The sequence below is a fragment of the Furipterus horrens genome, unplaced genomic scaffold (assembly GCF_987537825.1).
Source record: "Furipterus horrens unplaced genomic scaffold, mFurHor1.1.pri manual_scaffold_10, whole genome shotgun sequence".
Taxonomy (NCBI): domain Eukaryota; kingdom Metazoa; phylum Chordata; class Mammalia; order Chiroptera; family Furipteridae; genus Furipterus; species Furipterus horrens.
Window position 1 is genome coordinate 9628415 of NW_028327180.1, and position 72089 is coordinate 9700503.

Here is a 72089-nt window from a genome sequence, read left to right on the forward strand (position 1 = left end):
GGTTTCGGGCGTGCCAATCCCTTAAAATAAATCTGTCTCTCTCTCACACATAAGCACAAAAATAAGGGTATGTCTGCCTCTCTGTGTGTGCATGCATATTCAATATTAGTTATGCACATATAATATGTACATTTTTGTTCATTATGTTACACACACACATTTAGTATTGGGTCTGTTTTTTGGAGAACCTAATACACCAATGACTAATACAGTCTTGGAGAGAGAGAAGAGAGAGCAAGCAGCTAATATCTGTTTGTTTCTTGGTAGCAGGAAATATTCAACACTCACAACTTAGCGTATAGAGGAAAAATAGTTAATGTGAGGACATAACTGATTGTAAAATGTGTTTACAATATTGTAAACTGGCATTTGCATGGCAGCACATTCTTGCAGGACTAGTAATGGGCATTTGAAGAAGTTTTCCAGCCATCGTTCAAGGTATCAAAAGGAGTCCCATACATTAGAAAAGGAAAAAAATGTGAAAAATATCAGCTCTGCCCCCTCCCAACAAATAAAAGGTAAGAAAAAAATAGAATATCCTTATGTCACGGCAGCAGGTAAATGCTTAATATGTTTTTCTAAAAATAAATTTTCTGCATACATTGGTAATTTTTATATACATATATATTTTGGGGGGGTATGAACATCTGTTGTTTAATCATTGTTTTTGCAGAAGAGCAAATGTAAAGCAGATTTTACCCTAATTAACTGATTAAGGAGAGACTAGTCAAAAGCATCAGGTTTTTGAGAACACCAGGCTTTTGAGAACACCAGTCTTAACCACCTCACTAAGAATAGGATAGTACCTTGTTCGCTTTATAGCGGTGTTATAGCTCCCCGAGTAATTCAATTACAGTACAGCATTGAACCAAATCAGCAGAGCAGTATGTGTAGTTAAGCTGAGCAGTCTCTAGAGGTCTCTGCACATCACTTTTTCACTCACTGCCATTCTTGGAACAAAACTGTCCTAAAGCAAACACTTCAGCCCTGTGTCAACAGAGCTGACGCTCTCCAATGAACTAAGAAAAATTCTTAGGTGTCTTGCCTAATCCTCATTTCTTATGTTATGAAAAATTACAAGAAAGTAAGAAGAGCCAAAAATATGCAAGAAGAAAGGATGGTTCACTGCCTACTTATTTATTTCAATCTACACAAGGGAGACCTTCCTTTCCCTTAAGTCTGTCACTGTCCCTAGTCTGAAATTGGTAAAGTTGAATTAAACATTCCCGAAAGTATACAAGCCCAGTTCAATTCAACAGATGATACTTCTTGATTCTGTGGAGTGCTTTCAGGTGGCAAAGACAAATAAATACCATAGTTCTGCATTAAGTGCTCAGAAGGCAACACAGATACTGATTCCAACCCCTGAAGATGATCAGATCTTTCATCCATATCCTCATAATTTACTAAAGTAATTGGCACAGTATCAGATTGTAAGACTTGAGCATAAACTAGCCTTCGCCACTGTGGCTTAAATCTGAGGACAGAAAATAGAGACTCATTTTCACATTGCTTAATCTCTCTATCATATGCCAAGAAGGATGGGCGTCCTCTCTGGGAAGCTGGTTGGTGAGGAAGACTACACCGTGTGCAATGCACAGCAGGATGTCTCTGTCACTTAGGCCTGCAGGCCCGCAGGAGGCAAGGAGTGCCTTCTGGTCTGGTGATCAGAAGAACCTCAGTCCCTAGAAAAATCAGCAGGGCTGGGGACAAAGGACTGTCTTATTGGGATTGCTATTTAGGACTTTTACTATAGAGTTGTATTCTATTGTTGGGTCACATTCAATATTAGTGACCAAATGTTCCTTTGCTTATAAGAGTTAAAGCTTAGTGTATTTCAGACATTACAAATGAAACATATATTAACTCATTTAATCCTTATAACAACCCACTGTATAAGTAGTACTTTTAAAAATTCTATTTTAATGGGAAGGATACAGAGGTAGAGGAGGTTAGGAAAGTTTCTTAAGGCTGTATAAAAAAATGATACAGCTGGAATTCAAATTATACAGGCTGTCTTCAGAATCTGCACTCAACCTTTACAAAGTACAACCTCTCAAGCAGACATACCCGACTGAAGATTACAACAGGCAAGAGAAGGAATTGACCAGTTGTATCACCTGAAGGAAGCATCTTTCCAAGTTGATGAGATCAAACCAAAAATAAATGTAAAATAAAGTAAAATGACAGTGAAAAATCTTAAAAAGCTTTCTACAGCACTAGTATCTCTGGCATAATGGTTATATTATGTTATACTATTAAATAAAGACTTTTCTCTTCTTGGAGATAAATATTAAAGCAGTATTACTTCCCTTCTTACATGTTTACCTTTTAGTCCAGAAGATTCCAGAAGATATGTAACAGAGACACATGAAATATACATAGTATTTTTTATCCAACGGAATAGCTAAGGTAAATAAGCAAATTATACCATTTTGTTGCTTGGTCATTCCCAAAGAGACATGTGCATGGAGCTTTAAATGTTATAACAGTTTTATCTAATTTTATTTCCTTCTATGGAATATGAGAAAGAGACTTAGAGAGAAACGTTGTGTGTGTGTGTGTGTGTGAGAGAGAGAGAGAGAGAGAGAGAGAGGGAGGGAGAAGCAGCCACATTTGTTTAATTGATCTATTTCTTGGTGGTAGAAAATAATTAGCATCCATAATTTAAGGTAAAGAACAAAAAACAGAATTAGGGCAAAACTGGTACTATTTGTAAAGTGTGGCACATTGATACTTTATGGATATTAAAAGTAAAAGCATGGGTTTAGCCAAAGTTCATATAAAAAACCATTCTCTACTTTCGGTGAGACCTTTGGCAACTTCGCAAAGTAGTCTGATTCCCCGTCCTCTCATTTGCAAAATGCGGAACATAACAGTACCTACTTGATTAGACTGAGAGGATAAAATAAAAGAAAGTCTTAGCAGAGTATCAGGCAATAGATGTTAATTTTAATAATAGTGACTGTTGATGATGGTGGTTTCTTATATGTAGCATTTATAACTAAGCCTGGTATGCGTAACACGAATGATCGCCACAGCCTCTTTTTCTTATTCCCACGATGTTCTTGTAATTTCTCAGTAGACAACTGTGCGCCTTATTTTAATAAAAAGATTGAGGTTTCCAACAAGGAGTTTGAAATCTTGCCTCATACTCTATAAATGTTCACAATGCCCATTGCCTGAGTTCCTAATTTTTCTCACATTCTTCTGTGTGTTAACATGAACTTGAATAGCTCCTTCTTGTTGATTATTACTAAATTTAAAATTAATTACCATCTCCCTGACACACCCCAAACTCATAAGACAGAAAAAAAGAAATTATTTCATCCACAAATTATTTCAATTAGTAAGGTCACAATTAATCCAGGCTCCAAATCTAGAAGTAATCTCAAAAATGATCAGACTGGTAACCCCCCTGAATTTCCCCCTACTCGTCATCATAAAATTGTGTTATTTTTAACTGAAATATCTTATTTTTTGTCCTTATTTTGTTCATTCTAGCAAAAACTATCCACATTTTCATTAGTTCTTCACACATATGAATTAAACGCAATGTTTTAATTCGTTAACAATTATTAAAGGACTGATACGTAGCCAATGATCTCTTTCTAGGTTTTGAGAGCTATGGAGGAAAATGCAATGCAAAAATTTGTTTTTTGGCTTCAAGAAATTTAAAATCTAGGTACTAGCCCTGGCCAAGTGGCTCGGTTGGTTGGAGCATCGTGCTATCCACCAAAATGTGGCACGTACCTAGGTTTCAGGTTCAATCCCCAACAGAGGCACATAAGAGAGGCAACTAGGTGGTTGATCTCTCTCTCTCTCTCTCTCTCTCTCTCTCTCTCTCTCTCTCTCTCTCTCTCTCTCTCTCTCTCTCTCTCTCACACACACAAACACACACGCATCAATGAACAGAAGAAGAATAGAATTTCTAAACAAAAAATGAACTAAGATAGAAAAATCTTCAACATAATTACTGAGTGAAAGCTTACTCTATTAAATATCAAGGAATTAGCAAAAGTTTTGATTTGGGGTTTTAAATATAGGCAGAACTTGGGTAGGTTTAACTGAAGGTCAAAGACATCCTCAGAAAAGGATGCCATATAAATTCAGATTCTGTAGGAAAAAGCAGGCCTACATGCTGTTTAGCTGTGGAAAAGGATATTTACCACTGTATTTTTGGGTGAATTTGAGAGCTGAGGCACTCCTGGGTAATTCTAAAATAAGGTCTCATAATTTTTTTGTTATTCCCAGATGAAACTGATTAGGAAAATGAAAGATCTCACTAACACTTACAAAATTCCACCACACGTTACAAGATGATGATGATGACTACAGTCCCTAAATATATATGTGGGGATAAGTAGTCTTTTTAGCAATTTTAAAATTTACAAAAAGAAAAGTATAATCTGCTCAGTGTCTGAAACTTGCTGCAGAGTTATTATAGCACGCTTGTGAATATTATATTTATATACTTATTGTATATGGACACATTAAGACACATTTCATCTAATGTCCTCATAAATTTTCCAGAAAATATGCTAACATTTTAAAAGACAAAAATGAAAAGGTAAAAAGTCATAGTCATTAATCTTGTGTGTGGGAGCAAACTCCACCCCTGTCACTCCTGTACAGCCAGGATTTGAGAACCTGTATATGAAGTTCATATCCTGTCCTAATCTGATACTTGCCTATTATCTGGTGCCATAGGGTACCTGGAATATTTCTGGCCTAATTTAAGCAACATATACTTAATGATCTCCACAAGCACTTTCAAAATAAAAATCTATAAATACTCATCTATATTTTATCATCATCGTGTGATATTCAAATAGAAGGGAATCAATCATTAATAAGAGCTCAAGTTTCTGCAATATTAGTCCTTATTTGCTTGACTTTGTTTTTGTTCCTACTCCTCTATCCTTTGAAATCTAATCTTTAAATAACCTGTTTAGACATCTCTGATATTAATATTTCTTCCAGAAAATATGATTTTCTGTGCAGGCAAATTGGATTTCCAATGATATTATTAATCTTTCTACAATTTCCCAGTCTTCTGGCTCTCATTTCTTTCTTTAATTTATAAACACTTGCATTTTTCTATGTCCTTGACATACTAAAACAGACAGCGTTTCTATTATAAATCGTGAGCATTACTAAGGAAATACAAGTGGCAGTTTTCTATGAACTTGAAACCTTTATGTAGACACAACCACAAAAAATCTAAATTCAGCTTCTTAGGTTTACTGCAGGAAATATATGGTTTGAAAAGAGTAATTATACATTACATAAGCAATATTAATAAGTTGAGCAGGTAAGCACCAGGTATAGCAACGCACACACGCAAACGCTTTTTCATACACTGATAAAACCAAAGCAGATGAAAAAAATTTTGCCATGAAGCCCCATCCCTTTATATATCCACACAATTCTGATCACCTTCCTGTGATCTGCTCTTGACACTCTCTTCTCAACTAGGTTCCAAACTATCTTCCCTACTTAAGAATATCGCTTTCGATTCCCAGTCAGGGCACATGACTAGGTGGCACGTCAGGTCCCCAGTTCGGGGCGCGAGTGAGAGGCAACCACGCAGTGATGTTTCTTTCCCTCTCTTTCTCCTTTCCCCTCTCTCTAAAAACAAATAAATAGACCCTGCGGCCTGCATGGGACAGTGATCCCTTTCCGCGTATATGGGTGGTGGCCAGAAATATCTGTGCTGAGGGTGGCGGTCGGGCAAAGGGATTCCTGCCTGCCAGATCTTCAAACCTTTATATATATATATAAATGCCACGGTTCTGCTCTGGTCAATAAAGGATCCTTTGGAAAAAAAAAAAACACAAATAAATAAATAAACAAACAAGTAAAATTGAAAAATAAACAAATAAATAAATAAAAATTTTTTTTAAAAAAGGAAAAGAACATCGCTCTGATGATTCGTGTTCCTTTGTTTCATCCCTTGCTTAGTAATTCCAGGTATATTCAATCATGTCATTATTTCTCCTACAGATTAAGAAAAAAAAAGCTCCTGACCTCACTTCCTCCTGCTATAAAACATCACTTACACTCACTGTCTCTAATTGACTTGTTTCCCTTCCATTTTCATTTAAGACCTTTCCAACAGCCTCAATCAGACACACTCCCACCAAAATGATTTCGTGTGTGCGTGTCCGATTCTTTTCTACCTCATCAGGGACTATCAACCGTGCTAAGTCTGGTAGTCTATTTTCTGTCACTAACCTACTTGATGTGTAAACATTATTTTTCTCCCATAGATTAACTCATCCTTCTTTACGCATGTCCTTGTCCGGACTGTTCTTGGTGTCTTCTGGTCACAGTACTGCCCTTGGTTTCCTTTGCTATCACCAGCCCTCCTTTTTGGCCTTCTTGGCTGGTTCTCTTTCACTTTTCCTACCGATTAACACTGGAATGCTCAGGACTCAATTCTTTTATCTATGTACACGGTCTCCTATAGTGACTTTATCCGGTTCAAGGACTTTGAATAGCATTTCTATGTACACAGCCTCAAAATCTACAACTCCAGCACAGACTTTCCCCTTGAATTCCAGCCATATATATTTAAATGCCAGGATTATATGCCTACATACCTTTATAGCTAACTAAAAAGCAAATTAAACTTAGCGTGTTCAAAACTCAACTTTACACCTTTACTAGACACAACCTGCTCTGCTAGCCTTCTTTCTTACACAAATGGCAATTTCATTCTACTCAATTAACCAAATTCAATCCTTGAATTTGTCTTTAATACCTCTATTTTCACACCACACATAAAACCTATCAGCAAAATCACAAGAATCCAGTCACTTCTCTGCACTTCTAGTACTAAAAGCCACCATCATTTCTTACCTGGATTCATTGCCATAGCTTAAAGCAATACCCTAACTGGTTCAAAGTCTATCTGAATCACTATGTTCGTAATCCCCAGTGATTCTGATTGGATATAACTTAGTGCATGTCATATATCTGCTCTAAACTAGTTAATATCTTCCTATGGTATGGGTTAAAGCCTTAGAGTGCTCTCAAAACTTAAAAAAAGTGGATCCCAGTTATGTTTCTGACCTTATCTCCTACTATTTTCTACTTGCCTATGTTTCTCCAATCACAGGGACCCCCTTCTTGAACTGTCTAGGCATGTCCCCATTGGGACTGTCCCCCTGGAGAGCATCAGGACCCATGTGACAGACCCTCTTACTAAATATCCACTTCCCACATTCACACCCTCTGAATGTGTCTGCCCCTGTTGCTTGACTGAGACTCAGAATTTAAATTTCTTCAAGTCTGTAGCATCAGGAATTCAATGAAACAATAAGATGGTGTTTTAGGCTTATTTGAGCTATGGGGTTTTATAGAATTAGAGTTCAAAAAAAAAAAAAAGAGTTAGAATAACAAAACTGTCAATTTAGCCTTTCACAAAATTGATGGAAATGAAATGTTAATGTGAGAAGCTCAGTGTTATATGTGTGTCTGAGCATAAAGATTAATAATTGATTAGTATAATTTTGTTTTCCACATACCCTTTCTATTATCATCATATAATGCTAGAAAACAGCCATGACTCTCAGATTAACTGGCAGAATTCCAGAGTTTAGAAGGTAGGGCCTCTTTCTCCTCTTGCTTATAAGTCAACCTTGCCTTTATAAATTACTAGCACTAAAAAAATATTAATGGTGCCATTAGAATAAGGTGATAGGTAGGTTAATAAAGGCCAAGAACCACCGACAAGGACAACAAACCTCAGTCAAAAAAAAAAAAAAAAAAAAAAAAAGCCCTTATTTTAAAAAGTTAAGACTGCTTATTCCGAGTGCTTATTCTTACCAGCAGACTAGAGTGCACATGTACAAATAATGAGACACATTCAGTCAAACTGAGACACCAGCATGAATAATTCTTTAGTTGGAAAGCAGGCCACTTGAAAATGTTTTGACTATACAAATTAGAGGTTTGACGCTTGTAGGAAAATAACGATATGATTTACATGTAAGTATAGCTGATAAAAGAAGGATAGAGAAACACACATGGCCACGGTAGGCTTAGCAGATCTCCATGTAAATTAACTGATTCATGGGCAGAATTTTAGAAGAAAACTGGGCATGATTACTTCTGATTCACTGCCCCTGTGTCGCCTGTTGAAGGAGGCAATAAGGGGCGCTTGCCCTACGCAAGCGTACATTAATAGAGGTTAAGAAAAACTCGAATTTCCTTAAGGATGGAAGGATCTTGATATTAGATAATCAAACTAAAACGTAGTTTATAAGTAAATAACTTAGAGTATGCATACAATTCTTAATTAACCTTAATAAAACTTTTACAATAAAACTAATATTTTGCATGATTATAAAAATCTGAAAATACAACTGCATAATAAAGTTATAAAACTCTAGAATTTGAATAACGGGAAGAACAGTGAGATGGCAAACACTATATTTTATTTTCTCTCCAGGCATATTTCTTATTCAATTAGCTATAAGTTTTAGGTTTTTTTAAAAAATGATTACCTGCGGATATGTTTATTAATTTTTAGAGAGGGAGGAAAGGACAGAAAGAAAGAGAAACATCCAAGTGAGAGAGAAGCATCAATTGGTTGCCTTCTACATGTGCTCAACCAAGGATTGAACCTGCAACCTAGGTCTGTGGCCCAATGAGGGACTGAACCCCACAAACTTTCAGTGTATGAACGACACTCCAATCAACTGAGCCACATCAGCCAAGGCCACGTTTTAGTCTTCGATAAAGAAGTACATACATATAGCAGTACTGTTTTAATCTTAATAAACTAGATTTTCACTCTTTCTTTTTTCTCATTTTCCCTTTATCTTTCACTACCCTTTAATTATTTGAATGAGTAACATTTGCTTTTTTAGATGCTTTCAGGTATAGGACAAGTGGTGTCAGAAAGAAGCAAAGGACTAACTCATTGCTCCCTAGTGTTGGTCAGCATAAAGATATAATAACATATTTTCAGCCTATTCCGTGACTTATTTTCCTTAAAATAAATAAATGAAGATGCGAATATGTTTTGTTTGAGAAAATACCTGGTGTTAAATTTATTCCAGGAGAAAAAGCAAAGGTCAGTAAAACCATATTTTTTTAAAAAGCCAAGATCCAAAATAAAAATTAAAGTAAACTAGAAGAGACTGTTTCACGCATCCAATCTCATTATTTGTTTAGTATGAATACAAATCTGGACACCCTGCATTAGGAATGTATGAAGGATTGCCCACAAGGCTACTCATGACCTCAGAGTCTGAGGAAGGTTGTGCTACTTAGGGCTGGCTTAGTCGTAAGGAGTGCCTGCTAAGCGAGTCACGAGCAATAGTCTATCACTGTTTTAAAATAAGTACCAAATTGCCTATAGTGGTAATAATCCCAAGCTATGAGAATACATGTGCTGGGTTTTTATCAATGTTCTAAATATATAGAGGGATCTGTAAAGTACATAAAGTATAAAGCTACAGACCCACTTTTGCATTAATATAGAATATTGAACAGGAGGTGGAAATACAAAACCTTGGGATAGACTCAAAGTAGGTAAGATATTCCTGCATAATCAGACCACTGGTCTGGACTGGAAATTTAATTGAATGAGAATCATCAAGTGATATACAACCAAAGGTTTATCATTTTTGTGAACCCTAACCAGCAAATTATTGAGTATCTATTATAGGCAAAGTCTGTATTAGTCAGTTGCTTAGAAGTGATTTATGCCCTGATGACTTATCCCCTAATGATCAGACAGGTAGATAGGCATGAAAAATAAGCCAGTCAGAGAAAGAGAAATGAACAAACTGAACAAATAAGCAAAACAGACACAGACTCAGAGAGAGTAGGCTGGCAGCTCCAGGAGTGGGGGAAGCAATTGAGCAAAGAAGATAAAGAACTCGTGGGGTGACTGCTGGTGGGGGGGGGGGGGGTGTGGAGGTGGAAGAAGGTATAAGAGGAAAATGTAATGAAAAAAAACTTAAAATGAACAATTAGAACAAAAAAATTAAAAGAACATTCAAAAATAAAATAATATTCCCATAGGAAAAATAACACTTGCTATATCCAAAATTAAATAATCATACTTTTCACCAATCTTACTTTTTTATTACTTGCATTTCTAGTCTCCAAACAGAAGCAAAATTTACTATTCTGTGCTTAACCAATTCGAAATCTGAATATCGTAAAAGACTCCATCATCCTTACATCTTTAAAAATAATCAAGATAAAAACAGCCAGAAATTAGTTAAAGAAACGGAAACATTTGTGTAAAAAAAAATCATCAGCATTGACATCAGGGAAGATACTGGGCAATTCACAGAGAGAAAAATATTAATTAAGAATCACCTCCATGTATGCTATTTAACCAAGTATAAACAAGAATAAAAAATATGATTTGTTTTTCTAATTTCTTCTTGGTAGTCTGATCCAACATATTTTATAACTTCTGTTTTATAAACTGAATTTTACTGAGAAATACGCTACTAAAGGCCCATCCATTAGCAGACACTGAAGCAATTTTGATGAGCAGGACCTAAAACTTGATCCAAGATGAAAGGTAAGAATGAAAGGAAAAGTTATTAAGATGATAAATGAGAAGAAAATAGCAAATGAAAAAGAACTGCCTCATTTGTTCTACAGATTATCTATGACTTTTGACTCTTGTTTTAGGAACACAACATATATAAGTTTAATGTATAAAACATGCTAAATAATTATTATCAGGAATACAGGTTTCATTTGAGAAAGCCTGCTATCAAAACCCACATAAAGAAAATAATTCCTGTTTGTTACTCGTTGTCCCCATTCAAGGTAAACCCAGAAATGAGGTCTGAAAGTCAAAACATATTACACAAAATCACGTCTTTGTTATTATCTGTAAACAATCAAAAATATTTAAAATATGAATAACATACCAATGCTTTTTATTACTACCAAGCATAACTCACCTTTAAATGAGCTTTCATATATAGTAAAAATGAATCTAGCTCCTCCCATAACTTTTACAGATAAAACATTCTAAACCCATATCGGAGCTGATTATGTAAAAGCTGGACAAAACATTTTCAGCACTGAAAATAGTAACGTATATATCTGATTCTGAGACTCACATTTCAGCATTTCTGAAATCAGTGCATCTCTTGAATTGGTTTTTTACTTTCAACTCAGTGCTGTGCATTCTTCATGAGCACCTTTCAATGATCGTGCAGTTTAGAAAGGACTCACGGGCATGGCCAGCAGTGTGGTGCTTACTGGGGGGGAGGGGACATAAGGGAACTAAATGGTCATGGGAAAAAATACAATAAAGATTAAAATCTAAAACTGCAATGTTATAAACCCCCTAAGTGAGTCTGGTTTTTTAAACAACACATTCTTCAAATATTCCTATTATTTTATACATGTACTTTATTATCTCTTTTTACAGTAGAACACTGACTAGCTTAAGAACAATGCACACAATGAATTTTAAATCCATTGCCTGAAGCATGATAATAATTTCTAACTTTGCCTCAAAGAAATTAAGCGTATGAGATGTAAGCGTCTTATCACTTCCCTTTTCCTACTCATTTTGTAAGTAATAACATAAAATGCAATAAAATATTCAAATAATGGCACAAATACTGCTGTACAAAGATTGCTAGCAGGCAGCAGTATCATCTGATAACTCAAAATGATCATTCATCAGCTGGGATATAAAAGTCAAAATTTGATATAAAATAATAGATTAACAGTGTCAATGTGTAACCTGTGAAAGTGTTGTCTATAAAATTTAGCATTTTAAAATGAATGTCAATGCATAAGATTTTGTTGCAATTCAACTTTTAGTCCATTGGTTAAAGGTTTTAATGTTAAATAGTAAACATATATTTTAAAATGGAAATCTAAAAAGTGGAATGTTTCTGACGTTTGGACTGGAATCTCTGTTGCACAACCAACTCCTTTTTCAAGCGCCATGTGCTAATTTACTACTGTCTTTGAAATGCATGGAGCTCTTTGATTAGGGCTTATTTGAGACATATGTACTTAGGAAATATTTAACAAACGATACAGCCCAGAGACCAGCGACGGGCCAGCCACCACGTGTGGCAGCTGAGTATCAGCCATGATACCAGATGAGAAATGCGTATCTGCCTCGTTCTTTATTTTGCAACCAATGGCATCAACAGCATATGCCATAGACTGCTGACTGTTTGTGTTCCCCTAAATTAATATGTTGAAATGTAATTTTCAGTCTGCTGGAATTTGGAGGTGCGGCTTTGGAGAGGGAATTAAGTCGTGAGGGCAGAGGCCTCATGAGTGGAAGCTGTGACCTTACAGGATTAGATCCAGTGAGATTAGATCCCTTTTATAGGATCCCAGAGAGCTTCCTTGGCCTGGCACCATGTGAGAACACAGCAAGAAAATGGTACTTTCTGAGACAAGAAGTAGGCCCTCCCCCAACACAGGACCTGCCAGGGCCTTGATCTGGCACTTCCCAGCTTCCAGAACCGCAAGAAATAAATTTCTGTTGCTTATAAGCCATTTAGTCTATGGTTGTCTGATTATAGTACCAAACAGACAAAGACAATATATATATAGGCTTTTTATTCTTCAGAAATTAATTCACTGTTACTGTGCGGGCCTATGTATAACAATTTTCTGGTTGCATGATGAATTTACTCATAGTGTCTGTGTGACAGACACATAAGAAAAGATATGGAAGAAAGATGTGACTTGGTTAATCTCACCATTACCCAAAACCAAAGTTGACACGGAAACAAAATCTATGGACTTCAAGGCCAGTGTGCTTTCTGCCTCTCTCGAAAAGTAGTACGTTAGTCGTCGTTTTGCTTAAAATGATGCACAGCTTAGATGTCTGTTACTTGTGAAGACACATGTACTTGTTCATTTCAAAAACATGGCGAGCACGGTGGTTAATGGATCAGGCTCTGAAGTTAGAATGCCTGGTGTCAAGTCCACTCTGCGCCCCTTACTGTCTATACATGATCTCAGTGAAACCTTCACATGTATGGAAGCTTCAGTTTTCTCGTCTGCAAAACAGGAGCAGTCATTTCTGCCTCCTACAGTTCTTAAAAACAAGATAAAGAAAGGCAGGTAGTAACGTGTCTCTCACTTAGAAAATGCCTAGAAACTGCTAGCTCTTATGGGTTATTATCTTTACAAAGAGCGCATGGAAACTGATATATATCAGTTTATTATCAGATATATATATATATCACTGGATTTGTGAAATTTGTAGCAGACCGTGTTGGAACCTTTGTCTCGCCACTTTTTATCAGTATAAACTTGAAAAATTACTTTATTTCTGAATGTCCATTTTCTTTTTTCTAAAACAGGCAAAATCATGTCTGTTCTGCTACTACTATGCAGGATTATTTTGAGTGTCAAATAAGTTAAAGATTGTAACAGTATAGGTAAACTAAATCTCCAAAAAATATAAAGTAAAAATACAAGAAATTAGAAACCTGGAGATCAGTTGTAGTGATACAGAACTTGTAAGCTATGTCAAATAATAATTTATGGGTAAATTTTAAGAAGCAGCAACTCTTCTGAGCATGCATCATAAAATCTTTACCCAACTTATGTAACATAGTGTTAACATTCCATTAATGTTTATACTGAGAGTAAGACATTAAAAATAAAATTACAATAATGCAAAATATGCACAACCATTTTAGGTACAAAACAACTAGAATTTGCAAACTATATAAAACACAATTTTATTTTTGTGTCCCTACCACCATCAGTCCAACTCCTTAAATTTTTCAGTGTGGATAATATTCTCCTGCCCCTGGATGAAAACTCAGGAATGCTATCGTTTTTCCTTACTCTGGGTAATAACTTACATTTCAAACATCTTCAAGTTTGCAATTAGAATGGACAATGACAGGCATAAATTAAAACTCAGGACGTGACTGAGAGATAAATCTTTCTGCCCTCACTTGCAACGACTTCAAGCCAGTTCAGTCTAGAAAAGGGAGATGCTTCCTCTTGCCACACGTTGCTTTTTCTCTCTTCCTTCAGTTGATTTTAGTTGTTATTTTGCTGTATGTCAACTCCAAGTCAGAGGAAGGAGGTACGGTAGAGGTAGGCAGGCTCTTGCTTAGCTGAGTCGCTTGGCCATCTCCATGCCTGGCAGACAGGAAAGGCTAGGCGTTCTCCTGAGTGGCACCTGCTAAGCACCTCTCTCCCAGCCTCTCTTGACCAGGAAGGTTGCATCCCACCCCGAGTCTCTAACAACTTCTGTAGGTCCCAGGTGTCCAGCAATGCATATCCAGGCTCTTTCAAGCAGGGACTCCTTGCCCTTCTGGGACTCTAGGAAAGGAAAGCCAAGACAATCCCGAATCTCTCACCAGTTCTCTTCTTTGCGTTCACATGTAAAACACTCACCTATCTGCTCCTCACCCTGACAAATGGATAGAGCAGGCCTCTCAGGCTTTGGTGGCACTGACTCTGCCCCCAAAGCCAGCCCTGTGTTTCTCAAGTCAGATCAATGCAGGTTCACAATCTGCTTCAGCCTCCTTATTTTACTGAGGCAGAAGTTTTTTCATCTCAACCAATTGTAACAAGTAGGTCAAGGTTTACAAAGTAGTTCCATTGGCAGTCTCCTCATCGGGCTGAGGCCAGGAGGCAGCAGCCTCCCCATGACTCCGAGGCTTGGAGCAGGGCAATCCCTTCCTGCAAAGAAATGTCTTCCCTAATTCAGTTACCACTCTTTCATATCTTTGAGCTGGCTACAGGTTCCTAAGCTACTTTCTTTTAAATCTGTATAAAAGTTTGCTTCATGTTCAGTGTTGCTACCTCCTATTGTATTATGGACCTTGAAACACCAAAGACTTAATTTAACATCCTGTTACTTGTGGGTAATCCTGTAGTTTACAGGGCTCATGGACTCTTCAGTACAAACGTCTGTGTCATAGTAGAGTTTAGGCCATGTATTTATCAAAGACTCTCCCCCAAGAAAAGTATGATGTGGTATCACAGTAAGTCTAAGGAAAAGAGGCAACCACCACAGGGATAAATTTTCTCATAGATGAAGTAGAGAGTTCAAAAGGTATAAAGTGCAGTAGAGATTTCCCGAGTGGGTGGCAAGTAAGATGTATTTTATTTGTAAGTCAAGTGTGGCTGGAAAAATCGGCCTTAGATTACCCATCGAAAGCTTATCTTTCTTTCCCAACCCTAGAGGACAGGAATCGGTTCCTTCTTTCTGGGCATTACTAAGAAAAACATTTCATAGCACTGCAATGAGACATCGTGATTTTAGAGGGATCTTACCAGTAAGATTTGCCTTGATACCCTCGTTCTGTTATTTTATCAGATGTTTTACAGGGGAATATGTGCAGGGTAGTGTTTAGCAAATAGTAAATAACAATAAAAGAACGATACTTAGGACCAACCTCTGCTTTGTGAATGAGCATGAAAATTGGAGTAAATAGCTCAAATTTTGTATCTTGAGCATGCAGAAACATGGGGTTGCTGAAAGGGAGTGATGAACATGTGGACACAGAGGTTCGATTAATCAGGGTCTATTCTCTATCTTTTATACAGAGCACCAGAGGATGGAAACAATAGCTGCTCCTATGTCAAAGCATGGGATGGGGTGTGGCAGGGAGTGTTCCTTGAAACCATTGGATCCTAACTCTGAAATTCCATGTCTCTCCAAGATTGAGAAATTAGAGTAGTTACAGTCATGATGAGGCCTCTAGGATAAGTCCAAGAAGTTCTTCCTCTAACACATCTGCTTATTTACTTTATAACGGCCACTCTCTACCCCCTCGTCTGTGAAAAATATCATCGTAGCCATTAAAGAGTGGAGGGCGAGTCTAGGACTGTGGGATTTCCCACTTGATTGTATCTGCATTAAGAACCTAGGTGCAATACTATGCAATGGGGAATTTTACAAAATTAATTACGAGTTAAATGAAATGCCTCTTCTGCAAGAAGCTAGATTTCATCCCAAATTTTTCTACAAATGGTTACACGTCTTGCAGAAATAATAACACCTAAGAGGTCTCTTCCCTTAATACAATCTCACAGTTCCATAAAATTCCATCCCAACTTTCAGTTAGTCGATATAGAAGCAATTAGAGCAGTCTTCCTAAAATGATGGACATCAACCATTTTCAATTTGGACCTTTTCTTGGATGCTGGCAAAACATCAATGAAGAAATATTGGAAGTGAGAGAGTGAAAAGGCCCTGCAGAAGCAAGAGGCAGCAAGCAGGCGGTTGAGTCTCCTGTTGGTTCGCCCTCCCTGTTTTGCACGCTCTTGTTGCAAAGAATAACATTTTCACTGTTTCTCAGTAAGAATCAAAGCAAAGGCAGAGAGAGCGCTCCATTCATCCCCCACAAAGAAGGCTAACACAATAATGAAGATAAAATCAGGTAGGACAAGGCAACAGAAGATGGAATAAAAGAGAGCAAAGCAAACAGAGCTCCAGACCCTTATTACACATAACTAGAGGGTCATATTCATCTTTTCTATGAAAACAAAGGAGACAGAAGCACTACATTATGCAATTTGCTCTCTGAATCAACCTCTTAGCCCTTTGATAATATCGTGTCATTTCACAAAAGTGTTATTCACAGTGCGAGTCAAGGAATTCCTTCCTTTTCATAACCACCTTGATTAAAGCAAGCAAACAAAAATCATGAATTCTGTAGAGAACTTCCATCTTCTAAGATGGGGATTAGTCTGACTGGCTAACATAAGTAGCTCAGCCTTACAACACATGCCCTCAATCACGAGTTAAACTCTTTCTTCGCTTTAAAAATATTTCCAGTGAATTATTATTGTTCTTGTGGGGGTGAAATAGCAAACAGCTGTGAAAAAGTAATTGCATTCTTTTTGGAGTTTCAGATTTAGTCTTGGCTTTGATCTTAAATGACCAAACTCTCGAATAGGACATGTGCAAGTATTTTAGACCTAATATATAATATCCCATTTCTTTTTAAGAGAAATAAGACAATTAATGGATAACATACTATATGATTATTTTATAGTTTTTTTTAAATGAATGAAATAGCCAAGTAATCCTTGTCAAAACTATTGTTACAAGGCAGGCTGCATTTGATTATTAAATCTTGTAAATATTTTAGGTCTCGGTTCTGTTTTCAGAAGATGAGATTTTTGTCTCTTCTATAACATTTGATTCATTTATTCATATTACGTTAGTTCTTTCAAGGTTAAGATAAAAATAAGTCAAGCGATTCTGGTTAACACAGGTAATGAAATATTTTGAACACACACAGTCAAATGAGGAAAAAGGAAAAAAAATGGCTCAGCAGATATAATGAATGCTTCAAACATCTTTCGGAGTACAAGAGGGACCTTCTATCACTGCACTACAGCACATGTATTTTGGTTATTTTCTCCCTGCCCATTTCCTACTAGAGACTACCACTACACACTCCAGACAGAAACCTCTGCCACGAGCTTAGAGTGGGTCTCTTTGTCATTTTCTAATTTAAGACATACCTGACAATAAATGTAATATGGGATTCTGGATGGGGTCCTGGGACAGAAAAGGGATATTAGGTTAATAATCAAGCAACTCTGAATAAAGTATCATCTTTAATTAATAATGTCTTCATATCGGTTTATTAATTTAAACAATGAACCATACTCATGTGAGATGTTAATAATAGGGAAACTAGGTATAGGATATATGAGAACTCTCTGTACTATCTTCTCAATTTTTCTATAAATCTAAAACTGTCCTGAAAAATAAAGTGTTAATAAAATACATCAGAATATGAAAAAACAAGTCACAGACTTGAGGAATATATCTGCAATGCATACAACCAACAATGAACTAGTATTCAAACCATTATAAAGAGAGGAGAAAAAAGTGGAATCCAAGAATTATTTAGAAAAAAGTAAAATAGAATCACCACCTCTGGTGACCACAGAAGGTAAAAGACAGACATATTTCAGATGATTTCAGGTTTTCTAATCCAAGAACTGTGGCCCATCAAGGCTGGGCCAATTTTAAAGAAAAATCCTTGCCTGAATTCCTATCAAAGAGACAAGAAAGAAAGAAAAATTCCAATGTGCCAATTCTAGGAATATGAGGAAATCTGCAGCAGGCATTTCCATGACAAACTCGTTGGTAACTTAACCATGAAAAGGTGAATTTCAGCATTTGGGATATGCAGTCACTAGATCCAAAACAAAGGGTGGGCGGTAAAAATACATTTACTATAATGAGCTTCTTAGACGTCCTCAATTCCCCCTCATTCATTGTCATTCTTCCCCTTGTCAGAGATACCTCGGGCTATCAGTCAACAGGTTCTGCCATTGCGGGCTCTTCCTACAGGTACTTGCTGCCTCTTTCAGGGAAGCTTCCAAGTGAAGAAGCTCCAAGCAATGGCTTCAGTGACAAGAGGCGTCTTGGGGTTCGCTGACATGTACAGTAATCACCTAGGTAATGTTTAGCCACGCTGGGAAAGGGGGGCAGTGAGTATCCTAAAAGGCACCTTCCTGCATGGATTGTAATGGGGAAGAGGATGGTGTTATTTTGACACCATGTTTTGGGTGAGCAGTTATCAAAATAAAAATATTAACACTTGAGAACCTTGGTGAGTGTTGAAAGGCTCCATTTCAATCAAGAATCAAGAACTAATCCACTCCTCACGTACACATGTACCTGTAGAGCATTCTGGAGATTTTACTCAAGTCAGAGGTTAGACAACATGTCATTGTGACTGACATGAGGAAATGTCTGCGGACCCCATTTCTGCAAGGCAATAAATGACCCTCTCTAATTGTGTTATCGTGACATATCTGGGGTCTCAGGTTTGCTTGGCATCCAGTACCTCTCTCGTGCTTGTGGAAGCAAAATCAACCCAGGTGGAACCAAAGAGGCAGAATTAATCATTGAGAACTATATTCCTCCCTTTGGTATGGCTTTAATGTCTATCATATATGCAAAGTCAGATTTTTTAAGGAAATAATATGGAAGTGGATCGCCCTATGATTTGCGGTTTTCGAAATTGGAAAACATGATGATACTTGCATACCCAAAGAGAAACAATTTAGCCCTTTCTATTCAGGATTACAAACTGACTTTTTAAAATATTAGTCATGGCTCCAATATCTCTTTATAAATGAGTTTTTCAGTTATTGCCTAAGAATCAAATGTCATTCTGGTAATAGTTTTTAAACAGGAGAATGAAGGAGTGAAATAAAAAGGAGGCCAATTGTAATAAGACAGTCAGTTAAAGGAGTAGTAGCACCAAGCTATAACAGGTAGAGAGTCTGACAAAATTTCAGAACATAAGTACTAACAACTGGAAATCTTCATTTAAGTATATTTTCATAAGTGCAAAGAAAATAAATACCATTGAAGTTTGATGATGAATATACTCATTGAATTTGTTACTGCCGTCATCCTACAGAAAAACAAAAACAATATTTTTAATATCTGAGAGGTTAAGTATTTTTCAAATTGTCTTGTGCTTTCAGAGGCCATTCTTCTTGAGTGTCTTTTTTCCATCAATCGATGGCTTAGCTACACCTCTGTCTCTACTGCAACTACCGTAGTGCACAGCATTGAACTCACGACAGCCTCTGCAACGAGGAGGCTGGAGCCGCAGTGACAACAACCCCATGTTTCCTTCCTTATATTTGCATTATTTAAGTAAAAAAAAACAAACAGCTCAGGGTCCAAAGGTGGCCATACAGCCTCTGAAGATCTCAGGGTTAACAGCAGAGTAGAGCGTTGTATCTTCTATTCACTGTGCCGTATAAGCATAAAACCCCAGGGGTGTGGATGTCAACAGGGCTCCAGAGAGCCAGGTACTGCGGTGTTGGAATGTTGTCAGGTCGGCCAAGAACCGAGAAGTCAAATATACAAAGTGGAAGGAAAAGGTGCATTCGGTGTTGCCGCCCTGTCCCCACTGGAAGCCACTAATTCACATCTGAGAGGGCCTCTCTGTGACGTTCCATCACCATCAGTAAGCAATGCCATTAGACCTTTGTGGCTTGATGCCACCAGACTTATTTAACTTCTAAAACAGAATACTTGAAAAAAAAAAAAAAAACTTGACTGTTTTCATTTTGCTTCTCTGTTGAAGGTTTTAGAAGCATGTGTTAAGCAGGCACAAGCCAGAGGTGATTATAAATCACTGTATACACAGCAAATTATTCTCTTCATTGAAGACTTACACTGAGAACTAGGCCACTTTATTTTTGGTGTTATATTATAGACTTCTGTAAAACTTTGGGATTTGCCCACTCAGGTCATGGTACAACATAGAATGAACAACCCAGTTTTATTTCACTTATAAGAGTCAGCCTAACGTATCAGTTTGCCGTAGTGTAAAAATGTGACATCATTTCAAATGAGTTGTCCTGAGTTTAAATTAAAAAATTAAGAGTGATGGAAGACAACCAGACTCATGGTGAGCTATGCTTATTCTGAAAGCCAGTGTAAGGTTATATCCTTTGGGTTCGCTAGGATATAAGAAAGTTTGGTGGTTCTGATTATTAATGAAATGACTACTTATTTAATCACCTATAAAGAGTTCAAGAAGAGTGTCTCATTTTAAATTTGAAATTTCTGTATAGAATAGAGCTCTAAACAGAAACACCTCAGTACTGGCAGTCAGAACACCAATCAAAAAGCACAGACAAATTACCTGAAACCAGCTTTCATCCTAGATCTTCCTCCACTCTTACCAATGGGTTTCCACACCAAAATTCACCCATCTCAATGTTATCTAAAGCTATGTTTTAAGGCACAAAAAAGTTGGTTGTAGAAAAATTTTTGTATTTTTATGGCTTATTATTAAAAATCCAAAAGATTGAAAAACTTGTGTACAGTTCTTAAAATTAAAGGCTAAGGGAAGGTAAGTGGCTAAAATGGAAATGGTTTTACTAAGTTCAGTATACATTTATAAGAATCAAATTTAAACTTATGCATATAGAAAAGGTATTCACATCAGTTGTAGAAGTTGAAATTAATATAAAACGGAAAAAGGAAAAAAAATCCCATGTATTAAGTACTTGTGTATTTTCAATTTTGCCTTAAAAATCCACATTCAATATAGCGGGTCCAAATGCAACTATATTATGTACCACTTAAATTACAATTATACATGCATAATTTTAAATTTAATTCTTATGAATATATACTGAACTTAAACCATTTTCATTTTAGGCATTAGAAAATTGCGATTAAGAATGACAAAATTAAACATCTAAGGTTCCAGAGCTTGAATCCACTTCTTCCTTGTCATGTGAGTGCAAAGAGGCTCAAGGGAGTTAAGGGACTTCTGCTCAAGGTTATCCATGCTTTAGAACTGAAATTCAGTCTTCCTTCTACCATGCTGCCCTGCTTCCCCAAAATAAGAACACAGACATTTAATTATTGAAAGCCAATTCTGAATCAAACCGCCTTTGGGGATTCTTACATTATCCCTCATAATCACAAAACTCTGCAACCGAAGTGTCTTTGAACCCGGAGTGTGTTTTGTTTCATCGCGACGAGATCTACAAACTGAAGGTCAGCCTGCTGACACTCCAGATTAGGCTGCTTCTCAGCTCACTGGATGACGGCCTCAGCCAATGGTGGCAACATTATTTATCCCACACTCACGGAATAGACATCGATGAGATGCCCACAAACCCTGTAACAAACCTTCCAATGCTAGTCTCACAATCTCACATCAGGGATCCACCCTTGTTGTGGATTCTGTACAGGAGCCCTGCGAGACGTGGACTGAGAAATTTCCTTATAGCCCTAACGATTTTTCAGAGCAAGTGAGTCAACTTGTTTTGTTTTGTCCTTCCATTCCATAAAATGAATAGGTCAATACTTTTCAACTCATAATAGGTAACCATCAATAACCATACCCTTGGGTAGACAACACATTTTTCTCTATGTAAAAAAATTGTATTTATATCATATCCTAATAATTGTTAATCTAGAAATGAAACTAATATGAATAAAACCAAACGACATTAAAACCTGTATGCAATTTCTTCTCTGAGCATGTCACAGAATTGGGCTTAATCATCCTCATCACCTTCTATGCGCGCAACATTTATGCAGGGAGAACAGAGACACATAACAATGATCCAAGTCACTACAGTGCTCTGACGTAAGCTTTACTCACTCCAAGTATAATTATGTTCATTAGTACTTTCCCATTGTGGAAATTTGTTGTATGCTAATTTTTTGTAATTATATTTCAGACATTTTTGGTAGGCCAAACTTTGTTGATCAACAGATTAGCAGGAACATTACATTTACCAAATCCGTGTGCTAAATCAGAGTTTATGTCATTTACAAGGAGCTGCCCCCGCCCCCCCGTGTCAGTCCCATTTCAAAGCCTAAGTAAAAATGCTTTACAGAAAACTAACTGCATATCAGAAGCATTGAGGCTTATTTTCTGCTTCACTGGCATCTTCGATCTGAATTTTGTCTTTTATTTTCCATTAAAGTTTCTTGCTTTGCGTCTCAGGTTAATGACTTTGCCCACTTGAGGGCTTTCTGAACAGGTGGATAGTCTTAGCTTATTTAAGAAGAGCAGAGATTGAATCTTTACCGGAGTCATTCAGCTACGCTCCCAGGACTGCACTCGGGAGCAAGCATTGCACGTGACTCCACAAGTCTGATCCTTCAAGGCAACGGAACTGGGGCTCAGTCTTCTATTTTTAGGACGTGTGCCCCTGCAGCTGCCTATGATTTCAAAATACAGCCTTCTTAGGAAGGCAGTTGAAAAGAACTCTTTCTCTCAATTATGTTTTTAACGGTAAAACAAGAAACATAGAAGCAACTGAATATCTTGACACAGCCTTCTAAATGCAAATTATTAAATATTAGTCATTATAAGTTACATTAATTATAATTGTTATTTAAATGGTTTGCTCTTTTTAGTGTTAACAAAAGCACCTGGCAATACTGTGAATGTGTTTCTGTGTGTGTGTGTGTGTGTGTGTGTTGTATGTAATAAAAACTGTATTATGATGCACATACTGCTTGGGACTGCTCTTCTGCTTAACAGGATATTTTAAGTATTTTATATATCAAGGACTTTTTTGAGGCCCACACAGCATTCCATTGTATGTATCAATGACTTCTCTTGTGTGAAAATCATTTGGGGGGGCTGTTTTAAAAACATTGGTCTTCAGGATCTACCACCAGAAATGCTTACTCACGTATTGTGGGTGAAATAGGAAAATCTGCAGCTTTATCAAGCTCCTCAATTGATTTTGAAGACCAGAGTCTTGGGAACTACTACTATAATTGTACTGACATATTTTTAAAACAACCCTTTATTTTGAGATTTAGGCTCTTCATGTTTTCATAATTATAAATTGTAATCTTTTGTACACACAACGGGCTATTTTTTCAGAGAGAATTTCTCCAGGTAGAATGACTACAATGTTTACTAGGTATTGCTGAGTATCACAGTTTTGTTTTGTTTTCTATTATCTTCCCCAGGTACACTCATAATGACCAAAACATTGGTAAATATGTTTGTTACTTCCGTTTCAGAGAATTTTCGCTGTATCTTCAACATCATAAACAGTTCCCGATACGTGGTAGATGTTCAAAAAATATTTGTTAAAAAGTTAATGAGCCTTTTTTCTCTACATCTAGTTAATCAACCTAAGAAATTTGGGTTATCACTTCCTGGATTTTGATTTCTCCATCTTTACTTCATTATTTGAGTCTCCTAAGCATTTTGGCGAGCAAATTTCTTTGGCCTCTGCTTCTAACACTGTTTCACACTCAACAGAGAAAACCTTCTAATCTGATCTCAAAATGGCTGCAACTTCTCATTCATGTCTTATTACCTACTCCCCTCTCCCATTCATACACAATACGGATACTCACATCAGATTTCTCATGGAGAAAGGACCATCTATTAATCTGTGGAAAGTCCAAGGTGTTTTTCAGTCCTGCAAGTTGTGAGTACGAAACTTCAAATACCTGCAGGTCTCATTAGGGTCCGTTTTAGGCTTTTTTTTTCGATGACATAGAGTAGGTTATTCTAGGGCGTGGACATGACTCATAGCAATGAACCTCTCTAGTTTACCAGACATATGAAGAAATGGTAAAACGGAGTTAATATGGTCTCTGTTCTTGCTTTCAGGACCTTGATGCCCTCAGGACTACTGATCCCTAGTCCTTCTGTTTGCTTTTGAACCCTAGAGTGCTTAATCTATTGTAGAATTCCTCTAGTCTCACCTGGCAAATATGCATCCTACCCTTCATCCAATGTCTTATGGAAAACCACACCCCGAATTGGGGGTCCCCTATCTGCACAACAACCTTTCTCCCCTCCCACTGACTTAAGCTCTGATGGTGTCTGCTTCAGCAGCTCAGTAAACCCACGATGCTTCTCCTGGTCCCTAGTTTACTACTCAGTGTGTGTACTTTTCTGTTTTGTCCTCTTTCTAGTGACCCTCTAGAATGTATTCCCTTTGCAAAGGATTTGGGAAAAAAAAAAAAAAAGAATAAATGTCCTTAATGAACTGTGAAGGTAGATTGCTTTCTTTTATTCAGGGGTTGTCAGGAAGCTGAAAAGTTTAGAAAAGTATGTCTTGTAGTTAAATTTGGAATTGGAGAGAGAAAAGAATAAAGGATAGGGTGGTTGCTCTAAAGGTAGCAGTCCCTCAAGGTTGATAGGTAAACTGCATCACTTTCTGATGTTTTTCTGGGTAAGGCTGGTTTCTGAACAGTGGCCTTACCTGCAGGGTAATAATGTTTTCAAAAGACAATATGAATATCACGAACCTCAGGATCTTTGTATATGCTATTTCTACTTCCTAGAATATACTCTTCTCTCTCCATGGCTAGCTCCTTTTTATCTTTCAGGTCTAAACATATGTTTACCTCTTCAGAGAACTTTCATAGATCAATCAAGGTCCTAGCCCATTATTCTAACACTCCATATATTTTGTATCATGTATATGTTCAATTCATCATATTTTCGCAGTGAATAATCATCTATTTACTTGTTTGCTTATTGAATGACTGTGTGATAATAGTATGTATACTGCAAGAAGGAAAGATTCTATTTTATCAGTATTTGCATGTGGAGGTAGCGAATGATAATCCGCACCCACGTTAATTATTTATTCACTAACTAGAACCATCCAAAAATAAAAACGTGATTTATTTTGTCACTGTCACATTGAACTGCTTCAGCAATTTCAAAAAAGCTCTAGAATCAGGCAAAGCCCTGGGCCTAGCACATAACACTTTCGATTCAGACACAGATGTCATGCTTCAAAAGCTGACCCCCCAGAGGGTTCTCCTTCCTGTAATCTACCCGCCCGTTCCCTGCGCTCCAACTGTGTCCGAGGCATACCCCTAGTAGAGCATTCACTGCACTGTACTTCCCCTGGACACGTCCTGTTCTTCCTTGGCTCCTGGTTAGCTCTGGCCAGGAACCAGGACTTTGAATATAAATCTTAGTGACTTCCTGAAGAATGGATGAATCAATTACTTGCATCTACATTTCAAATGTGCTGAAAATATGAATTAACCATCTTGCTTCCCACAAATCAACTTCTCCCTTCCACCCTTGTTCTAGTAAGGACATTCTCCTTAGCACTTAGAGTGGAAAATTTTGAGTCACTTTTAGCTGATCTATATCTTCCTGTGCTCTCCCAGCTCTCATTCAAAAAAAATGACAATTTTATTTGCAATGAATCTCCCATTTTCTTATTGTTCTTAGATGCATTTTCACGTCCCTAGTGCTGTACCATTTGGCCCCCACCATGCCAGGTTAAAATGGTTTTGACTGTCATGATCTTCATACTAGTTTACATACTCCCAGACCCACCACAAATAGCTCATCCCCATATTCCCCACCTTTCTCCCTCAATGTGTTTGCATATGCTGACCTCTTCTCCTCCCTACCCATGTTACTGTTAAGAAATCAGCACAATTTGTGAGCTCATGAAACAATATCTTTCACGTCAGTTTAATCTTTTAATTTAATCTCTTCTCTCTAATCTGAAATCCCATAATTCTCTGTTGTATCCTTACTGCAATATATTTTTCGCTCAGTCTCGTGTTTCCCATGCGATTTCATATGTCACACTTCAAGTCATACTCCCTTAAGGTATCTCCCAGAAAAAGTTTATTTAGGAAACCAAGCTTTAGCACACGATGAGCGGCTTTGTCTTTTGCTTTTTAAAGCTGGCAGGTAAACTGTAGTGTCAAGAAATAGCACAACACCTTGCAAGTATAGAGCGCAAAAATAATTCTGTTGTTAAGTCAAAGAAATTGATACAAGTAAGTGGCAAAGGGCAGAGAATGATACAGGGAAGAGTCATGAAGTTCGCAGTTTGACCTACATGCATTTTACTAACCATTCTCCATCATTTTTATACATAAAAATCATGGACAAGTTGATGAGCCCTTCTGAGTCTTGAGTTCACATTTGACAAAATAGAATTATAATCTGTTACAGAGTTGTTTTGAGATTAAGTGACATAATAAAGGTAAAGCTGCTGACACAGCGGCTTTGGGCTGTTTGATTTGTTGCTTTTCTTTTTAAATGGATATGAATTATTGATTAAGCTTCATTTAAATAATCTATTTGACAAATAGACTGTACTTCCTCATGAATTGCTGGGCTCTGGATCAGTGGAATGCCAAAATTAAGGATTTTGTAGAACGTGTCAGATGAATTATACACAGATTCTTTCTTCCTGCTGGAGATCCAAAAGCATGACCTCTGCGTCTCCTGCCAGCCCTACAGGAGGATGATCTGCTAAACACAGCACCACAGAAACATCGTACATGCCTTCTCTTAGCATGTAGCCTGATCTCAAGGAATATGCAGCTTCTCTTTATTATTCATGGGTTCTGCATTTGCAAAATCACCTATTCACTAACATTTATTTGTAACTGCAAAACAACGCTGATGGCCTTTTGTGATCATTTGTAACCGCACAAAATGAGGCCCCGTAAGGCAAAGCTCCACCCTCTTGTTTGAACCCTCATCCTCTGAACAAGTGCCTTTTTCCCTGTCCACTTCGTGCCACTTTCTTTCCCTCCCATCTTTGTCTGTTTTCTTGGCAATTTTGCTGTTTTAAATGCCTCCCACCCGTGGTAAAATATCCCTCTGTCTTCTTACACAGATACATGTCGTTGGATTTACCACCTACCTGGACAATCCAAGATCATCTGATCTCAAGATCCTTAAAATAATTCCGCCTTTAAAAGTTACAATGGCATTGTAATACAATTGTAATATAATTGTTTACATATGAATGTAAACAAAGACCATTTCTATTATTAGGAGAACATAAGTCACAAACATAAAATAAATAAATACACCTATAGGTTCTCTTAACCTATAAAGTTATCAGAAGTTATGCGTAGGGTAGGAGGACAGATAATTTTGTCCAAGAAAGATAGATGATAAGGAAATTGGTTTTATTGAGCACATATGTTTCAAATGGTGGTATTATTTTAAAATAGATTCTGTCAATCTTGTGTGAATGTTATTGCCACCAAATGACAAATGAGTACAATGAAGATTAAAAATATATACAACATAATTAATAGAGCTAACAAGTTGTGCAACAGTTATCCAAAAGTTTTTAAACTTTTATTTTTAGTACGTGCTATTTATCAGCCCTTATGAAACCATAATATATGGGGAGTTTAATAAAGGGCATTTTATAGCAAATATCTCAAGATCATGTTATGTACTGACATGTGTTAAGTGTTAAGAGGTTAACCCTTTAGCCAGTAGAAAAAAACATGTTGATATAGAAAATTCACATAAGAAAAAAAGTGGAAGAAACATTATATTAGTTTTTCTATTAATACTTTTCCAAATCACGAGACACTTCATCACTTCATACCACTTATTTCTCAGTTTTCTAGAAGTCCAGTGTCCTAGCCTGGTTTCTCCGCCCAGGTCTCACAGACCAAAGTCACGGTTTAAGCAGAGCTGGGTGTCTCGCCAGTGCTCCTAGGGGACACTCTGTGTCCAGGCTCACTCAGCTTGTTGGCGGAAGAGGACCAGCCAGCTGAGGCCGGCTGTCACTCGAGCCTTCGCTCCCAGAGGGCTCTTTCTAGGTCTTTGGACGTGGGCTTGTCCTCTCAGAACCAGCAACAGCAGGTGGAATACTTCCCACAATTCCCCGTCTCGTCCCTTTATGATCTTTCTGTGGCATCTCTCTCTAACTTCTGCAGGGGAAGGCACTTCACTTTTCAGGGCTTCTGTGATTAGATTGGGACCACTCTAATCAAAATAATCAATCCACCTCAAACTCCGTCATCTTAATCAATTCTGCACACCGCTTTTAAGATGCATGCCATAATAACGGGTTCCAGAAAAATTAGGGTATGGATATCTTTGGGGGAGGGATATTACTCGGTCTCACAAAAACAATTTCATTGATAATCTAAAAGCCTTAAAGTGGGAACAGTGAGGTTTTTTCAGGATGAAAAATTATCACCAGAAGTACTCCAGTTCTCTCTCTGTAATAGCACAGACTACTGTTCTATCTTTGGAGAATTCTTTTAAATTCATTGTTGTGATTACAGCCTGAACTCATTTAAGTGAATTCAAAAATACTTTGGCATCTGCTAAAATATTCAAAATAGACAACTACATATCATTGCAGTAAACTCTTTGATTTGCTAAATTAAAATTTGGGTTATTAATATTACAGTAGCTATTTTTTTCTTTCCAAGTGCATTTTAGTATCTAGTTTTCTATATAGCCATTTTAAAAGAAAGGATTTCATTAGCACTGTATTATGATTTTTTATGTAAATTTAAACCTAATTTTTATGTAGCCTGAATGAGAAATATGTATGTCATGAAAGTTACTCATCTTCCTTCTATAAATAAAAGGGAATAACACAACTGTAATAAAATAAATGCCAGCAGAGGTTGATTTCAAAAACAGTAGATTACTAATTGACCTTTTTCTGCATTTACCATGCTATTTATCATTTCAGCAGTTAGCTATCTTTCTGACAAGTGATTTTTTTAAAATGTGCATGACATTTAACAAGATAAAGTTATTTGTCATTGAATAATTTAATGTCACTTCTTATTGCTTCAACCTAAATGGTTGATCTAATTTTTATTTGCAATATACAATTTAGATGACTCATATTATATTAGTTAAGGTCTAACTACTTAAAAATTTTAGATGAATGTGCTTCTTACTTGTCAACATAATCAAATGGGGTCATGTGGGATTGAGATTAACCAGCTGATTACATCAATGATAGAATACATCTATTTTATCCTCTCCTTTCAATCTTGCTTATTCACAGCTCCGCTGAGTCTCTTCTAGAGCCCAGTTCACATCTCTGGATATACAACAATTTCATGAACTCATCAGTTGAGCTCCTTGGATTGATATTAGCTTTTTCTTCTTTGCTTCATTGGAAGTTTCAGAGTTCATATTTACCTTCCTCTTTAACCTTCTATACTCATATTGTACCTCCTTTCCTAGATTGCACCCTATGAAAGTTATAGATAACACTTTCTTATTTATCTACCTGTTACTTGCTATAATTTTCATCGTATTGTTATCATTATATCTATTAAGAGATATAAAACAGTTGTATCTATCAGCTTCTATGGACAGTAGCATTTTCAATACTTTGCAATAGCTTATGTTGTACTTTTCTGAAGATAACAACTATTTTATCACCATTATCTGAAATACATACCATTAAAGATAGCTTTGAACATTGTAAGTTGCCACCGTACTAAAAGAGTGTGTGGTGAGAGAGAGACAGAGTCGGAGAGAGATTAAGGTGATACTCACTTATTTATTTCCTCTTTTCTACTTTGCTTACACTTAATAACATTCAGGTCGCATTATCATCTCTCGGAGAACCATTATATTTCTCTTCCAACTTTCTTGTAAGGGCCACTCTGACCACACCCAGTCACTATCGGTCGCTAAGATGAAATATGTCTGCAACAACTAAAACCAAGCTCACGAGATACAGAGAACAGATTGGGGATTGCCAAGGTCAGGGCACAGAGGGTGGGCAAAGTAAGTGAAGGAGGCCAAGTCCTCACTGGGAAAATAAACTCTGTAGCTCTACAGCAGTCCCTCTCTATATCGTGGTTCACTCATCGCGGCCTCACTGGATCGCGGGATTTTAAAAAATATCATATTAATTATTTATCACGGATTTTTTGCCATCTCGCGAGATTTGGCAGTACTGTACAGTAAATACTAAAATAAATGTAAGGTTGCTACTTTGCGGATTTTCACCTATCGTGGCGGGGTCTAGAACGTAACACCCGTGATAAGTGAGGGATCACTGTATAGAGAGACAGATGTTATCTAGACTCCTTGTACTGGTCATGTCACATTATATACAAATACTGAATCATTATGTCGTACACCTAAAACTAATATAGCGTTGTGTGTCAATTACACTGCAAGAAACATATGCCTGACATGTGGATTCTGCCCAGGACTGGCTCTGAACCTTCCAAAACCACGATACGACAATCAGTTATCATCAGTCCTCAGAAGGCTGTTCCATATTTAACTGCAACCATTGGATGGATCTACCTTTTAAAAATAAATGTGTTTTTGCACTCTTAAAAAAAAAAAAAAGAAACAAATACGTTTTTAAAATGAGAGTTGGTCGTAAATTTGTACTGTTTTACCTCTTAGTTGTCATTTTATGAATCAGATTTTCCTAATGTAAAACAGGGAGCAGTCTCATGAAAGAAAACAAGCTCAAGAGACAAAATATCTCCCGAACATCAAAGATCTTTGCCAGGTATTTGCAATGTATACACTGTACAGGTGCAAGAGCCTGCCTCTGTAGGTTTGAAAGTGGCATACCATATTAGAAAGCATTCTTCCCAGGGCTGATATCCAGCCACGAGTCACTGGTACAGGCATCTATCTGAGGTACCCAGTGCCTAGGATCCCCCTGATCTGTTCCAACTGCAATAGAACCCACCTGCTAACCATGATGCTGCTGTGGTTACTGCTCATAACTTCATTTTTAACAAATTCACACTCTAGAGAAATTTAAACTCTGGAGTCCCCAAATGGACAGAACACTTCAATAGGCAAGGTTTTAAGGAGCCCCTTTCTCTGTCTACACGGACTAGTCTCAGTCTTCACCCAGGATTTCACCCTGCTGTTTACTCCATAAATTCCAGCAATCCAGTTTTTAATCCAGGGGCTGATCCCCACTAGAAACATAAACAAAAGAGGCTCTGGATATTATTCAGCAAAGATTATCACTAGCAAAATATCTACCTTGGATCTTGACATCATAAACCTCTTAAAGAAATTATTTACATAGATTTTGGTCATCATGTTCTCACTCCTGGCAACGGGGCCATACTCTCCAGAGCTCCATCAGGGACAACTTTAAATGACATTTTGAATGATGTGAACTCATAGTACGTTCCACATTGTTTAAACTTGCCAACACCCCTGAGCCTTGCCTAGGTTCCTTCAGGAATGTCTTGGGTTCAGGGAGATCACTGGCCCCTCTCAGGAGCCCTGGTCACCAGGCAATAACTTGCAGCACAGACAGAAAGGAGAAGGGTCACGCTTTCCCTTTGACATTGACCTGACCGGCTACGCCCTGGTTGTACGGTGGGCAGGGCACCTGCTGAAGGGCCCGCCAGCAGCACCAACAACAGCGGCTGTCCGTGGGGTCAGAATCATGCCGTGGGTCTCCACCCTGACCCCCTCACCCCTGCATTACTCTCAAGTTACCTTTTGCATCATGAAAATGCCATAATAAGGAAGCGGGGAAGGGAGTTTTAACAACTAGCTAGCTATATATACTTTTAAAGGGTTTAATATTTGACAGCCAGAGTTTACTATTACACATTTGGGCAGCCTTCAAACATCTCAGCATTAAGGAAGCACGTCAACACGAAAGGAGAAAAACACAAAACAAATCACACTACAAATTGCCCAAAAGGGAGCTAGCAAGTACTCTTATTAGAGTCGCTCATATTTTTTATTCAGAGGCATAAACTAAAAAGAAAAAATATCCAGCAAAATCCAGGGACTTACTAACGTTTTCATAAAATGTATTTTAAACCCAGGCAAACCTTTTAAAATGGTTCACTACCCCATCCAAAATGCAAGGTGATGAATGCATCAGTATTCTACAGGGTTAGTTCCATTTTACTTTTCCCTTCTTTAATCTCAGGAAATATAGGAGAGAAAAAAAAAACACTGAAGAACCTTCACATAAAAATAGCTGCAACGGTATTATTAGATGCATAGTGTATTTTCATAGACTTTCCGGGTGAAAAAAGTAATCACCATGATCTCAATTGTATGACAGAAAGGTGAGGCCAAGGGCATACCTTCAGTATTCTTTTCTCATCTCTGTGATTGTACTAAATCTATACACACACATATGCTACTTTGTTTATCTTTAAGATGCATTGAATAAAAATACAGACTTCTCCCAAGGGCTGTGAAGAATAATTAACAGAAAGGACCATCTGAAGATTAACAATGTGACCTAAGTTTCCAGTGCCAGTGACATAAATGCCGCACGGGAAGTATGCACATAAATCTATGGCACGTATTTTACACTGGACCGCACAGCCATCTGGGCGGGCGAGGGAGATTTATTGCTCAAAGACTGTCATTGTATGTAGTTAGCTCATTGCTTTTCACATCTCAGTAGTTTTGTCTGGAAAGTTGTTTTAACCATGATTTCTCATCCATTATCATTAACAAATTTCTAAGCTATGACCTCAGCCATCTGCATTGGCCATTTATTACATCATCCGCTCAAATGGGGGACAATTAGTTTTTATTGTTTTGAAATCTATCGTAATAAGGATTCATTTAATGGCTTTAAGCCTTAAGTGTTTAACGTATGTCTTTCAAAATCTGCTCAATTTACCTGATTGCATATGATTATTCTCAATGTTTTCCTGCTTTCAGAACTGAAAAATAAGTTTATGAAAATGATACACTTAATTAATGTTCTTGAGAAAATGAAACCTTACTTTGCCTTAAGACTTCACTTTCTACAAATGGTTTGAGAACAATGTTGCTATTAATTACTATTAAGAACAACTGGGGTAATATTTTGTATACTGCATATTCTCCTCATTCTCCAAAAAAATACATAAATCCATAAAAATGGAAGTATTTAATGTGTATCTTTTACTCACTCATTCCTTTTATTGCATCACTACTAATAAAAATAAATGCTAAAAGCTATTGATATAAGGTGAATCTAGGAACTGGTATGCAGTAGGCAGAGATTACATTCAAAAAGAAATATATTAGGAATTTCTCTGGTTAATAAGCATACCACTTTTAAAATTTTTTTGTCTTTTTACAATTTATACTAAACATGCTCAAAAGTCTCTGCTAATAACCATTGGGAAAAAAACTGAGATAACTTTAAAAGAGTTTTGAGATATTTAAAAACTTGTATTAAAACATAAAACCATTTCTCCAGTGACAAATGAATGTATCTACACACACCATCTCTCGTATTTCACTGTCTGATGACTAGAGGAATGAAAACTCCTAACTCTCCTCCTACAGTCATGAAGAAGAGATTGTCTGAGTCTTGTAAAAGAAATCATAGAGCTTCTGTCTTGGGAAAGAGATGCTGATGCATGATTTGAGAAGGAAAGACTTGTTATAGGGAAGTCTTTGAGATCTGAATGTGGTTGGGGAAATTGGAATAAACCACTTCACCTGTCCCTAGGGACTGACTCAACCAGGGAGCAATAGTTTGTTATTCTATCCCAGATAGGACGAGGTTTTGTGGAACCAAGATGAAAACAAGAATAGTTTCTAAATTTGAGGAATTTATGACATGATAATTCAGGTACACAGATCTCGCAACAGAACAGCTCACTATCATAAGAAATACACAAACAGGGAATGACACGTTTGAGTCTGGTTTTATTTTTCTGTTGATGTGGGGGTGATCCGAGTAAACTTTAGATAAACTTCATTTAGCCTTGAAAGATGAATCAGATTTTGACAGAGAAAAGACATTCTATGTAGAAGAATTGGCATGATCATAAACAAAATATATTGTCTGGAAACAAAGTTGGTCACATGTGTCTAACATAGCAGCAACCTGAAAAATAAATGTGGGTATATTTTTGGAGAATTATGCATTTTATCTTATTTTCTGAATTAAATAAAATATCTAAATGTTACCGAAGGCCTACTGGGAAATGTAAGTCTCTTTCCCTCATAATGCCAATCAGAGAACAAAGTCACGAGGTTCCCATAGAGCTTTCCAAATATCTTCTGTGTGTACACAAGCATATACATTATTAATTCCTCATCTAACATTTACACAAATAGTAGCAGAATATGTACTATCCTCCTTTGTGATTTTAAACCTAGTATCTCTCTGGGATTGTTCCTTATCAGTTGAATTCTTCTTAAATCTATGTAAAATTAAACTTGAGTTGACTAGTTTCAAATTACTGGGTTGGCCAAAAAGTTCATTTAGTTTTTTCCAGTAAAACAAAAGATACATGTTTCCTTTTCACCAATAACTTTATTGATTTGGATATTTTGAGTGTGTCAGCTGTCTCCTACATGGAATAACATTGATAGTTCTCAATTCATATCTCGATTTGATTGCTATCAACTTCAACTGGTCTACCCAATCGTGCAGCATCATCCAGCAAGAAATCTTCAGCACAAAACTCTGCAAACCACTTTTGACAAGTTTGATCTGTCACAGCACCTTCTTCATATGCTGCACAAATCTTATTTTTGTGTTTCAGTTGCATTTTTACCTTCTTAAAATAATAAAATATGATATGTCAAAAATTTTGCACATTTTCTTCCATCTTCAATATTAAAATGGCTACATAAAAATTCACCAATTTTGATGTTTTTTTTTAAATGCTCGCTGATACGACAGCTGGCACAATACAATCTAATAACATTGTTTTGAATGAAGTTAAAGACAACTAAGTGCTACTAGAGCCATCTTAAAGAAAAACAGAATGAACTTTTAGGTCAACCCAATAGCAAGAGTTAGTCTGATTCCAAGGATCCTAGAGTAAACTTTTGACCAGAAAGCGGAGGCGTCTCCTGTAGACTACTGTAAGTAGTGGTGGTGAAAGGCAGAGGCCAAATGAGACAGAGGTTCACAGAACTATTTTACAAGACAGCAAACAATAATGCAGCTAAATCAGCTTTGGTGGTGGAAGGACTTTTATGCAATTCCAAATTTCAACATTGCAGTCTACAACTTATGGATAATTACCTTTCCTGAGCTTCAGTCACCACATCTGTACAATGGAGAACAACAACAAATTTATTGGATCTTTGTAATGTTTAAATGAATGTTTATTAGTTCTGGCTCATAAGATACCTTTATGGTATTTTATCATTATTTACTAATTCACCATCATTTTAAAACTAAGGCCTATGTTATAAATGTCTCTTAATTATAAGCATTATACTTGTGTTTAGCTTGTATAATGGCTTTATATATTCAATTATTTATTAAATATTTTGAATTCTATAAAGCAGAGTACAGTGACCAGTGGTTTTTGTTAAAGTAATGGTAGCTGTAGAAACAAGCATACGTGAACATCTTAGTAGCTTCACGCAATATTTTATTTTTCATTTATGAAATGGCCCAATGCTGCCCAATGTTCCTGGTGCATGAGTGCCTTTGCTGACCTAGTGACTCAGGAACTCAGGCCCCTAATATCTTCTGACTCCCCAGTCCTCTAGGCTTAGAGTCCTCTACTTCTGGACAGTGGACAAGCTCCATCTGTTCTGTAAGTGCCCTCTTTAGAGATACTCATAATTCCTGTTCACACTTCATGTAGTTACAAATGTTTGTAAGCAGCTAGTTGTGTTTCAGTGACAACTCTGCACCCTGGAAAGAGGACCATAAATTTTGGTCAATAGCTGGTCACTTCAGTCACATTAGTACAATACAAGTTGTCGTTCACAAATTACGCAACTTAAGACCCAGAAACTGTTGGTTAAACAGAGAAATTTATCGTTTTCTTAGGGTGTTTCCTTGATCTAATGCCATTTAGTAATACAGTGAGTGGAATTTTGTTTAACAGTGAGCAGTGTGAAAGGAGAAAATATTAAACTATGTTCTAGGCAAATAATAATGTTGGTCAATGTATTTACATTTAATTATAGGATACGGAATTTCATTTTTTTCCCTTTACAATAATTATTGAGTATTAAATAATTATCATAAAAGATGGCATTGTTGAGGAGATCTGTGTTTTGGGGGCCGAGTCTTCCTTTCGGAATTTAACCCCTTGTTGCATACGTCATGCTAATGAAAAGCATTATTCTGCTTTATGGTGCCTGCAGAATAAATAGTAGAAAAAATGGGAAGTGCCTGGGCTGTATGAACCACAGTGTAACCACTGTGGAGGAGGCTAAAAATTCTCAAAGCTGTATTTGCAAAACTTATTCCAAAGTTCCCCATTAATCAGCATGATTTTCTAGGTATGCATCTGAAGGTCTTTGCATCACCACTCAGTTGAGGCAGCAGGGAAATTATGCTCCACAGATATAAAATATTGCTAAGTTATTCAAAGAAGACACGATAAAGGTACTTAAAGAGCACTCTCTGATACAGCAAAATATTTGACGCAGGTGTGTCTATTATTGGTATCTCATCACTATATCTGTTGGGTTCTTTCACATGAAGATGAAATTGTTTTCAAATCTTGGTTGAATAAAAGACAAAGGGATATTGTATACATAAAAAGAAATATTCAGTCACCCAGCCACCAACTGAACACCTACTCTGTGCCAGGCATTGTTCTGCACACTAGGGAATCGTCAGGGAACAAAACACATAAATATCCCTCTTACCCCTTTTCCCTTTATCTTACAAACTTGGAACTCTTTCTTTAAGCAACAAACCAAACATTACTACACACAATCTGGAGGATATTTGTGAGAAATAAATGTGCTTGGGTTGCTTACTTTGAGTATTAGAATTTTCACTAGGTGTGGAATAAAAATACGGATGGACAACATTAATTAGAATAGCTAGCTATTCCAGCGGAGGGCTTCCACAAAAGGGTGAGGACCAACCTGCCATACTAAGGCAGAGCCAGCAGAGGGCGATGAAGCAGGTTTGTGAGACAGGCTGTCAGAAAACATCCTTAAACACACTGTGCTTCCAAGAACAAAGACTTTGAGAGATACATACTGTGCACTTTAAAAAGACTATAGGTCATCACAAGCTTTTTGATTATGAGGATTTACCACTTGTCAAATACATAATTTTAAATTTATTATTATTATTATTATTATTATTATTATTATTACTCAGAGAAGGAAAACTCTGACTCCAAAAAACCTCCACTGCCTTGCGGCATACCTCTTCAGGGGAAAGGCTAAGGGAGTAAACCCCGACAGAAAATCCGGAGCCGGAGTCCCTAAGGCGGTTTGATGTTGTGGTCAACACCGGCAACTCCTGCGGCGCACCTGAACCCAAGCTGTATTGACTCCGTCTTTCCCTTGGACCCTTCAGCTGCGAAGAGAGGGGGGGTCTGCTGCATGGGCAACAGCAGACCCTCCATATCACCCTGCCCAGGCTCTGTAGCTTCAGCTTCACTGGAGAGGACACTCCAGCGTCATCGCAAGATGTCGATTCAACGCGGGAGGAGACAGATACCGTGTCACTCCCGAGTCGGACTGCACAGCCATTCTCGGCGGTGCAGATAGACTCTTAAGAAGCTACACCATCATCTCTCGAGACGGACGGCTGCCGACGATTATTATTACTATTACTATTATTTTATGAAGAAACTACTTCCTGATATACCGTGGGTAATGTAATTACAAGTTAATGAAGTTGGCATCAGGTTTATGGTAGGAGACTTTAGTCAAGTAACCTTGGCTTTTGGGAGTCATGAGTTACTCATATTTTGGTCATAATTCACAATTACTAGGTAATATAAAAGTAAATAATCCTTTAGCAAAACCACTTTGGGGGGATGACTCAGTTTTTAAAGTTAGTAACATAAAAGCTCAATTTATTTTTAGTAATTGGAAAACAGTTGATTGAAGGATACTATAATTCATACAAAATTCATGGTAAGTATAAAAAACGTTCTAACTCTGTCTTGGCCTACAATTTACATGTATTTGAAAAATCTCTTTGAGTCAAAAGTTCATAAGTATTTTTCATTCTTATATTATGCTGTTATTTGTACATTCTATTTTATTGTTAACTGGTAAACTATAAGTTTATATGCTTGTGTGGATAATAAACACAAGTGATATTTAATTATAAAATATTACATATATTAAAAAATATCCATTTGTTTGATTTATGGATCTATTTAGCAAGGACTTTAGAGATTATATTATGGTTTTATTTTCCTATATCAACATCAACATTTGACCTCACTTGAAAACATTGCTAATAAAAGAAAAAGGGGACTGTTTTTGTAAGATTAGTATCTGAGGAGATACAGTTCATAGTTTTTTATATTTAATGTGTGACCCATTAACAGTATCCCGTCACCTTGGGACATTTTAAATCCAAATCTGCATTTGAACAAGATCTCCAGGTGATGGTTTGACATTAAAACCCGAGAGGCCCTGGTCTGGTTGGTCTATGCACTCACCTTCTTTCTGCTTCCTCTTTGCTAAGCGGACCCATACTCTGTTCACATTTTGGGTGGTCATGTTAATCATGATCCCTTCCCAGCCTCAGGGGGACAAAGGTTGATTAGACTAAGCCAAGCGTGATCATTTAATTTTCCTTCCTTTGCCTATTTAAGTGCAGGCATGTGGTACAACCCTACACAGTGCTGTAGGAACTATTTGGGGGGGGCAGTTTACAGGAAAAAATATCATTGTTCTCAAAAAAAAAAAGCACACGAAACAAGAACAAGGATTCTCTCTTGTTCTGGATATTTCCCTTCTGCAGACAGTGCCTGCAATGGCTACAGCATGACTGGGACTGAGAAGACAAGACAATAAATAACACAGGGCTGAGCTAGAGTCTTTAAGATGGGGGGTTCTTTATCCGGCCCAGGAATTCCTCTACTGCTGGCATGTCTATTAATGAGATAATGAATCCTTTTTGTTCACCCACTTTCAGTTGGCTCCTGTTGCTTATCCAAATAGATATATTAACTTAAATGAATCATTGGTATCCACAGCTACATTAACCCCATTCCTTTTTTAAATCTCCACCTTCTAAATCCACAGATGGGGTGATTTCTGTGACTTTGTGATAGTAAATAATAAACAGCTTACGAGATGTTCCCAAAGGAATGATATTCACTCATTTAGAAGATTTACTTACTTGCTGGATGACGACTGGGACAGGAATTCAATTTAAATTTTCCTATGTGGATTTTTCTGCTATTCAAAGTTTAAAATGATTGGTTTTCTATATTCTGGTCTATCGATTTGTGAAAAAGAGCAAAACAGCTCAATTCTGGATCATGTTAGTTTTAATTAAATTTTCTTTCAGTTTTTATTGAACTTCTAAAGTAATACTTTAATTATTGACACATTAAACTCTTATAAAAATCATTGTGGGAAAGCTCAATTTAAGAGCAAAACCATCTATTTGTACTGTACACAGCTGCATGAGGCTTTCGGTAGACATGTTCTCATCAGATGTCTGAGCTTTAGGCATGTAGACTATCAATTCTACTGAATGGTATTGATCTAATACATTGTACAAGATATTTTTACTTCACAAATTTTTAACATACCAGGCCACTGTATTTTCCCTTAGCCTTTTTATGTACATCTCATTTCCTTGGTTAAAAATAACTATTGTTTATAAGTGTGGCAGATGGTGTTCTACAAAATTTGCTATTTCAGAACATCGCCACTCCCCTTCATGAGACGTAGTGTATTTCTACTGCCCTTGAACCTGGGAGCGCCAGCGACTGCTCCAACCAACAGACAATGGAGGGAGTGATGTGCAGTATGTAACTTCTAAGGCTAGGTCCGTAGAAGACATGGCCTTTGCTTCATCCTCTCTGTTTCTTGGTGTATTTCTACCAGGAATGCAGCCACATACTCTAAGGAACCCCAGGCTATGAGGTGAGGCCACAGGTAGGTAGGTCTTGGACAACAGCCAGCACCAGCTTCCAAAAAAGTGAATGAGTGGAACTTCAGCTGAGTCTGCTCCCCAGTTCAGCCTTCTTGTCCTCTTAGTAAGCCCCAGATGTTCTGGTGTCCAGGCCCTGGGTGTACCCTGACTGAATTTGTGACCCACAGAACCTGTGAACATACTAAAGGCATAGTTTATGCTATGAAGTTTTGAAACTTTATAAATCAATGAGATGCTCTCAATCAGTACTTAAAAAAAATGTCATTCAATGCGCATGTTAGACTAAGACTTTGCTAATAGTGAATAGTCAGTTAATCCACAGGGAGAAGCAGGACTTGATGTCAGATAAAATCAGATCAGAATTCTGATTCTGTGGGTCATGCTTAGACCACTTTCACTCCTGAGCTATAGAGTCCCCTTACCTGAAACATGAAAATAAATAGTCCTATTTCAGAGTTGTGAGGAGATTATAATTAAATAAAAATATATAACCTAGTGCCTAGCACATCACATAATAGATAATTAAAATATATTTGTTACTGTGCCACAGATTTGGGATGACTAGGAACTTTATAAGAATAATAGTAATGATGAGCATTTACATGAGCGCTTCCTATGGGCTGAGTACTAGGCGTGATTCTTGGCACATGTAATCTTACTCTTAAAGAGTAAATCTAAATTTCTAGTAACATAAGAGAGTAAGTAATACTAAATAATAGAACTTAACATCATTTCAATGTGATACAGGCAGTGGCTGACTTATGAAAAAGGTGTGCAGTGCATAATCTATAAATATTTGGGTTTAAACTATGTAAGTACTGTAAATACAAAAAATAAAAAATAAACTGATTGAGTTTTAGTGTGCTGTATTGGCAACAACCCAAAACATTACACTAATGATGCATTATTCCTTAATTTCACATTTGGAAACATAGGCTGGGAAAACTAATCATACGAGCACATGCATTTTCACAAACATGTAACCATCTGGAGTACCTTTAGCAGCAGAAGCTAATATTTGTGCTGCTATTTTCATTACAAGTCTTTCAATGAAACTCTCTCCAGACAAGCAAGGAGCTCAAAAAGAAATTAGTGGCCATTCAAGGACATGGTCAAAGACAATCCTATTCTATTAGTGTACGTGAAGCTTTTCTTAAATCTCTGATAAATTCCCCCAAACCGTGGTTTGTCCAAGACCAACATCTATTCAGAACATAAAATGGAGGGAAAGAAAACTCAATGGTTCATTTAAACAGCCTTCTTAATGCCAGAGAATTTTTAGCTGAGGAACGATACTGCCTTTATTGCTAGCTTATGTTGAATGAATAATTCAGAATGAAAGCAGTTGCAGCATAATGATAAAATTACATAAATCAAAGGGTAGCTGCTCGAGCCAAATATCTGCAGGAGAAAAAAAATCACATTTCCTACTCTTCTGTTTACTTAAATAGTCATTTTGTTTGTGCAGATGTTCTAAAAACTATCATTACACATGTTTTTTGAGAGATGTAAAACCTACTCGAAATGCTTGCTCTAAGAAAATTTACTTCTCTGTTCAACACATCCTTTTGCCTCATTTGCTTCTTGTTGAAGCGGAATCTGTACATTAATGACAGGCAAAGTTCAAGGTAAATAGATGGTCATTTGAAACCAGAGTACAGATTAGGAAGAAGGAGGGAGTTCATGATTCTTGGATGCCTGTTTTGTGCTAAATGGCAGGTGGTTTACTATTTTATTTTCCTCACAACAGCTTTCTGAGTTATGATAATCATTCTGATTTTTCAGCTAAAGGTAGCTTAGTTGAATATTTTATTGTCCAAGCCCACACAAATAACAAAGTGGTGGAATCACATTTAACTAGCCTAACTCAAATCTCCTGCTCTTCCTAATATTTAAGAGACTAATCTGAATATTTTAAGTTATCATTAAACACAAGTGGGTTTAAGAGAAAATATTTTTTAAAAAACCGAAATGACCAAATTTTTAGGTCCAGAGTTAATAAATAGGATGACCAGCACTTAGATGATCTAAGTCAAGTTTAAAAACTCTTGACTTTCGGGGATGCCTTTCAACAATGAGATTTTTTTTTTTTTTCCTTTGCTAAGGCAGAGTCAGATTTTAATACATGGATTTCTGGCTTACTTACAAAAGAAATCTTAGCTTGAAGCTCTCTGCTTGGAAATGGGCCTCTCCTCTGATTAGATTCACGCTAAAATCCACCCCATGTCACATCGACTTACAAATAAAAAGTCATAGCTGTACAATTGTTGGAATAGCTTCTTGATTCAGATTTTTAAAAAATAGTGAGTTCAGCAAAACAGAAGGGCAACAAAACCAATCATTTCTGCTCAAGCGGGTCATTCCCCAGCTGCACCCAGTCACAGGTAGAAGACAGGGCTATCTCTGCCCACAATGGGCTCCACATGGCCCTCTCTGGGTGCCTTGCCGATGCCCTTCCCCACGAGGAAATCAATGAAGCTGCTCTGCCCAGCACTGACCGGTGCATTTGTAGAAATTCATTTTAGGGAAGGGTGGTTTTGATGCATGAATTTTTATATCTAATTGCTTACATACAAATTGTTACTGTGTTTCTGGACAGAACCATCCTTAGTAATAAAAATATTATTTTAGCCACAGTTGACTTTTAAACTATATTAAGTTCTATGCTGTGGTTTTCTTTTCATGATTCTGTATGAAGGCAAATAAGTGCATAAATTATTGGAGCTTTCTGGTAAAAGAGAGTAGCAGAGTTCACCAGGGCCAAGGTCCACATGGGTGTCACAAACAAAGAATTAGCTTTGCATTTATTTATAGTATACATGTATACAACTTCTGTATGGATGCCTCTAGTAAGAAGGTATGTTTCTACCTACATAGCCAAACAAACTTTTGATTGACTTTTGAAATTTTTAACTCCTTTTCCTCATACCCTAAAATTTTAGATCTATATTTACTATTAAAGATATCTATATCATCATTTTATGCCAAAATATACTTGATATAGTATAAGTTAAAAATAAGAGCACTTAATGAGGTTTGAATATTATCATATGTTGACCTAGTAAACAATAGATTGACATATGCTATTTTTATTGTTCTAGTACAGAGATTGTCATTATTTTATGTAGGAAACCATAAATGTAAAGAGGCGAGTTATTTAGTACATTAGGTACCTGAGTGACATTTAATATATGATATGATTGCAGCTAAACTCGTCGGCAGCCGTCCGTCTCGAGAGACGATGGTGTAGCTTCTTAAGAGTCTATCTGCACCGCCGAGAATGGCTGTGCAGTCCGACTCGGGAGTGACACGGTATCTGTCTCCTCCCGTGTTGAATCGACATCTTGCGATGACGCTGAAGCTACAGAGCCTGGGCAGGGTGATATGGAGGGTCTGCTGTTGCCCATGCAGCAGACCCCCCCTCTCTTCGCAGCTGAAGGGTCCAAGGGAAAGACGGAGTCAATACAGCTTGGCTTCAGGTGCGCCGCAGGAGTTGCCGGTGTTGACTACAACGTCAAACCGCCTTAGGGACTCCGGCTCCGGATTTTCTGTCGGGGTTTACTCCCTTAGCCTTTCCCCTGAAGAGGTATGCCGCAAGGCAGCGGAGGTTTTTTGGAGTCAGAGTTTTCCTTCTCTGATGTGCCCTGACTGGAAGATCGAACCAGCGACACTTAGCTCGCAGGCCGACGCTCAATCCACTGAGCTAAACCAGCCAGGGCCAAACTAGAACTAGACAAAATCATAATTACTAAATCTTCCAAAAACCTCAACCACTTATTAACCAGATAGCTAATATTTAATAGAAGAAGAAAATGACTTTCTGGTAGCTAAGGTACACTTTTTTCAAACATCTGCTGTTAAAAATGGTGTATTATTAATATAAATTGATATTCATTGATAAAGTATATTTACTAATAATAGCCTCAGTCTAATTTTAAATTTTTAACATTAAGATTAGTCATCCTTTTAATTGAACTATATTTTATAACATATTTATATCTGATACAACAAAATGAAAAACAAAGGAGCCATTTTATAACGTTATTTTATTACATTATTGTCTTTTGGAAATTCATAGAAAATGAAGATTTGATGCGCTAAGTTTGAGATGCAGTTGCCATGACAACCAAGAGGCACACTACTGTATACCACTATTCGAAATGTATTTGAATATCATCAGGAAGGATTTACTACATATATATATATTTTGGGGATTTAAATCATAATAATCTAGTCATTGGTTTTTTTGGTTTCTAAGTAGGTGCATATGTTAAATTTTAGCACAGGAGGTAGCTTTAAGAAAAAGTATATAGATATGCAACAAATGAGTCATTAAATTTTATAATTTGCACAAATATGTCAGAGTGAAATATTTTTCTTTGTATAAAGACTGTAAATAAAGACAGTATTCAGTGACTTAAATGATTCTCCGAGAGTCACCCTAACACACATTTATTTTAATGCACTTATCCAAGCCTAATCCCTCCTCAAATCTTTATGGTCACACTTCCACCTATGTTTTGTCCACACTACAGCATCTTCATAAGCACATCGACATATTTCCAACAGCGCGTGTTAGTTTTCCCTAAACCGGCCTCCTTGCACGGTCCCTGAACTCCGCTAGCGGCAACATTGTCTTCCAATCTCTCAGGTTCAAGCATGAGAATCAGGCTTGACCTTTCTTCTCCTTGTCATCATTATTTAATTCATGACTAATCTTCTTGAGTCCACCAGGAGAATAACAATCCTTTAACTTAATTAATTAATTAAATTAATTAATTAATTAATTTTCTATTAATGAAAGTGTATCTCCTTTCATACTAAATACATATATTTCCTAAATGAGGACCTACTGCCACTACATGGGAACGGAGGAAAGGACGGGTCAGAGGGGCAAGTGACAACAAGATTGAACCAGCAACCGTATCATATTGCTTGGTTTTATTCTGTAGTTTTGAATAAACTGAGAGACATTTTTAGAAGAAAATTACTTTAAAAAATATTTAGAGAATATACTTCTTGTAGGAGTATGGAGAATGACCGAAAAGGATAGACTAGTGGCACAAAGCCAGATAGAAATGCCCTACTAACGTTCAAAAAATAGACAACAAGAATATGGAGTAGGGTTTCGGAAATACCAATGTCGTTTCCACGTATTCAAAGATACTATTTGTTTAATATATGAGGCTGGCCAAGATTCAAAATTTGATATGCACTCTTTTGGAAAAAGGAAGTGGGCATTTCCCTGCTTGTCCATGAAATGGAGATTCTTTAGAATGCAGTTGGTAACAGCACAGAAGTTTGACTTAGCAATGTCTTTATACCATCATACTTCATTGATTTGAAGATGGATATATTCTTGCCATTTTTACTGATTCTAAGACATACTTTAATATCTTTAAAATCAAGATGTATTCTGTAATTGATGGGGCTCATGATTTATATGGTGATGCTTTTTTTTTCCTCATGGTACCAAAAATAATGGCTTATCTTATTGTCAACAATGAAGATTTAGTAAAGTGCGCTGTTTGGCTATAGATAGATTTATCTAGGAATACACACACATGCAAATACAAGTAAGTACTATCATTGTTTGTAATATCAAAATATTGGAAACTATAAAGGTCTAAAAATAAATTATACATATACAGTGAAGTACTTTGCAGACAGAATTATATGAAATAATTTTACATTATAATATGTAAAAAAACATAACAAAAACACTATAAAAATGTTATGATTGCTTCTGGGAAGGGAGAGATTAGCTAATAAGAGTAAGAAAAATACAGATTTCCATTGTATACCATTTTGTAAATATTGAATTTTTTTTCAATTGCAAGTTTTATCTTTCAGGTAATCAAATACATATTTAAAATATTGTTTTTAATTATTATATCCATAACAACTTGCTTCTAACTTAAGCAATTTCTTCTAATTTGTGAGATTGATTACTGTTACATAGCTCCTCAAGAATTAAAAATTATTCTTCTTAAAATTAGAGTATAAAGTCATTATTATCTTTTTTTCTAAGTTGAGTTAACTGTCTGTAATGTATAGTATTTGTCCCCTAATTATTTGGAATATTTTGTTATGTATGGAATTGGGTTTTACTGTTCAGTTCATCATCTAAGTATTGTTTAATATCATTTCTATTTAGAGAGAAAATATTTTTGTCAAATCATTTGTTTTATGACTATACTTTGGAAATATACTTATGTTTTTATTTCAATATTGACCAATGTAGTGTCACTTTTCCTTAAAATTAGTTGGGATACATGTTATATCTTTGACTTTTACTGACTTTCTCCCAGCTTTCTGAGAAATCATTTTTTCTCTAATTTTAAAAATTTACTTATAATGTTTGACTTAGATATTGTCCCATGGTTTTCGAAGAGTTGCTATAAATATTTTAAGAAATCTACACTAATGCAATATTGCTTCTTTTCTTTCAGAAAGTGAAATGTATAGAACTGAATGATCAGCAATAACCTCAGGGCCAAGAACCTCAAGAGTTAACCGTGTAAATGATGTTAATCTTGAACAGGCAACAGCAAGCTTCTCCAGCCAAAAACCCAGGAACAAAATGTTTACAGAAACTGGAAAAAAATGGATGTAGCCTCAGCCACATGCTGCCGTCTACATCTATTGTTTGTGTGGCAGAACTAAAAAGCCTTTGCGGATCCATCCTAGAGTTGTTTACTAAGCCTTATGAAGACAGAATCTTAGTTTATAGACTTCTCCAAATGTCTCTGTGGCCACTTTATTGTATGTGCTCCAGTGGACCGTAAAAAGGCTGAGTACGTTGTAAAAAGACCCATCTGCTTCTTCAGGAGGTTTGTTTTACCCAGAGGTTTCTATGACCATCGTGACTTCCCACGTATTGTTCAGTGCATTCTGTTTTTGGTTTTCCTTTTGAGTGCCTTTGGAAAAATAGAATTCGGTGTCCTGGAGCACCTATACATTTTTACCTTCTGCTGGCATCGAAGAGGAGCAATGATCGAATCATGCAAAGGCTATTTCTTTGGAAACATAGAAGTATTTATAATATTTAAAAGTTTAAATTAAATCTGAAAAAAATCTTGCAGAAGTGACCTAGCATACATAAAGAGCTATAATCACATGTTGAAATTTTAAAAAGACAAAAAAAGAAAGCCATGCATTCCTCTACTGTATGTAAGTGTGTCTTCCACAGAAATTGAGGTGCCAGCATTAACATCATCAATGTGTTTATTCTTGAGAAGAGTGAACACCTTAATGTCATCCTGGGTAAATAATGCGGTTTGTGCAGAACTGATCTCTGAAGGAAGCACAAGGGATAGAGCTGGAGGGGCCTCATTTATCTGCTGAATAAACATGAACGCTTATGTGTGTGTGTCATATTTATGTGCAGATGAACGGAACACCTGGAATCTTAAAAATAAACTCTAAGCTGCTTTAAAAGTTCTCTTTGCATTTAGTATACTGGTATATAAATATTCACTGAGGAAAAATCATCCGTTAGAAACTAATGATTTATAATTATTAATTATATCCATAGTCATTATTTTGTAAATCATGTAATTTGTATAATGCTGACCTTTCCTGTTTTTAAGATTCCTAATGAAACTCTGGGGGAATGACATGGAAGAAGGGAGAGGACCAATTCTCTAGGACCTTTGGATGCAATTCAAAATGGCCACCATCAGATGGTGGTAGAAGATGAAGAGCCATGAGGTTTCTCTACTTTCAATACTAAACATAAAGAGCTGTAGCTCTTCAGGCACCCAAATTATAAACTGTGTGTATATAAGTAGATATGGCGGCTAGCCCGAGGCCTATCACTGACCCTATTTGGTTGTATCCAACCTCCAATATCTACATTTGAATTTGATGCTTAGAAAACATAAGCAAGATGGAGTTTCTCTTCCCCTTGCTCCTATATATCCATTTCTATCTGCTAATTGACATTATCAGTTGGAGTGTCCTTTGGAGAAGGAAGTGACTTGGGTTCAAGCCACATTGAAGATACATCATATAAACCATTTGGCAGGTGAACCTAAACTGGTATCAGTTAAACCAACAAAAGTGTGAGCTTTGATCTGATGTTGACAATTTGTGAAGAGGTAGGGAGGGCAGAAGAGAACTGTTCAGTGTCAGAACTGAATATTTTCTTGCCACTGGGTCACCATTTTGGCGGTGCTGCTGGTGGAGCTTTGAGGTAAATATTCATGTCTTTCTATTTGTGTCTGAGCAATTTGCTATGGAGTGTTATAGCACAGACCTTGAGAGCTTGAACTCTCTTACATTAAAGCTACCAGGTATGTGTGTTAACTGAAATACCTACAATATTCATGGTTTTCTGGCTTGGTGAGGGATTTGCAGGGAGGAGGGCCAATGCCTCCTAACTCCACAATATTAGCGAGAATGCTTGGGTCTGTTAGTACTCAGTGAGAGCCACAGTGATCATGGGTGTCATTGCAATGAATCAAAAGCAAAGATAATATCAGCCCCTGGAAATGTGGGGCGGGGGACATTGGGGATGGCATTGGTTTTAGAGTGTCTTGGGCTCATTGTTCCTTCAAACCTTCACAGAGGAACTTTCTCCTACTGTAGTCAGAGCTGGCAAATAGTAGCTTGGTCTCATTTGCAGCAATCTTGGAAATTTCTAGAAATTTGAAGGCAGGAGTTCCTAGTTAAGTCTGGAATCCCTGCAGTCAGCGAAAGATCAGATTGCAGAGATCTGAATTATTTCTGTAGAAGTGGCTTCCTTCCGTCCACATACATGTGAAACTTAGGAATCAGAAGCTAGCCCTCAGTGCAAACGATTAATCAACTATTCAAGTGGAGAGATTTTCTCACTCTATCCCAAGAAAAACTATCTTCTGTTTCTTAATTCTGAAGAACCAGTGAACTCTTCACTTATAAGATGGGTATTCTTTCTTGTTCATATCTGTAAGTACTTCTGTTCTTTGAACTTAGAGTTTGAATTTTTTTAATTTTTAATTTTTTTCAAATAAAGTTTACTTTCACTATTATTTTGTATTAGTTGCAGGTGTACAGCATAGTGGCTAGAGAATCATAGAGTTTACAAAGTGTTCCCCCTGATATTTCTACCTGACGCCACTCATAGTCATTACAATATTATTGACTATATTTCCTATGCTGTAATTTAGAGTAGAATTTTGAGTGCTATTTGAATGAAGACCAGTGACTGTTCTTACTTAAATCTCACATACCACTTCCACTTCTCTCAACTCCCAAACGCTGATTGAAGACTCTTATTTTCCTGCTAAGATCTTCCAAACTGGATATCCGAATATGTTTATCCACTCAGAAAAGGTGGATTATTTGTCTATAAAATGTCATTGAAATAGTGCCGTCTGAACATAGATGCTATAGATCTAGCGAACGAGCTAATGACCAAATCCCAGTAAGAGAAACACAGGATTCGAGATGTCCACAGGCATAGAAAGGCAGAGATGAGGACGCCTTTGTGGGCAGGAGGAGCTAAGAAGGACGCAGCACAGGGCGAAATGTCCCAGATGAGAAAATGGAGAGAGAAACAGACTTTCACGAAACAGGAGAACTCTGATGTTGACAATGCAAAGGCTCCGAAAAAAAAACTACTAGGCAGATCCATGAAGAGAATTGGTTGCAGAGAAGTCAGAAAGAGTGACCACAGATGCGTATATAGATGAGCAGAAGAAACAAGGTATGAATCATAAGGGGAAAATTACTGTGAATTAAAAATTAGAATTAAAGTTTGCATGTATAAATGTATACATTTGACTATATAAACATATATAAAAATAACTAAATTTCTATAATGACCATATGAATTTTTATAATCTAATGAAGCTCTATATAGACTCTGGTGAATATTAATCTATTATCTGGATATAAGTAATATTAAGTAAAGGTTGACAAGAGACCATAAAACTTGCTGTTGATATATAAAGAATAGAAGAAGATTCTTCCATTTAGAAGATATTCATATAATTACGGGATCAAAACGTGTAAATTTAGTACAAAGGCTCCTTTTAATATAGTGCCAAATAACTTCCAGAAATAGCAATATAAAGTTCATACCAGTAAATACTGCCAAAACACCTTTGTTAGCATTGAGTAATGTATTTTTGAAGTTCCTCCAGTTTCTGAGATGAAAATGTATCATGACTACATACATTAGCATTTCTTTAACTCATAGTGAGCTGAAAAATGTTTTCAAATGTATAATGGTCATTTGTATTTCATTTTGCACTTGCCTATGATATATATTTTCCTGTTTGGATTCTTATATTTATTTAATGTAGCAGATAAATAATTATTAATGGCATCCCGTGTTTTTAGAAACTGTTTTCATCCCAGCAAAGCGTCTTCAAAGGTTACTCTCAGACAACAGGAATTGGAAGGAAACAACCAAATGATAGCTAAATTACTCTGTGTCAGAAGTAAGCAGCTAACAGGAGAAAGATAGGGCGAAGAAAAAAGAGGGGGGAGTGGGGAGAGATGGAAGAAAAACAGGATTAGGCGGCTCTAACAGAAGGCAGCAAGCAACAATCTTTCCAGGGTTAGGATGACCCAATACTCAAGAATAGAGGTGTCCCATGTTCACAGTTCCTGTTATAATGAATATCACTTCTACGGATCAAACACAAGGATAATGCAAGCCCATGGAAACTTTAGAAATATTGGGGACAGCATTGGCCTTATCATTAGAAGCAGGATTATGACTTTAATCTCTAACTAATTATATTTTTGTCATAAAGAGGAAACTCAGTTGACCTCCAAGTTGGCATAATAACTAACGTTCTGGAGTTTCACTGCTTCGGTTCATATCCTGGATCCCGCAATAAGCAACGTTATAAACATAATCTCTCTAAAATTTGTCTCTTCTGTCAAATGCAGATAATACTGGTACCTACATGATACGGTTCTTATGAGGATTTAGTGAAATAACGCTGATCAAATCCTCAGCTCAGTGTCTGAAACAGAGTAAGCGCTTATTAGATGGCAACCAATTTTATATATTTCTGTGTACACGTGTATAATTGGGAACAAAGAATTGTCACAAGAGAATTTTGTATCCTCTGATCTTCACTAAGCCATCCATACATGTCTTTCTATGTGCTTTAACATTTTTCAAAACTATGATGTTTGTATTATATGGATATACCTTACTTAATATGTTAAAGTAAAAACTAATTTCCTTTCCCAATTATTATTATATTCCTATATATGTGCAGATATAAACATAAATATTTGTCTACGTTATCAATTAAATTACTTCAATTTGTGCTTGTTAGGTAACTAATATAATGAAACCATTTTTATCACTTATTGGCATGGATTACCTCTTTTTTAAATTGGCTGTTCATATTTTGCTTTTATTTTCTTTTTAAGTTGGGCTATTTGTATTTGATCAGCATTTTTAACATTAATGAAGTAAGAAAATATGTTTTATGCCCTATGTACATAACTAATTCATGTACTTTTTGTTTTCAATCTGTTAAAATTGTGAGGGATTACCTGATATTTGTATTTTTCTTACTAGTTTATTCATTACTTCTCTTATATTCCAGAGGTCTTTATAGACATAATTAAGGCAGCTTATAAAAATATAAGCATTAAAGTTAAAGATCTAAAAAGAAGTTAGAATTGAGTCTAAATAAAATGCATAATATTGAAAACGCCTTCATATTTTCTCAGGTTGGATCTAAACTCTAGCAGCAAAATTGAAAAAAAAAGTTCTGCTCCACCAGGAAATTTGCAAACTGTATAAAGTAAAAATTAAATTATCCTATGGGGGGGAAAATAAACTAAAAAATACATAACTTTTTGACATAAGAACTACTTTTCTTTTCTTCCCTAAAAGATCACACATTTTGCTTTTTATTATGCTTACTGTCTGCCTTGTCTCCTGAAAAGGAATGTAAGCCCCATGAGAGGAGAGAATCTAGGTACCCAGCAATGAAAATAACAATTCTCATGCTGCTGGTGTTTAAGTAAAGTTTATTTTTATAGATTTACTTTGCATCGAAATTTACTAATTCAGTATTAATTTATTAATTTCCATAAATTTTTCTATAGCCTCTTAGGTATTCCGTATTTACATTGATATGGTTTGCAAATAATTAAATATTCATTTAATTGAACAAAAGGTCAATCAGTGCCTTCAGTCTCCTAGGAAACCGTAATAGTTTCAGAGGTTGCATACAGTAATCTAAGAAGTCATTGCCACGCCCTGATTTATCTGATGCTTATTGACTCCTTAACAATGAATAAAGATACAAAGATATGTAAACCCACATTTGCATGTCGATGTTAATCTCTAGAGGCAGGAAGGTAAACAAAGGACAATAGCAGCCAAGTAACTGAGACCGCAGGCGCCTAAGCAGATCAGGAAATGTTTCAAATGTGGAGTGACATAAGAATAAAAATTCATACATATTTTAGGTATTGGGAACAAGACAAGGAAAAAAAGACACCTGTCTTTCAAAATGCCATAGGAATGCAAGCTGAATGCTTTTTGAAATCAATGGGAGAGAAAAGAACGTTTCAACCTTGTTGATCTCTTAGAGTAGAAAAATGTGCACAGAATGTTAAATGACATGTTTTAGAATTCAAAAATGAGATCTCCATTCATGTGGCTTTTACCAAACTTATTCTACTGTGCAACTGTTCCCCATAATTCAAAGGGCAAAAGCTTTAAAAACGTTTTCAAGCTGTCTTTTTACAGTTGTTGAATGAGCATAATGAGCTACAGGGCATTAGCTAGTCCTTGTTTCAACTTCATAATAGTTTCTTTTCTTTTTCACTGAAAAGAAAGTTATAGTGTATAAAGTGAGAAATCTGGCTGCCGTAAACAATGTTCAGGAATGACTTGCAGCTATTGTAAATATCACCTGAGTTGTTTACAAGCAAGATGTAATGTTCTGCTCCCTTGAGATAACTGTGATGATGTTTTTCTCCAGTGTTCTCTGGAAATGCATATTGTTGGTAGGTTTCTACTTTTTTACTATATTTTCCAGTCCCATTAGGTATAATTGGTAAAAACTCTATTTGTGAAGCATATCATTTTTAATGATACTCACAAAAAAGCGATCAATAACACAAACATCCATGAGCTTATGGACCAGATCTATCTAATCTTAATATTTTTGTCTTACTTGCTTGACTATTTTTTGGCTGAAATCAGCTAACATGTATTAAACTCATACTAATTTTTTAAAGGTCATATTTACCTTTAGTTAGGGTGAAATATTTCAACATACTATAAGTACACAAAACAAAACTATAGAGCCCAAGATTTACCACAAGATCATTCTCTGTAACCAGCACCCAGGCTAAGAGACAAAACACTTGCCAACAACAACAAGCTCCCTCCTTGTGCCCTTCCATTACTAACCTTCTCCTTTCTCCCTCCCGAAGGAACTACAGTCCTGGCCATTTTTATTGCAGACCTGGGATCAATAACAAACCCAGGTCAGCTAAAGCAAGTATCTAGGATACAAGTTCATTGATGCTGGGCTTCCGTCTCTCAGAAAGTCCATCTACATCTAAAACTTACTGTTGGATTCTTTCAGGATCTCAGTCCAGATGCCCTGGATTTATCTGGGGCATCTTCTTCCTAGTGGGGAATTCCTGGACTTTTGTGCTGCTTATCCAGAAAACTGTCAAAGCAGTTTAGAGGGTATGAGCCCCTGAGTCACCTCTTCCAGAATTGACAAATATCCCCAAGGCTAACGCGGCCCCAAATTCCAGGCTCATGTTGCTTAAATGGCGGCTTCTCTAATGCATGGCCCATTAATTGGTCACAATCTTGCTACCTTGCCTAGGCATGAAATAGTTTCAAGTAAATTATTTTATTCCTTTAAAAGTTCTCAGAAACAAATGCTATTTCCCCATTGTATAGCTGGAGAAAGTGAAACTAGAATCACTTAAAAAACTCAGCATATGCTATTCAGTATTAAATTAGTTGAGTAATGATTCAATCATGTCTTCTGGCTAGTCTTTCTACTACATCATAGATGAAATAACAGCCTAACACATCTTTATACAAAAGAATGACTTGGATTTGGGAGATGTAATGACTCAAGAAATAAACTTCTCAATGTTATAAGTGAACAGTATATAAGATTATATCAAATATGCAAAATGGTTCCTGACTCTCTACTGGTAGGTACATAGCCTGCCCAAGATGTTATTTAAAACAACAAAGCATATTTCAATTGTACCAATTTATCTTAGAGAGGCAGGAACCACACTTTACAAGTATAACTCTATGATCTTTAGTATACACAAAAATTTGGATATCCATCTATCACAACTAAGCTTGTCCTTGCTGTGCTGAATCAAAGTCACACCCTTCACTGAGACCTTGGCCTCTTCAAAGTGTATTAGTACAGAGACACAAGTAGACCATGAAATGAAAATTGGTTGAAAAAATTTAAACACAGCAATGCCTTGATTTCAGATGTTCCTTCCTCCATTTAACAGAAACATGAAAAACACAGGGATATAATCATTTTTCCTGTTTCCAGGCACTGATGATTTTTCTTTGATAGGAGCTATGAAGTTGCATTTTAAAAACATATCAAAAAAGCCATATTAAGCTTACGTCAGGGTCAGGACTAAGCATATCAGTTATTACAAACACGTTTCCAGTGTACTCTCAGCTGTTTTACCTACTGATAGCCCATTCAATAATGAATTTGTACTCATTATTTTAACACACATGCACAAGATATTGTTCAATAATAATAGGGCAGTGTAGGACGTAATGCACATGCTAAAGTCTGTACCCTTAAATAATTTGCCGAAGTGCCTGGCAGAGAAGAATTGCTCATTTGAATAAAAGGTGTTTGTCCTCTAGCCATGTGTTGGGTTGGCAGCACAAAGGGTGGAAAGGGGGGGTCTTACTTCTGAATGTTTTCTGAAATCTATCTTTAAACACAAAGCAGGTGATTATGGGGTGGACGGCAAAGTAATGAATCACATTACCTGAGCTCTGCCACTGACACTGAAGACAAGCCCCGCCTTCCCATGCTTGGCCCCGGCGGTTCTCTTCATCGCTCAGACACCTAGCTTTCCCATAAGAACAGGATATATTTCTTCTTTATGTTTCATAATTGAATAACTTCTAGTCAGATAAAGGTTAACAGAATGGTTTCTAAGTCATAGTCTGATGCATACTATTTCCTGAGCTTTGGACTCAATTCAAAATTTTTTGTTGTTGTTAAAGACAAGAGAAGAAATTCAGACAGTCCCTAAAATACTTCACAATCTCTAAATAACAGGTGAACTTTCCTATAAGGTAAAAACCTTATGGGTAGTTACTGCAAATTATAGATTTCAATATGTGTATACAGAAATATTTGTTTTGTAGCTTGTGATATCTGTTACCCATTCATTTTTCCCCTAGAAACTATACCTTAACTTTCCAAATCATCGTGGTCAGATGATAAGAGAACAGTTGAAGAACATTGCAAGTTCATCCTATAGATAATGAGAGGTCATTTTGAGCAATATAACTGGAGAATATCTCTATAGAGGTCAGTTCAGAGAAGCACCACATATGGTTGGGGGAACCCCAGCTAAGAGGTACTCCAACAAAGAAAATAGATCTGCTGGGAGGAAAATGGTCACCCCAGAGTTAGAAAGGCTTGAAGAGAATCAAGAGCCTTTAAGCTGGGCCCACTCTCATCGTCCTCCGCTCCCTGGTTGCATGGAGACCAGTGATTGACAGGTTTGGTTCCATCAGAGACCACCTTCTCCCGCCGCATCATCCTTCAGCATCAGAGGGACAGGCTGCAAAATGACTCTCCTCTTCCTCTGCCACCCGTGTCAGCAAACTTCGGTACAGTCTGAAGATGGTCAGAAAAGTATTTCTCTTCCTTTCAAACTTCAAATAATCAGGGAGGATCGAGTGCTCATAGCTCAAAAATGGTAAAGATAAAAGACTTAAAGTCTTAAAAAAACACTTCACATCCTAGAAGTAACGTGTGTTCAATTTCCTTAACTCTGAGTCTGCTTTAGGGTGTGCCTGTGTGTGTTCTACAAAGTAAAGAATGCATACCTAAGAAGAAGTCGTTGTTTTTTTTTAATTTTTAAAAATATTTCTTGCTTTTAGAGAGCATGGAAAGGAGAGAGAGAAAGAGAGAAACATGGATGTGAGAGAGAAACATCGATTGGTTGTCTCCCATACTCATTGCAATCAGGGATCGCAATCAGGGATCAAACCTGTAACCTACGTATGTGCCCTGACCAGGGGTCAAACCCACAATCTTTCGGGGTATGGATGATACTCCAACCAACTCAGCCATTACATTTTTTAAATGTAAAACATGTAAATCCCTTCTTTCTACGCCAAGCCTTTCTTGGCTAACAGCCAGAGGGTGAGGGTTTTCACAGGGTGACTAGATACAAATATATATTGGTAATCCCTAAACATGGTATGAATGGTAGAGAATAGAGGCTCTAAAGAACCATAACTTGCAGTTTGCCTTAAAAGTGTCCAGGTCTAACTAATCACGCTAAATATATCTATATTTCTTGTTTTAACCTATATAAAGTGGATGTCTTTCCTTCTGTAGCCCATACATCTGCCTAAGGAGTAGCTATGCTATAGTGACCTTTTTCTAAATTGAAATATCAAAGTAAAGTAAATTCACTTCTCTTGCTTAGGAGTTTTAAAATAAAATCCCAATGAAAAGGAATGGAGAGGAAAGTTAAAACCGGTCAACCTCCACGTGCTACCAGAAGCCTGTGATTCTCAGACACACCATCCAAAGGTTCATAAATGTGGGTCACAATTATCCTCCGTATTTGGGGGATCCCAAAAAGTAGGAGAAAAATACTAATTTGTTCATATACCATAGGGCAACATTGCCAAAAGTTTTCAAAAAGCCACAGACAGAATGCGACTAGGCAATATACAGAAATGAGACCACGAGGCTGCTGTTTTTTCTTTTCTTTTCTTTTTTTTTTTTTTGGAGAAGGGGCAAGGGAGGGAGAAAGAGAGGGAGAAAAACATCGATGTGAGAGAGAGACATCAATCACTTGCCCCATTCCCCAACACTTGCCCTGACTGGGGACCAAACCCACAACCCAGTCTTGTGCCCTGACTTGGAATCGAACCAGCAACCTTTCACTTTGCAGGATGATGCCCAACCAACAGAACCACACCAGCCAGAGTAAGGCTGTCACTTTTAACAAAATGGTGAAGACCCATTGAGACTCAGGGACTTGGGGCTGCTATAATAACAAGCTGAATTCTCTGCTCTGTCCCATCTAGCCCTCTATTTCAAGTTCATGGTCATCGGATCACTTCCTCTTGGGACCTGGGTAGCGAGGCAGGTTCCATTCCACTTACGCCGGATAAAATGTCCTTTATTCCACTGCCACTGTGATTAGGCTTTTCACAGTTATGCAACAAGAGAGCAGACTTAAACATCAGAAATTGGTAAGGCATTCTTCTTCCCATACCCCTTTACTCTGGAGACTCTTTGACATGTCTTTTCTATGTGCATCTCATGCCTCTTTTCAAATATTTTACTTTTCTCATCAAAATAATTATTGTAATACATAAAAAGATCATCAGGATTTAATAAAAGAACTATACACCCTCCATTTCTCCTCATATTATAAAGCGAACAAGCCCTGTTTCTGAGCAATGCTAAAGAGACATCCTAGAGGGAGCAGATGCTGGGTGCCATTCACTTAGCGTAAAAAAAAAGAAAAAAAAGAAAATGTCCAGCGACTTGTAATTGTACCTCTACACCTTTATATACAGGTTACTTCTCTCTGGGTGTGTGTGTGTGTGTGTGTGTGTGTGTCTAAGCACCTTAAAGAAAGTTGGGGGCAGGATGTTTAGGTACAAAAATCTGTTTGTTGTCATATATCACTCTGGCAAACTCCCTCAGAATGCTGGGAATTAACTAAAACCCTAACCTACAACAACGTTGTCACAGGAAATCCCTTCAGTCTGAACTGTGAGGAGGGAAAAGGAGAATGTCTAAACTAGACACTTGCCAAGGGTGTCTCTTAATGACTACTTTGTTCTCCCCTGGGGGCAGCATTAACCCCTCACTGTGTGCTCCCCATCCTGATATATGACTCATATCAGAGGGAAAGCTGGCGAGAACTACCAGCAGGCATATAAGAGCTAGGGAACTGAATACAATGTGTAACTTGTGTCTGATAAAAGCTAACAGTGACCTTGAACAAGTGATTCGAACTCAATAACTTGTCTCCGCATCTGAAAATGACAGACTTGACCTCTGACCTCAAATATACCTTCAAAACGTTGTAACACTTAAATTACGTCATTGATTTTCAGAACCTTACATAGTCGTTTCTGGAAATAGTTTTCTTTTCTTTGCTTGCAAATTCATACCCCACCAGAATTTTATCACAAACCCTCGCATTTCAAAGACGTCAGTTTCCAGTGTGAGAAAAAAGCCAGGCACACAGAGCCGCAACTGAACGTTCACATCAGAAAGATGCTTAACTCAGCGTGCGCCCTTCCTCGTGTCCCGTCTGATTTGAAGCCTTCACTTTCTGCAGCGGGTGCCATCGGGGAATTATTCGGAGAAGTGACGGGGGAGACACAGAAGCAAATCTGTGTTTATTCATTTAAACTAAGCTGGGGGACGAAACGCCCATGGCCTCCTCGCCTCCACCACCAGCGCCATTTCCGCGGCGTGTGTGTGCAGGAGTTTCAGAGGAACCAGAGAAGCACTTTTCCTCTTCCTTTCTTATTTAATTCTTACAGAAAAAAATCAATAGTTCTTTCCTTTGAGTTATGTCTACAGGAATAGACATAATGATGAAAAGATTTGCAACACAGGGCTTTTTGAAGGTCATAATCTTCTCTTCTGTTCCATGAATCTATGTGAGAAGTTATTATATTTGTCACATGAGAATACTTACATAGTGATAATATGTTACTTGTGTATTTGAAACATGAGACCATTTATATGATGATAAATTAAGTAATGTGTATATTTTAACCCTCATGGATATGCATTTTATGTTATTTCTTAAAATGATAAGAAAGTGATAATAATTCTGTTATTATACTTAAAAATAAAAAATCTTATGTATTATGTTTGAACCATGAAATGGTATGTTATTAGAGATGGAGGATGGTGAGAGAAATGTGTTCCAGAAACTTCTTTTAGGAGGAAGATTAATTGTCTGAATTTATAACTGTGAGCTTTATACAAATTTCCCATCAAGAATGTACCTCGTTGTAAAAAATTTATTCCACAACAAACATTTACCTACTACCAGCATTCTTTCAAAATAAATCTTTTAAATTTATGTACCTGTGAGGTCAAGAAATCCTCATTTAAATTTCTACAGGGGAATGTTAAAAATACCTTAAAATACCCTAAAGATATGAGCTTCATCCAAACTGAAAATGCAAACATTTCTAAAACTTTTAAATGTCACTAAAGATTAAAAATAATGTTTATAAGCAGGAAAGTGAAATATTTGGTCTAGAATATCATATTTAAACATTATAACTCATCTATAACTTTAATTTTTTTAAAAATGCTATGTAATAAGTAATTCTACCATTATAAATAACCTTCTTTATACAGCAATGCTACATGGTGCCATGATGGTATTATTTGATATATTTGCTTCATTTTTCTCTCTTTCAGTTTTTGAAAAGATTTATAGTTATTTCTCTAGTTAGCCAGCAGATGTGATTTCAGGATGATCTGTATCCATCACAAAGTGCCACATGTTTCTTATTTAACTTTATTTCCATGGAAACCTGAAGATGCTTCATGCAACAGCTTTCAGTTTCCTGAAGAAAAATAACTTTCATTACTTTGGCATGAGACACCTTAGAATGCCCTATGTCAAGAATAATTAGGATTTCACTTTTCACCATCTCTCCTGCAGGATACCGGCTGTCTAGAGGAGCCTTGCTGCCTGGGGTCTGATGGATGCGTTCCTGAGTACATGAACTGAAGTGAATTTGAACCAACCCAGTTAGAGCTGTCCATGTGAAAATCTAGATAAAGGTGCAGAAATGTACATATTGAGACATTTATTAATTCACTCATGACCATTCCGTTTATTAACTAGAGGTTATTTTGACAGAGTCGCGCAAATGCTATGTCTGTAGAGAATAAGAAAATATATCCAGCTACATGGTTACCATGGTGTTTGCAAATTGAGTTTTAACAGTTACTATCATTTCATAAAAAACAAAGCATCAGAGTGGCATTGGTCTAAAGACATCCTCAGACTATAAGGATGGCAAAGGAAAGGGTATGTGAAATACAGGAAGAAAGGAAGAGAGTAAGGAGGAAGGAGCGATTCTGTCAGTCACAGCAAATTCCTCGTGGTGCCTGACCTCATTCTGCTTTCCTCATCTACCTGACTCTTTACAAGCAGTTCCTCTGCCCCAAAGGTTTGGGCTGTCCCTTTTTCCAGACACAATCCAACACTCTCTTTTCCTTTTACTGCATTCCAAAGCTTCTTCCAAAGCATTCCCCCCATAGCTTCAATGTGATGCTCATTACAGTACATTGCATGTCAATATTATGTTTTCTTGCCCCATTACTTTAAGGGATTTTGAATACCGTGACATGACATTTTGTCTTTATATATAATCAAAAGGTTTTGATATAAAGTTCTTCCTCAAAATGTGTTTAATGAATGAAAGAATGATTGAATAAAGAAAAATATGACCAACCACATCGTTACAATACTAGATAGAATGAAAACTGCATTCGACGCCAGTGTCAGAATGGATAAGGAGTTTCCACTAGTTGTAAGTTCAGATATGGAGAGAAAATTATAAAGAAATTCATCCCAGACATTATTTAAATATTAGACCATATCTCTGTAGGGAAACTGCTCCCCATTAAACTGTATTATTTGACTTATAAAGTTATAGTACTTACCAACATGGCAAACAAAAAAGATGCTGGACTTGTCTGAGCAACAGAATCTAGTGGCTGTAGAGCATATAAAATACAACCAAGTGAATCGAACTAAGGAGACAGAGGTTAAAAAAAAAAAAAAAAGAAAAAAAAGAAATAATTGAATAGCTAAATCTGTTCATGAACATTAAAAAGTGAAGGGTTTTTAAGTGGAAAACTTGAGACTTTGTAGTCATGACATGATGGAATGGGGGAAGAATACATGGACAATAAAATCTGTTCAAGAAGTCCTAAGATAAAGATGTAACTCTATGACAACAAGGTGAGAATAGAAAACAAATATTAGACTTTCTCAATCAGCCCAATAAAAATGATGAGGACTTTGATGAAAAAAGTGCCTGTTTAAATAGAAAGAGAAGGAAAAATTACAACCCTTACTTGAGAAAGAAGAGGAAGTTGAGGATGGTAAGAATGCACGGGAAGCAAACAAGCAGGTGAGTCAAAGCCATGCTGGGGTTGCTTTCTGCCCAGGCTACTTTTGAATCGAGATTGGTATTGAGGTAGGATAATCCTGCATAAAGAATTTTCCAATGATGTGTTTCTTAGGGAAGCTAATAAAGCCAGCCTTGCCATGCTAATGGTGAGGAAGAATTTACATATACAGGTAGAGAAATCCTGATGCAGTTGAAAGCCCCAGGAGAGAAGATGAGAATGTTGGCAGTCGTCAAAGACCTTGAATGTATGACTGTTATAGAGAAGGAAACAAAGTAAAACAAACATAGACTTAAGAATTAAACATGGGGTTAATGAGTGAGGCCACAAAGAGAAAGATAAACTCAAAAAGAAAAAAGAAAAGAAAAGAAAAAAAAAAAACGCATTAAGAAGCAAAGGGAAAAGATCTAAGGATCATGAAAGTATGAGCACATTTTCCAAAGAAGTATCCAAGAAAAGGAGTCAGACAACTTTGAAATGTGCAGAGGAGCTAATTCTGATAAGAACTGGGTGACTGTAGTGGGTACATCAAGGGTATTATGGATAATTAGTACCTAAATGATAAAGACAAAATTAAACATAAAGGAAAAAAATGAGAAGTAATGGAAAAAAACCAGAAATTTATTATGTCCTCAAAATGGGCTTAGCTAATATAGTTATTTAATTCCCACAACTTTACAAAGTAAGAACTGTTTAAGAACAGACTGGAAGAAACACAATTACCAACAACTGGATCCTCTTAAACTGCTGGACACAGAGTAATGGATAGATAGGCTTTCTGTGGATTATCAATATTTAATTGAAAAGGATCAAAGAAATTAAGCTATAAATTATCCAGACCTATCACAAGCTGAAGCAAAGTTTTTGTTTTGAACTTTTTAGTTTAGGAGAAAGCCAAAATTGGCAAATATCTGAAGACAAGTAGACATCTGGTAACAGAATTCATCGTTCTCACAAAAATAGCTCTTGGAAACCTACAGTTATAGACTAGAGAAAACTTTTGAGAGAAAGCAAAATGCAAAGGCATTGTAATTTAGATAGACAAAAAAATTCATAGCAAGACATCCAAAACGCTACTTCATATCTAAGCACGGGCAAGTCATATTGCTGAGGTATGTAAGAAAGCCAGCTCCATCAAGGATTCTATTTTTATTAAAACACACACACACACACACACACACACACACACACAATTGAAAACAACATGAAATGAACAAGCAGTGCCTGACTTTTGGTGATAAGGTAGATGATTCTGAAAATTGTTCAAAACAATACCAGCTAAGGTTAATAGGCTTGCTGGAAGGTTGAGAGTTAGGTAGTCGGCCAATTTTATAGAGGTATACCATGAATGATATACCAGCAAATTCTCCAGGGTTATTTATGTTGTAAGCTTTTATTATTGTCAGCAGAATGTACACATGATATGTCATCTTCCTTCATCTCACTGAGAACTTTCCTGGAATCATATTTTTAATAGCTTGCATTTTGAATGATAAAACAATTCAACTAAATTCTATTACACGAAGTAGATGATGACCGGTAGTATTAATTATTTGAGTTTTGGAGTTTTGTTAAACAATTTGAAAAGTTAGCAACCTTTTAGTAAGGGTATAGGCATTGGAAACAGTTTAAATCATAGTGTCGCGAATCAGTATCTTGAAAGTCTACTTCCTTAGATGTAAAATGAGCATAATGATACCCACAGTGGAGAATGGATCTTGGAAATAAAAGGACTTGTCAATCTGCTTGAATAGCACCTGATACCTACAAGCAGAAAAGTGACAATAAAGGGCTTAAAAAACAACTTGAAATACTGTATTAAAAGTACATTTTAAAAAATGGTCACAGTATGACTCTCATCTAAACATAGTATGAACATGTTTCAGCTATGTAGTTTAATTCGTTCATTAATGAGAGAACACAAAAGATGCTGCAGCTGGTCAATGGATGATCCTAAAAGCAGACGCATCTATAAGCAAAGAGAAGCACTGAAATGGTTGTCTTTAACAGATGAAAGCATTCGACTCTTTCACGGGATTTGTGGAACTCAGTCACACCTTGACCAGTCCAGATGCATCTTTACATATATGGGCAAGAAGTCTTTATGTCACTCTGTTTCCCACTACTCACAAAGTAGTAAAATAGCCCAAAGGTTATGAGACATAGATAGATATAAGTAGGTGAGTACACTACACAAGATACCCAGTAATGATTTTTGCCTATTTTCATTTGTCCACTCACACATCTTTCTGATAGTCTTCCCAACTTAAGTGCATCATAACACCAAAGGAAGATCAGTATACGTCACAGACTGGTTTCTTTAGGTTTGATCAGATTATTTATGTAGGTCCAGAAAGAGTTATAATTAGTCCTTTAGTATTCTTTTTGCAAATCAAGCGCCATTAATTATTGAACAGCCCACAAGGCCTAAAAGTTCATCTGTCTCTGAAACTTTTCATAAAGAATCTCAGATCATACTTTTAAAGGCTTCCATTTATTTTCTAACGCAGAGGATAGGAAACAGACCCAAGACACTGTCGCCACAACATTTTGACTTCGTTGCCTATAAATCTGAATGAATTGTTCTCCTTCAGAAATCCTCAAAATTTCTTAAGGATCCTGGCCTGCCAGGAATTTGGTCTTTCTTACCGCCTAAAACACCTCATTCTGTGAACCAGATGTCGAGACAGCCTTTTCGAACAGAACTTTGTAGGCAGAGGCTCGGTCAATAAAGCCAACATTCTTTAAAACTGGCCTGACATGACTGAATCAATGAACATCTTTCTCAGACATGACACTCCAAGTACGGCTGAGATTAGACACTGTCACTTATGTCCTGGTGAAAAGTGAACAGATTCTTAGGAACCTACCTATGCAGTTTGCCTTTTTCCTAAGAAAAGTAAGGAGACTCAGGAAGATTTTATGAATTTGGGAGGTCAGTGAGAATCAGGTATCACTTTTAAATGACTTATTTGAATGTATAAGCACGGAAGTACTAAATTGTGGTGCGCTGTAAATAAAATAGCTTACGAAAAAGACTTTTGTATTCATCTGGGAAAGAGAACATTAAAAAAACCTCAACTATTCCAAATAAGTAAACAAAATGTAATTTCACTTATCAGGTCATTGAACCCTATGTGATTACTTTTTGTTCTGCTGGATCCTGGGTTTCCATCCACTTGCAGGGGGCTGACTTCTGTACTAAACTGAGTCCTGGGAATCCTGACTCAGTCCACCAGTATGATCTGCAAGTTACTAGAGTCTATACCCATGATTCTACCCTTTAGTGTCAATAATTTGAAATGCCTGATACAGTACTTTTCTACAAAGTTTTCGTACCATTTTTCTTGAGAACACATTCTCTGGACATAGCTTGTAGCAAAACCTTCAAAAAAAAAACCCTAAAATAAAAATTCTGTAGATGATACAGGATTAATTTCTGGCTGTGGTTAGTTTGTTTCTATAACCAGTAGCATCAGGATAGAGAAGAGTAAATTCCCCATTACTGCATGGACATAACTGCCCCATAGGAGTTTTGATCCGTATTCTCCCTGAGGATAAATATATACTATGGGAAGAATCACATCGACAAATTTCTGGAGTCTTCCTATAAAGCAAACTGTTTCTGAAATATTTATAGCAATAACACCATACCCATACAAATTTAGGGAAGGCTAAGTATATATTCTGGCCTGACAATTTTCTATATAGCTCTTAAAATGCCAACACATCAAACAAACCTAACAAATTTTAGCATCTCTCTGTATATAAAAAGAAATAGGAAGTATGTACTACTTCTCAGGAGCTGTCTGGAAAATCTCAAAGAAAATTCTGAGTGGATTTTTGAACGAGGTGAGTGTTGATGTTGAAAAGATGAAATAAAAGGGTTGTCAGAGATTTTGGGCACTTGATTAGGATCGGCTCACAGGTGCCCAAGAAGCAATACTTAGTTTTGTATTTAATCAAAGAGACAAAACATTTTAAGAAAATAGAAAAATAACAGAATTGTAAGGCCCTATAGCCTCTTTCATAAGTTAAAAAAAAAGGTATTTTTCCCTCTTTTCTTTAAGTAGTAAAGATTCCAAATTCAGCATAAGATGCAGAAAATTAATTTGATACCATACAGAATCTCTATTATCTAGGCAGATTGCATCAAATTAAAACAAAACAAAACAAAGAAAAATAACACCTCTCCTATTGCACCTAAAAGCACTAATTAAAAACCACAGAAGCAAGCCGTCCAAACTGAGAGAACTTTGCCAACATTTTAACTTTCTCACTTTTTTTTTTTCTTGAGACATGAGTATTGTAAGCCAAAGCTAGTAAAATTCACTTTCCCAGTGTTACCCTTCATTAGGCTCCGTCACTTTGTGGAACTAAGGAATACTTTCAGGACAGTGGGTCTCTAAGGTCACAACTTTCCAGACAATACCAAGATATACTTATGTCAAAATGTAAAGTGTTCATTATCTTCAAATGAATCAAAGTGTTAAACATGGTAGGTCTTACTTCTAATACAGTAACTAGAGATAGATAACACACAGAGACAAGGAAGCTCTTTGGGGTCCACAAAAGTACAGAGGATTCAGACTCAGGAGCCTGAAAACTGCTGCATTAGGAGAACCTACACTTTTTTCTTTGATGAACAGACACACACACGTTGTATTTCTCTGTCACCATTGCTCCTAGGATAGGTTCATAACTTTTAACCAAAGTAATTGTTATTTCACACACACACACAAAAGCAGAGGGTGGAATAAGTGAGACCTGACTGACACAAGCATTTACCAGAGGAACAATCCCATGGCCACTCATAATAAAACTCTCTAAGGTCACACAAGTCTCATTGACCCATTCATGACCCAAAGCTATAGCCTCTCTAAAGAATATTAAGGTAAAATGGGATATAAAATTAAAATAATGCTTAGTAACCTTGCTTTGGCATTCTACCTTACTTAAAAATTATTTAGATAACAATGAGTAACCATTAATTAAGGTAATATTAGACAGATTTTAAATTATTTAAATATCTCAGAAATGTTTTTGTGCTAGGACTATAAATGTAATTCCTATAGAAATAACACATTTGACAAAATAATTCTTCAATTTAGTTGAATAAATTTAAACTTTTATTAATTGTAAGTACAACACATAAATAACTTTTACCTTATTTAATCAGTAAATTTGTATAAGTTTGGGAAAACAAACCCAAGTAAAATATAATGTAGGCTTTTTATCATACTTAATAGTCATAAATTAGGAAAAATAAGCCATAGCTAGATTTTTTAAATAAAAATTATCCAATTACTTTTGTCAAAGGTCATTCTAATGATGTGAATTTGATGTCTTAAAACTTTTCGTTAGTAATTTTCTGTAAGAAGAAAGTTTTGTATAAGTTTACGACATTTTAACTATTAACATGTTAATATCTTTTTCTGGAAATTTAAAAAAACATTCAACTTATACGTGTTTATTTAACTCTATAAGACAATGAAAACAGAGTTCTTATAATTTAAGATACTTAGTAATCTAACTTTTTAATTCCCTCTGGAGATAGTAAAACATTTCACACACAAGGATGAGTAAAGGCCTTACTGATTACAGACACAAGACACATAGACACATAAAGTGCTATGTTTCATATCCATAGCTCCATCACAGACCAAGAGTAAACACAAAAACACAGATATTATGGAGACATTTTTCCTTCCTGTGGGTACATACAAATTTATTTGAACTAAAGTTTCTCAAAAAGGAAAAAACAGTCAGAAAAGAATAACAAATCTTATTCTATGGCATCTGGCACCCGCGGAGAATTGATCTCTGAAACCCATCTACAGAGATCACTAGTCAGGTCATAAAATCAAATTCCCCCTCATTGCTATCACCAATGGAATACAAAATATTCCAGTGAAACATAAACCCAAACAAAATTCAAAATCAGTGGAATAGAAGAAAAGAGGAAAAGACAAACCCGACACAAAGCATTACTGCCACTTCAGTTCCATGCTGGGAGCCAAGAAAAAGCTCACAGACTAGCAGCATGAAGTCTGTCCCCCAGCACCTGCTCTGCCAGGTGACCCAATTGAGCCTCTCAGTGGGACTTCCAGGATTTTAAAGAGTATTTTTCTAAAGGATAAAACCATGACACTCATACAGATATGACTGTGTGTCAAAATTTGTGTTGAACTTGGTGAATTTATGAGGGGACCAGGAAGATATTATAAAATAATTCAAGAGAGAATTGAGAGATATGTATTAAATAACCAGGAATATTGACATGCATTTTATCACTAGATGGAAAACTGACATCTTTGGGAGAGACAAGAAGGAAATTCATAATACCTCTATGCAGAAATGTTATTTTGCATGCCTAGGAGAAAAATCATATCCATTGTTACCAGATATTTCTAATTTACTGCCAATATAGATCAAGGACAGTGAAGGATGAGCTACACAGAGCACTCAATGATCTTTTTTGTGCATTTCAAAGTCACTCACAATTATCCCTTACTATATCATTGAGAATAATTTGCCAAATTGTTTCTATTAAATGAACTGATCTCTAATTTTAGATAAAGAAGAACTGAATTTAATCAACAAAGTTCCCAACAGAACCAATTATAACTCAATGAAGAACTTAATGAAATTTATAAAATTATACATATTCAGTTTATTGAGAAATTGGATGGGGTAGGATGTGATCAGGGAGAAACTTTATTCTCCTTTGTAACTTCCCTTTTCAGGGCATTCTATAGCGTGATTTTCTTTCCTAATTGTACATGAAATCTCAGGAAGATCTCCTAGATTTCCAGTTCCTCTCAAATATGTACATGTAAATCCCTGTCAGTCTAACATCAAATGTTTCACTTCTCTTCAAATCTACGGCTTCCTTCTCCACAGCTCATGAACAGAGGCAAGGCAAGGCATGGTTTTCTTGTCTTCATCTCCTGCCCGAGTACGTGGCTCCTCAGGGAACCCTCCAAGTGTGAAGCAAGGGCAGCAGGGAGAGATAAGGGCCAGTAGCCTTCCCACTTGCCCGGGAAGGTTGTGATCCCGCATTAGTGCCACTTGGGTCACTAGCTACCAAAAGTTAGCTCTCTTGTGAGCCCTTCTTCACCACTGCAGAGCCGCCTAGAGTTCCGAAAGTGGCTGACGGTGCTCCTTCGGCCATGCGGTCATTTCTGGCTCCATCACTCAGCACTCCATCCCCTCCGGGCCGTGCGAGGCTTCCGAGCCACTCCTGTGGACGTTACCTTACTCCTCAGTTGCAGTCCCCTTAGAAAGGGCCCTTTAGAGATGGCTCACTAGTTGCTCCTTTTTCTATATTCTTCTCTAGCACCCACCTTGAAACCAATGCCTCTGCTTGGCGGACAGCTCTCTCTCTCTCTCTCTCTCTCTCTCTCTCTCTCTCTCTCTCTCTCTCTCTCTCTCTCTCTCTCTCTCTCTCTCTCTCTCTCAAAGCAGGCTGTTTGACCTCGTCGTTCCGAGGAAGCCAGCTTTGGCCCCTTGCATTGAGCTCTTTCAGGCTCCGGCTCTGGCTCTCAAGCTCACCCTCAGGCTCTTCTTCCTTGAGAACACCTGGATGATCGCGCTGCGGTTGGCTGCATTTCCAACGGATAGCATTTTGGATGGGGAGGAACTCCGGACACAGCCCAGAATCGGGCTGGCCTGGCAAAGGTTCCTGAGTTGCTAGCTATCCCCCCCACGGAGGATGCTACCTCAGAATGAAGAAGAAGAAGAAAATCACAGAGAGCGAAACTGTTTGAAGACATGTGCCCCAGGACCACAGCATTTTCACCTCCTCTGACTGCATGAAGCACCAAGATGGATCAACCCTCAAACTCCAGCTCAATTTCCTCACTCAACTTCTTAACACATTTATAGTCACCTTAAAAAACGCTTTGCTGACAACAGTGAATGTGGACTAATCCCCTGCTAATATAAATAACCAGATAATCAGAAGAAATAAAAACATAATAAGGAAGAAAATATTTCTTTCTGTATTTCTTAAATCTCTGCCTGTTTGATAATGGTTCTACCATTACCCATTTTGCAGTATCAGAGGAGAGTAGACAGAATGTTGAATTAAGCATAGAACTGCTAGATAACGTTCACAAAGCCAAATGAATAAACAAAACTCAGAGAAGTTTAACTCCTGGAATTACCTTTGAAACTGAAAGAGCTCAGCCAATAAAATGTATAAACCAAATGATTCTATTGTTATAAATTTAAGGAATTTATACAGACCTGGTTCACTTAGCCCACTCCCATTTGGCTTGAGATAAGGAGGTCCTGCCGCATCACAGGAGGTGAGAGGAAACCCACCATACACCAGCAGCTCCTCCCCTCTGCAGGGGATCCCTATCACATGTCTTCAACTGCATATTACATGTTTTCCACTTCTCTCATACAGCCCACGGGACCTTATGGGTTAATACAGATTTTTTCATCATATCTTAGAATTTGCGTAAATCCTCTAGAAACTCCCTTGAGAATTTCCTCCTGTAATAATTGCCTTCGTGGCTTTCTGCTGAAACTTAGAAACAATATTATTGATAACCTTTAACATTTGTTACAGGCATATAATTTTCACATGATTTATGTTGAATTATGTTTTTATAAAGTCTTTGAGTAATCTACCTTCATTTATAAAAATTCAGGCAGCTTGAATTATTTAAGCAGACTTCTTGGGAATAACAAACATCTAAATGTTTGTTCAATGTGGCTTATGTTCAATTTCTTATTTAAAATAAAAGCCACCTCAACTTTTAGAGCATCCCCAGTGCCCTTCCTTTCTTATTTTTCCCACAGCACTTGTCATGGTACAGCAAACCTACTAGGTTATGTATTGTACTTATTCTTTTTATTTATGTTGTAGCGACATACAAAACACCAGGATGGCTGGTTTCCCAGTATCCCAGTAGAGATAAGGATGACAGTGGAAATGGAGAGAATTCACCAGACTTGAGATGTACTTTCAATGTAGAGGTAATAGAACTCACCAACGTATGGGATGGGAGGGAAAGAAATAAATCAAATATGAGTTCTGCTTTTTGAGCCCAAACAATCAGGTGTTTTCATTATTGTTTATGATTTTGTTGTTATTCTACAATTTGCTGAGAGATTCGAGAGGATTAAAAATGTGTGAAGCTTGGGAAGTCAGCCAGAGTTCCTGAGGAATGAGAACACTTGGGGAAAATCCTTGAAGGAAGAGACAAGGAGGCCAAGAAGGAGGAGCCAGAAGCCAGAAGGAAAACAAGGAAAGTGGGACAAAGGTGAGGTACTGAAGACGGAGGAAGGAGCCAGTTCCGTCAAATGCTGCTAACGTAGGGCAAGAGGCCGCTGGGAAAATACCCACCGTACTTACAGGTATGAAGGTCATGGAATGCTCACATGGTTTCAAAGGGAGGAGTGAGGACTAAGTCCAGAATGAAACAGTGATTGGGAGGTGGCAAGTAAAGAAAGCAAGAACAGAAATGGAGACTTAGGGAAGGTGCTAGTGCAGAGAGTCAGGAGGTGGCCGTGGAGGGGACACAGGATAGAAGAAGGGACCCAAGGAGTAATTTACCCTTGTTTTTAAGGGATGCTATCTGGGTGTGTTTGTTTATACACACATAGAAAGGCATCTGTGTGATCACAGAAATAATACTTAACTTTTTAAGTGTAAGTTTTCTGAACAGATACAGAATCTATGTATTGATCCTTTATAGGCATAGCTATCATCTATAAACAACAATATGGTGTACATGTATGATGATGATAATCGTAATGGTGATCATATTGAACCTTAACTGTAGGAGAGAATAGTAACTATTTTATCTTTTTTATCTCACATCATGAAAATCTATGATGCAATTACCATTGTCATGGCCACCATGAGTTGGAGTAATTGACCCTGAGAGAGTTTAAAAGATTTGTCTAAAGTCACCCAGCTACAGAGTGTTTGGATCTGGGACTCAAAGGGAAGTCTCCTTGACCGCAAAGCACAGCCCTCAGTCCTTGAAGTGCCTGCATAAGGAAGACTGAGAGGAAAAGATGGAGGGAGGTCTCACATCCTCACTACCAAGACTAGCTGATAATGGTATTTGACATGTGGAAAAAATAACTACAGGTTATGAGGGTTTATTTTCTTTCAAAATTAGAAAGCTAAGAACCTCTTGTTAGGTCTTAACTACGCTAATTCAGATAAATTCTGGAACTTTCTAAAAATATGTGCCTTAATTTTGTAACAGTTACTCTTCCCCAATGACTCTCTTGCTTCAGTAAAGTTATTAAATTTTCATAAATAGAAACAACATTTACGTTGGTAAATATATTATCTATGTGTATATATGCATTTTCACGTATATATGATAATGTATCTTACCTCTTATTTTTTTATAATGTACAGAAATAGAGTAAAAGAATGACAATCACTGAGCAAATTTCTACAGACATTTTTCTAGTTTAATAACAAGACCAGCAACTGTATATACCCAACATTTCACCTATTAAATTGCATGGAATTTAAGAAGGGTCTAAAGGCCCTTCCACAAGCAACAAAAATTACTATGCATACATATTAATATGTATAGGATTGATAAAGGGAGCCATATTTGCATTTCATACATAAAACTGTCAACTCACATTTCTGTGATAAATCCTGAAAATATTAAAGAGGTACTCAAGCATAGG